This window comes from Vipera berus, assembly GCF_964194415.1.
Source record: "Vipera berus genome assembly, chromosome: 1".
NCBI lineage: Eukaryota > Metazoa > Chordata > Lepidosauria > Squamata > Viperidae > Vipera > Vipera berus.
This window is the reverse complement of record NC_138202.1, coordinates 201,552,091-201,624,179: the sequence shown is the minus strand read 5'-3', so window position 1 is coordinate 201,624,179 and position 72,089 is coordinate 201,552,091. Positions and strand designations below refer to the sequence as shown.

The window sequence follows — 72,089 nt, the reverse complement described above, 5'->3', positions numbered from 1 at the left end:
CATTACTGGAGCTGGCCCACGTTCTTTACTTTCCTCTTGGTTACGTTTTTAGGCCATAGGACTGAATCAGAGAAGTGAGAGGGTGGGAGCTTATTTCAGGAGCTGCTAGTTTGTTGCCATCTTGGCTCCTTCTTGAGCCAAGGTGCCATCTTGGCTCCTCCTGGTGGTTTATGGGTTTGATGATTAAAAAGGGTAAGATACGGAAAGAAGGGAATCATGATGGAATCTTAAAAGAGGGAGGGCAAAGGATAAATTTATTTCTCCTCTGGTGAGATCCACTTTGCTATACTTTTGGTATAATGAAGGTTATCAGGTGAAATCCACTTCATTACACTTTTTTTCTTTTTCTTTTCTACCTGTTCACCACTTTTATTTATTCTTTTTTTTTTTCTTACACTTGGATAATTTCCTTTATTATTTATTTATTTATTTATTTATTATGCAAAATTCTTCAATGAAACTTAATAAAAACAGCTTGAATTTCTCTTAAAATATTCATGAATCTCAATACGACCCTCTTCTCTGTTAAGGATCTCAATAAAGTGGGTATTAGCTTGTCCAATTTTCCTTTCTCACCATTACCTGGAAGGGAGCTCTTGGTTCAAGAGGATTCAGCAGGAACAGACTTCTTTTACAAGGCACCTCGTTAGAGTAATGTTATATCCCAGTTGCTGAGGCAAACTGTGAGCATTTGAGCATAAATTAACTGCCGTTCATGTATCTAATAGGAGCAACATGGTCAGAGAGTGGCAAAGAGAGTTATTTGTAAGGAAAAGAGCACTTCCTTACCTGAAAGGCATAGCTTGGATTAAAATGGTGCAACTGCTGTTGTGTCCAACTATATTTATTTAAAAAGGAAAAAAAAATAGAAAATAGGCAGTACGTAGGAATGCTGTTCACCCACTTTACACAAAGGAAGAAATCTGTTTTCTAAGGAAGGGCTTGCTGTATTATCTGCAAACCAGATCCAGTGAAACATCCTTTTTAAAGTTATTCTCTTGGCCTTTCAATTGTAAATCTTCTCTCAAGACCATCTCTACCTTGTCAGATAAAATTTGTTCTATCAATAACTTCTTTTGGACCTAAATGTTCTATGCATAGAAGCAGACATAGTTACGGATAATGTGGATATACTATTTTCTGATTCCATTCTTCAAAAGACTCCTTCAATATTTTCATTGTTACAATGTTTTGCAACAGATTTGTAAATCTTTCCTCTACATAAAAACGGTAGTCCACTCTAGTGTCCAGTTTTGAAATCATGAAATTGTTTTTCTGTGTTTCTCAAAACACTAAAACAAAAATTATTTCCCAAGAGAAGCTGGTTATTTTTATGATTCCAAAATCTCATTGCAAAAGTTTCAATGTTCCAATTCTATCTCGGCGCTTAGTCGGTTTATAACTTTCTAAGATCAGAATCTTATTTAGCTTTTTGCTGTTATATTTCAGTATTCTCATATTCTTATTCTTAAAATTAAAAAAAAATGTTCATCCAAGGCAGACTCGCCAAGCATTTTCAAACTTGTCATTCTGAACATCTCTAATAGCTTAGAAGTAGTTAATTAGCAATTTCTGAAAGTGAGTGGAAAGTGTAAGTTTGCAAACCTAGCATCCTTTAAAAGTCTGTGTTGCAGCTGCCAGCAAGATGATTACTCCCATTGTCTCCTGGCACTCCAATCCACGGAAAACTGCTGTCCTGTGGTCTCCTCATGAGAAACAGCCATCTGGAGCACTTGTGAGTGATCTCCTGTCTTCTCATTTCATTCCAAGGAACCAGTCTACTCACTGGTTCCTTGGGCTTTGCTGTGGTCATCAGCTCAGTTTTGCAGAGCCACCTTCAGTTCACCATACCTTCTCCAGAAGCTCACCAGTTCCTCTTAGTTTTGAGGAAGAAAAGCTCAAAATGAAATTAAGTTCTAATTTGAGTTCTTGCACTTTTAAAAGCAAAAAAAAAACAACCCCTCAATTTCTCACCCTGCCATGTTACAAAATAGAGCACTCTTCATAAACAAACAAACAAACAAACAAACGCAAGCCTGTCCTTGCCCTCACCCCCTGGCTTACAAAAAAGGTGTACTGGATACCAAAAGGTGGACTGCTCCTGGTTTAGAACAATCAGGACTGGGATTAGAGTTACAACTACAAGCACCAGAATTCTCAGCCTGCTGGACCATATGGGGTAAGAATCTGAGAGTGGTCTCAGTATGTTTGATGGGTGCCAAGATGAGGAAGTCTAGTTTAGATTTTGTGTTTTAGAAACATGAGAACCTGAATCACAACTGTAAACCACTGAAACCATCAGAACAATTTGTTCTTCCTCCACTACAAAGTGAAGTTTAACTGGGCACATTGCAGTTGAAATAATCTGGTTCTGCTCCATGTTTATAAACTGTCTTGATTTTATCTCTGAGGATGTCAGCAAATCTGGCCAACAACCATAGAAAGAATTAGCCTGTAAGCAGCAAGTTTCTTTCCAATTCTGACTGTATCTCTCCAGTGCAATTTTCACAACTCATCTCAGGAATCTCGAGAACTAGAGTATTGGTGTGAAAAAAAGCTTGTTCAGACTTCTCCATTTCTTACTTTTCCCAAGGGTTTGCATCCCACCAGAAGGAGCACTCAAGATCTTTGTGACAGATGGCTTGTAGGCAAGGATATCTTCAAGGGTAATAAAAGAAGCTCAAGAAGATGGTGGCAATAAAGCTCCATCTTTTTTCATATCTGCTATATTGACCTCTCCTCTCCCCTGCGTATGGTCCTGGCTATAAGCTAACTTTTGCTTGTGTATAGTTGGGATTCTAGGTGTAATGGTATTTGAAATAAATGGTGCCATGGACTTATTTGCCACATTAAAGTATGGCTGTATTTTGATTAGAAGTAAGTAAGTAAGTAAGTAAGTAAGTAAGTAAGTAAGTAAGTAAGTAAGTAATAAGCAAGCAAACAAGGTCACACTTTGCCTTCATTGTCTATAACTAGAATTGGACTAGCTCTTGGCTTTGCAAGAAATCATAGCAAGTGAAACATACTGTACAAAGTCAGTACTAAAATGTGCCAAAGAAGGTCTATATTAATATTTTTGGTTTTGCCTAACGCACTTCTTTGTAACGTGGGTTCTTTCTATGGCCTTTTAATATAATGCACCTCTTATGCATTTATCTATTGTTAGCAGGAAGGGAAAAGATGAAAAAAAATGCCACTTTCCTACAATTGTTTATGTGCCTCAACTCATACCAGGCAGGTGCCAGCAGTAATATTAGTTTGGCTTCTTGATTACTTTTGTTTGTGTGGTAGCTCCTCCGATGGCTGAGTTTGCCCTTGTATGAAGTCCTTTATGGGACTGTTTTTCCAAACAGATTCACCGGGCTGCAGTCCTTGTATTCTGAAGACAGGAAGGGGGCCTGGATTTCCTTTCTTTCCATGATCCACATCAGTTAGCATCCAGTCAGGAGGTCTGTTCAGGATGAAAAGATATAGGGATTGTGTAAGTTTCATTTCTTTCAAGAGAGGGAAATGTCTTTCTTTTCAAAGTACCTCTTTCATTTCCTGTGCACAGAGTGGCTTTGTCTTGAGTAGGATAATTAAGTTGTTGACCTTCCGTAGGGGTCAGATGGTGCTTCCTCTAGGAGAAAGATAAAAACTGTCAAAAATGGGCTTGGAAGAATGCCTGCCAGATAAGTGACGTTCCATAATTTCTGATAAATGTGCAATTTACAATTGTAATTGTCTGCAATCAGCTGATCCCCAAATAGTAAGGCGAGGTTTTCAAGGTTTTTAAAAAATCTACCTTTTCTGCTTTGGCTGTCTCCTCTCCCTGGAATTTGATTAGGGAGACTGCAATTGGATGCTTGAGAAGTTAGATTTTAATCTTTTGCAATTTAATTGTCTGTTCCCTGGCCACAAAGTGGTTTTCAAAAAGGTACCCAAACCCAAGGAATTCACAATGCTAAGAGTTATACTGCCTACTGAAAACTAAATTTCAACAATTTCATATCAAATCCCCTGAAAACCTGTTCAACGATTCATTCAACTTTTGACTTTTCCCCCTTTTAAATAGCAATTTTAAAATGTTATTAGATTGATATCCTGGCTTATTCTGGTTTATAGAACTCAAGGCAGTACCTAATGTTCCCTCCTCCTATTTTTCCCACAACTATCCTGTAAACGAGGTTGGACTAAGAAAATGTGACTGTTCCAAAGTGACCTAGCCACTGTAAGGGAGATCTAGAACTTATAGTGTCACTATTCGTAATCCAGCACCTTACCACTACATCAAATGGGTTCTCATGAAATGTAAATTCGTGCAGTTTAATACATATTATTTATTTCATTCAACTTATGGCCAGTGTTTCCCATTTTGTCAATTAAAATTGTTTTGGATGGGAAGATGACTAACATAATGACCAGGGAGGGGAGCAAGCAACTATTTAACACCAGTTTATTCAGAATTCAATGCAGATCAATAGTGTTCCTTGTGACCTCTTTGTTATAGGATCCCTGCTAGTTTACCAACAGAAAAGTCAAAACTGAAAAATGAAGTAATGTTCACGAAATGTACAATATTAAAACGGCACATGAATATTCAGAAGTAATAATTATCATCTTAACAGAACTGTAGGGTCACTGTGATTAGAGAGAATGTCACCAAATAACCTATTTTTATTCTGAAGTCCAGAAACTGAACATTGAGATAAGTTTCACTGCAGCTGAGTAAGTGCTGTGTCATGATCTGTCCACTAGTTCAGCATGTTTGTATGAAACATGAAATGAAGAACGTTGTTCGCATTTTTCATATGTCCCTACTTACATGGCTGCTTCTCCTTGAAATCATAGAACCATAAAATGTAAGCATTGGAAGCTATCTCGAAGATCATCTAGCCCAACCCTCTGCTCAGTGCAAGAATCCATTACTATAACTTTCCTGACAGATGGCAACCAGCTTCTGCATGAACACTTCCAGTGAAGGAAAGTCCAAGGTAGTCTGTTCCATTGCTAAGCTGCTCTGTAAGATAGTGTTTTAGCTCCCTCTAGTCTTCTGTAACCATCTCTTTCTGAAGGCAACTCACCTGTATCCTCCAGAATTTGTCTTGACAATGACATACAATCCCTTCCCTTAGAAATGTATATATGGCTAAGGAAGAGGGGGAAACAAGGCTTTTTCACCTCAAAGGCTTCTGACTGGCACATTGAGAGGAGAGTACTTTAAAAACTGACCTGAATAGCAAATCAGGCAAGGCCTAGGGCAGGGGTAGGCAACCTCGGCTCTTTTATGACTCATTTTTATTTTATTTTATTTTATTTTATTCCATTTATATCCTGCCCTTCTCCGAAGACTCAGGGCGGCTTACAAGCTTAGCAGTAGCCTTCATTCTATGTATATGCCTGCTTATTAGGACTTTCACAGACACCCCAAGCGGCATTATTACAAAGTCAGCTTATTGCCCCCAACAATCTGGGTCCTCATTTTACCTACCTCGGAAGGATGGAAGGCTGAGTCAACCTTGAGCCTGGTGGGATGCGAACCTGCACTAATTGCAGGCAGCTGGTGTTACTTAGGGAGGCATTAGCCCACTGCTCCACCAAGGCTCTTGAGTTAGCTGACTGAGGAATTCTGGGAGTTGAAGTCCATGAGTCATAAAAGAGCCGAGGTTGCCTACCTCTGGCCTAGGGGGAAAAAATTGCCATTTAGAAAAAACTTCCAAAATTATCTACCTTAATATAAACAGCTAAGTGGGGGGTGAGGAATAAAGCATTTTGGGGCATGAACTGGGCAACAGGTCAGGGTCTTTCAAACTCTTTTTCTGTGAAAACCTGGTCTTTTGTGAGAATTTCATGAGGGGACCTCAAAGGAGGGGGGGAAATCACTCGATTAAAGCAACTTTTCTAACATTACAGCTTTGCCAGTTGATCAAGGGTTCTAAGATTTTTTTTTACAGACTTCCGCTTTGCCAAGCCAGCTGGCATGGACGTCTGGAGGACGGCTCTCGTCTTCCACATCCAGTTTCATATCACTGGGGGGTCCTAAAAGGGGCAAAGAGTCGCCTTGGAGGGGCAACCAGATAGAAGGGGCTTTTGTAAAAATGCGGGGAAACCGCAACTCCCCGTTAATGCCTGCATTCCCTTCGTACCAGCGGACGAAAGACTGACCATAGAAATATGGCCAATTACTAGGCTGCAGACAGCCGAAGTCAAACTTACCATCAGGCAACATTAAAGCAGCGTGGAAGAGACGGGAGTAAGATTCCTCTCTTATACTTTAATCTTCACCTAAATAAGCTGCTAAGTATCTTTTCCCCTGTGGAGAGGGAGGGGGGAATTCAACCCTCCCTTCAAATAAGCGGCGAGCAAGCTCAGGCGTCTTTTTTAAAAAAAAGTTGAAAAAAAGAAACGGACTAAACGGACACCCAGTGGCTAAACCTGAAAATGCAATCTGACTTTCTCTTTAAAAAAAATATCAAGAAAATATTTAAGAAAAACAAGATAAGATTAACCTTGAACACCAGATGTGAAACGCCACCATGGAACAGTTTCAAAAACAAATCTATGCTATGTGGGAAATATCTTACCAAACTTATCAGTTCCTTTCTACAGCTGGCGATGAAATAAGAGCTTTTGGAAAAGAATTAGAAAGCATATTGAAGAAACAAACTCAAACTGTGACTACAACTAATATTTTATTGAGACAGAACTTAACAGAAGAAATTGAACAATCAAATACATTGGCAGAAGAATTAAATATTCAACAAATACAGACTTTTGAAGACCATAATGGGAAACAGGTGGGAAAAAATTTATTCAGTCCAGGACAATTATATCAAGAGGTGAAAATAATGAGAAGATTTGGCGCTGTTAACAGACTATTCAATCCTTCAAAAATGGAGGGCTACTTCAATATGATATAACAACACAAGAATGCTTTGATGATCCTGAGGCAATAAAGCGAAAAATGACATGGCAAAGGAAGAAAGCAAGAATAAGATTGAAGAAATATGGACATTCTTAAGAGGCCTGAAATAGATACCAAAATAGACAGGATTGTACTTGGATTATGAGAGATTGTTCTGATGAGTAGATAAAAATACTAAATAATTTTAAAAAATAAAACATAGATGTATAAATACTAACATTGAAATATTGAGCTCTTTAAATGACATGGATTAAGATGTATATATGTTAAGAATGATAGAATCTAACTAATATACTTGGATGTAGTGACATGAAAGGATGTATTAAATGTTGAAATGGAAGAAATTTTGATTAATTTTTAATATGTGGAAACTATAAATGGGACGCGGTCGCTCAGTGGGTTAGGACACTGAGCTTGTCGATCAGATGGTTGGCTGAATTCTTTGGCGGGTTGAATCCCGAGTGCTGCATAACAGAGTGAGCGCCTGTTACTCGTCCCAGCTTCTGCCAACCTAGCAGTGAGCGCCTGTTACTCGTCCCAGCTTCTGCCAACCTAGCAGTTCGAAAGCACGTAAAAATGCAAGTAGAAAAATAGGGACCACTACAATGGGAAGGTAAAAGCGTTCCGTGCGCCTTTGGCGTCTAGTCATGCCGGCCACATGACCATGGAGACGTCCTCAGACAAACGCTGGCTCTTTGGCTTTGAAACGGAGATGAGCACCGGCCCCTAGAGTTGGAAACGACTAGCACGCATGTGCAGGGGAACCTTTACCTTTTTACCTTTTTTATAAATGAGAAATAAGAATATTATAATATCTTCCTCCTCTTTCTCCTCCTTGCAGTTGCTATCCTAATGACTACCATTCTAATATTGTACTACTAACATTGATATGGAAATGAGATAAATAAGTGTATTTACATTACTAGGTATTGGAGAAAATTGTGTAAAGGGAAAGGAGGTTATTTAGCAATATGAAAATGAGAAATTTTAAACATTTAATTTTAATATCAATGTAAAATTAAAGCTGGAAAAATATATAAGGTGTTTGATATTTTAAAGATGGATGTTAAAATATAATATATACCAAAGTATTGACAAATATAAGACAACTATTAAATGACTGATGGATAGCAATGAGAAGTATGTTAATTTAGATAAGAGATAATATGTATTAAAGGAAACAAGAGAGAGGAAGTTACAACAATTTGGAGATATGTATAATATGTATTTGTCTGAAATGGAACTATTGCAACCCAGACACCACATTGCTTTTTAAAGATACTATTGTAATATTGGAAAACTAATTTAAAATAGAGTGCAAATACTGTAAAGGTTGCTGGGCTAATAATCAGTTAGGCTTTGACTAGTAACTTAATCATTTGTTTCAGTTATAAACTCTCTTGAGTCCCTTGCTGAAGGAGGCTGATTATAATTTATTGTATAATAAATAAATTCATTTTTCTTGGCAGCAATACATAAGTGGTTTGGCATTGCTTTGAGGTATTCTTCTTTTTTTAACTTTGTGGTCTCATGCACAGCCATGGTGTCCCCTAAAAGCACCCTGTCCAAATAATAATCAGGCACAGCTCTGCTTAACTTCCAAGTCCCAACAAGGCTGGTAAACTGACCCCAATTATTCCTTTAAAAATCTGGATTAAAAACAATGGAATCTCAAACTTTGTAGTGCCACCTATTCATATTGCTCTTTTGATTTCTTTTCTTTTTTTTCAATCAAGCTTGGTCAAACAGATCAAACGGTTCTGTTTCCAATAAACCGTAAAAATATTTCTGAATGATCCTTAATTTTCTTTTCTATTACATAGCATCAAACTTTAAGAATTCAGCCAACAAGTATGCCAAATAAAGACGTTTTCAACATTCCCCTTTTTTTTTCATCCTCCCACTCTGAAACCAACTCTGGAATTCAAAGAGGAATTAAAATCCCTTCATATTCTCCCAAAAGTTCTCTGCAGCCTTCTCTAATGCCCTTGCAACCCACAAGCATATTTAAACAATTCCAAGCTGGATATTTAGGTTCTTTACTGGGCATTGTTCCTTTTGTCAAATGCTGCATTAAACATGAAATATGGATGGGCTTGTATGAAGAAAATGCTAAAACAATTTGGGCATCAATTAAGAGAGCAAATAATCTTGCTGCTGTTTTTTAAAAAAAATATCCATAAATCATCAGGTCTGGGGGGTGGGATTAAGTAGCCTTTCAGGGAAGCCCACTGAATTCTCCATGGCTGTGCCCAGACTTCCTTGCGGGCACCATGCAAAGAGAGATGAAAGCCACTAGGAGAGCAGTAGACCCTTTACGCCTGGTCTTGAGACCCTTGTAAACAGAAATCCTGCTGGGTTTTTTGCTCTGTTTTTTTCCCCCTTCAGTAATTCTGGGCAGTAAGCAGATTAAGACAAGGTGAGGCTTTAGGCTTTTAAAAAAAACATCCTAAAGACTAACGCATGCATAGTGACATGAAATTCCACCAAATGGCATGCACAGCATCGGCGGCACAACATGTCTTCAGCTGTTTGTATGGGCAGGTGTGGAGAATTGGATAGAGATAGCTAAGTTACTGTTGAAAGGGGCTAGATTTGCCTCTCTAGCTCATGTAATTTTTTTTAAAAACAACTAAATGCAAAGGAGAGGCTAACCATAATAAAAAGACATCACCAGGAGGACAACTAGCAGACTGGAAGCTTACTGTTCAGGTATCACCTTCCCTTCCTCCTCAAACTGAACTACACTAAAGGTTCCCCCACACATGTGTGCTAGTCGTTTCCGACTCTAGGGGCTGGTGTTCATCTCCGTTTCAAAGCCAAAGAGCCAGCGCTTGTCCGAGGACGTCTCCATGGTCATGTGGCCGGCATGCCTAGACGCCAAAGGCGCATGGAACGCTGTTACTTTCCCACCGTAGTGGTCCCTATTATTCTACTTGCATTTTTACATGCTTTCGAACTGCTAGGTTGGCAGAAGCTGGGACGAGTAACAGGTGCTCACTCTGTTACGTGGCACTCGGGATTCGACCCGCCAAACTGCCGACCTCTTTACTCTCCTACCATCCAGTAGGAGATATAGGAGTATAGCCAGCCGTACCAACAGGCTGAAAAATAGCTTTTATCCGTGGGCTGTTAGGCTTTTAAATGGGATATAATCTATATGAACTTATGCAGAATTGACTTGGGAGGCCGGTGTGTGGTGTAGTTGGTTCACATGGTGTGGTAGAATAGAGGGTTTGTTGTCACTGTGTGTTGGGGGGAGAGAGCACGGGGGGGGGTGGCTCAGCTAATCTCAATGTACACATGTTGTACTTTGACAATAAAGGTTTATTTATTATTTATTTATTCTGATCGACAAGCTCATTGTCCTAACCCACTGAGCCACCGCGTCCCTGCAACTAGAAGGACGTAATTTGTTCAAAAGAAACAGACCTAGCTAAAGAGGAGGAGGAACTGCATTGTATGTTAAAAAAATACTACACCTGCAGAGAAATACATGTTACCAAGAATGAAAGCCTCCTTGAAAGCATTTGGGTGAATATTAAGGCGGGGATGATAATCTTATAGTTTATGTAGAGAGACCACCTAACCAAGCAGAGTTAACTGAGATGTCTAGGAAACACAACACTGTGGTAAGGGTGGACTTTAGCTACCCTGACAACAACTGGGAAACAAGCTCTGCACAAGTGGAAGATGGAACAGGTTCCCAAATGCATAGCATCCAAAAGATGGAGGCAGGAACTAGAGGGTCAGCTTTACTGAACATGATACTTATTAATAAGGATGAAGTGGTTGAGGAAATGGAAGCAGTAGGAACTTTGGGAGAGAGTGTCCATGCCATACTACTAGTCACTACAAAGCAGGCAAGGGTAACTGAACAAGATCAGACTGGTTTTCTAGATCAGAGGCCCCCAACCTTTTGAGCACCAAGGATGGGTGCTGTGGAGAAAGGTTTTTCCATGGACCAGAGGGGGCGTGGTTTCATGTGCTGCCTGCATCCCACAGATGGGGCTTTCCTTGTTTGTGCAAATCAGTTGCCGGCATGCTGCAGACCGGTGCTGGTCCGCGGACCAGGGTTTGGGGACCCCTGTTCTAGATTTTAAGACAGCTGGCTTCAACAAACTAAGAGAAAGAACATGAAGGATTCCATGGATAGAAATCCTAGAGAGAAAACAAGATCAGCATGCTTGGGAAACTGAAAAACAAGATAACAAAGACCCAAATAAAAACCATACTGCAGAAATAAAAATATGCAAAAGGAAAAAAATAGTCCAACCTATCAAAAGCAGCATTGTGGGAGACAGAGAGGAATGCAAGTCAAAATAGGTAAGGAATTGGTTAGAAAACACCTACCTGCTCTTAACAAGTTCAGGTCTCCTGGAGCTGATGGTTTACACCCCCAGGGTAATGAATTAGCTGGCAGATGTGATCTCAGAACCATTAAACGAGATGTTTGAGAGCTCCTAGAGCATGTTGAACTGTATAGCACAGTCAAACATAGGATAGGAAATGATTTATGACCTTTTATATTATGTCATAAACTGTTTAATGATAATTTTATCTCACAAAATGTTTTATAAAATATGCCAAATTTCAATTCCATGGGAGTTATGGATTTTGGACATTTACTGTTAATTGGCCCATTTGGCAGTATGTTGGTTCAAAAACTGTGACCTTGTTATGCACCATTTCACACAGTTAAATGAGAACGAGATATAAAGATATATAGATTGGACTTTCCAAAGAATGTATTTCAGACAATGGACATCAGGGTGTTTTGTTTTTTTGTGCTGGAGGTGTATATGATATGGTTATGTGATTATTTATTATCTTTTGGTGATTATTTATTATCTTTTGGAGATAGTGTACTAATGTGCATTAGTATATTTATGGGGAAAGCTTGGAATGTTAAAGATATTAATGTAATGTTGAATTACCATATTTTTCGGACCATAAGATGCACTTTTTTTCCAAAAGTGGGGGGGAAAACGAGGGTGCGTCTTATGGTCCGAAGGTGATCCGTATGGCTAGCCCCAACCTCCGCAAGTGGAAAGCAAGGGAGATTGCCAGGAGCACGAATCGGCACGTGCTGAGAAACGCCGATCTCACGCTCCTGCACTCTCCCTCGCTCGGTTTCACCTTCCCTTGCTACAAGAGAAAGCAGGCTGAAACGGAGTGAAAGAGATTGCCAGGAATGCGAATCGGCTGATCTCGCGCTGCTGCAATCTGCCTCATTTCAGCCTGCTTTCTCTTGTAGCAAGGGAAGCTGAAACCGAGCGAGGGAGTTTGCAGGAGCGTGAGATCGGCCGATTCGCATTTCTGGCAATCTCCCTCACTCCATTTCAGCTTGCTTTCTGCAAGAGAAAGCCGGGCTGCAGGGCCGCCTCCGTGGGTACTGCTCTACTGTAATGCAGAGAGGGAAGGAAGGAAGGAAGGAAGGAAGGAAGGAAGGAAGGAAGGAAGGAAGGAAGGAAGGAAGGAAGGAAGGAAGGGACAATGGGAGAGGGAGGGAGAGAGAGAGAGAAAGAAAGGGAGAGAGAGAGAAGAAAGAATTTTTTTTCTTGTTTTCCTGCTCTAAAAACTGGGTGCGTCTTATGGTCCGGTGCGTCTTATGGTCCGAAAAATACGGTATATACAAAAACTTTGGAATCTTGACTGTTTATCAGGAATTGTGGTTGTATCTAAGGAGTGTCATTTTCATTTTGTTAGACCAGTACAACTACTTAATCTTCTAATCTTTTAACAGACGGCATTCATCACTTTGTTAGACTTGAAACAAGCACAGGAAAATATTTACAAAACATCACCAGTAATATGAAAACTTTAAAATCACTTCCTTCATACACTCACAACACCCATTTCCCTCCTTTGCTTTCCCCTTGCTGCTTACACTTTCATCATCTTTGTTAGTTTTAACATAGGGAATCTTGTCATTGCAAACATCTGGTGGGCAAATTACAAAATCTCTCAGAATCTACTGTTGCAGGACAAGAGTTTAATTTCAGTTTCAAGAGCCAATGTGAAAGATACTTTAATTTTTAGCTTTTGATGGATGTGTGGACATTTCCAAATCCATAATCAAAAAGGAAGGGAATAAAGCTTGTATATGAAATTCACAGGCATAGATATGTATTTAGAAACTATTTCTTCATTTAAAAAATAGCTATAGCACTTAGACCAGACATGTCAAAGTCACGACGTCATGTGATGTCACGCAACATATTGAGACGGTTTTGCCATTGCCAGCAATGGGGTGGGCGCGGCTTACATGTGATGTGTCCAGCCCGCAGGCCAGCAGTTTGACACCCCTGACTTAGACGTATATACAAAGTGATTTATAGCATTCTCTAAGTGGTTTACAGCCTATTGCCCCAGCAATCTGAGTCCTCATTTTACCGACCTCGGAAGGATGGAAGGCTGAGTCAACCTTGAGCTGGTCAGGATCGAACTCCTGGAGTAAGCAGTGAGTTAGCCTGCAATACTGCATTCTAACCACTGTGCCACCACAGTTCAAATAATTGAAATAAAATGCAATATTTCTCCATATAGCACATGAATATGGGCCAAATATGCTGTGGGCTTAGTTTGCTGTTCAAATGCTAAATTCACTTCATATCCTGCAAGCTGATTTCCATTTTTACATCTATTTTGTTTTAAACCAGTTTGTGATGCACAAATCAGGTGTCTACAACGTTGAACCTCTTTTCTGTACCTATCCCAAGTTTAACTATAACTGCTTCAAACAGCAATTTTAAAGCAAGCTATAGATAAAAAATATATAGTGCGTTAGAATGAAATGTAGCTTAAAAAGAAAAAGAAATCCTCTCCATATCCTCTCAGCTGAGAGAGAAAAAGAGAAAATCCCAATCACACCCACATCCGTGACACCCCAAATTCAATTTGCCTAATTCATTGTAATCATTCTCAGACAGAAATTATTTAAATAGAGCCAATTCATTTTCCTTTTCTTGCAATATTTTCCTTTTCTGTTTTTCTCATTGTTTCTTTGTCATAACAATCCATACTATGGATTGAATTAATTTTTGTTGCAATTGCTTGAAAATAATTTCCTTTTCAAACAGGTCCAAACTATAACTATTTCCCCTTCCACAGTAATAGGATATTTATTCTTTGTAGCTCAGGGTTGAAATGAAGTCTTCTTGGTCCTCTCTGAGCTTTTTTTTTTCTTCCCTCTTACAGGAGATAATGTCTGAATTTAGGTGACACTATGACTAATATTAGGGACGCGGTAGCTCAGTGGGTTAGGACGCTGAGCTTGTCGATCAGAAGGTCGGCAGTTTGGTGGATCGAATCCCGAGTGCCGTGTAACAGAGGCCTGTTACTCGTCCCAGCTTCTGTCAACCTAGCAGTTCGAAAGCACGTAAAAAATGCAAGTAGAAAAATAGGGACCACTACGGTGGGAAGGTAACAGCGTTCCGTGCGCCTTTGGCGTCTAGTCATGCCGGCCACATGACCACGGAGATGTCCTCGGACAAGTGCTGGCTCTTCAGCTTTGAAACGGAGATGAGCACCGACCCCTAGAGTCGGAAACGACTAGCACACATGTGCGGGGGAACCTTTACCTTTACCTTTTTATGACTAATATTAAAAATCAATTTCATGATTTCTTAGATAGGAAAATACAGAATGAGGAAAAATGCAGGAAAAGGCCACCTATATTGAGGGGGGTCCTTGGTGCTCTCTGAGTTTGGTTGTTTTGTTGCAGAAGTTTTGTTACCCAAGCTAGGTAAGCTCATCAGAGCATTGATGTTACCTACCGGTAGAACCAAATTAAGTAACATCATTCGTGCACTGATGACGTTAACCTAGTTTGGGTAATGAAGCATCTGCAGGAAAAGAATGAAATTCAGTGAGCACCAAGGCTCCCCTCAATATAGTATCCCTTTTTCTGCATTTCTCCTCATTCTGTATTTTCCTATTTAAGAACTAGCCCATATTGAACAAAAGTAAGTTGCGCTAATATTGGTCATAGTGAAGGGAAATGGGAGGAATGGCAAACTGTTTTTTATATATAAAAAAAACACCTCATAATGAATTATTTTGTATGCTAGTCTATTGCCTTAAAAGCATTCTTAGGAAGGCAATACCTAAAATGATCCTGCATAGTTTTCTCTCTCTCTTTCTCACAAGTTCTTTTCGTTTATTTCATGCATTTTAAAACCACGTCTCCACTTAGTGATGCCTCAAGCAGTTTACTATTATATTGTAAAAGAACAAATATATTTACATAACAGAATCAAGGCATATAATAAAGAAGAATAATTTCCAAAGAAAACATTCATCACCAAAACTATAGCAGCCAAATTCCATTTTTACTAGATACCGAAAGGCTTATAATGGAATCTAACCTTCCTAGACATCACCAACAAATATCTAGTGCTGAGACAAAAACAAGCTTCTTCCCAAGCTTATTATTCTGCAAGTCAACAATTAGCAGGTATGGTCAACTTGTATGGTCAGGCACAATTGTTCGCTCTTCAAATAACGCCAAGTTACAAATGCATACTGTTATTATACGCAATACAATTACAGTCCTTTTTTTCATTACATATGTATATCCTACATGTTGCATATCTATTAATACTCTTATGAAGGGCCATTTGGAATTCAGTACAGGATGCCTAATGATGTTTAACTGAAGAGCTTAAATATAGGATGTTTAACCAACAAACAACTAAAAAATTTTGTATTTGAATTTTGTAAAATTCAAAAATACCATTCATTGCGGTTTGAGAAAGTTACCAATCAGCAATTATTATATGCATTTACATTTGCTGACTTTCTGAAGAATAGAAATAATAAAAATGGGTATCTTTAAAATGTAGAGTTGATAATCCCTTCCATGAGAGGTAATAGTAATTTAATGTAATTTAAATATCTGCTGAATTCAACTGTGGTGATAAGCCTTTGACTTACAACAATTAGCAAAGGTTCAAGAAATGATAATCTGTTGAAGTTTTTATGGATCTTTGTGATAAAACTTGTGATTGTTACACAGCCAAATAACATATAGTAAGTATGACTTTATTTTGAATGTAATAAAATCTGAACCTCTGGTTATAATTGATACTTTGAAAAATGCTTTCTATCTCTTTTTTATTTATATACTTTCTTGCTTTTCCAGTCCCCATATTTTTTCAATTGCTATAAATCTAAAACACATAATTTGTTTGCCATTAATCAACATATAATTAATTCATTCCTGGTTCAAATTAGTTTCCTTCTACGAAGTCCAGGTGAATCATTCATTCATTCATTCATTATTCATTCATTCATTCATTCACTCATTCAATTTGTATAGCTGCCCATCTCAAACCAGTGACTCCAGGGAATGAACAATATCTTACTTCAAAATGGTAGCTTCACCACATCTTCCATTTGTCCTTGATATCTCCATGCCATTTCCCACCAGGAGTATCTGCCTGAGCTATCCACCTCCCTCTTTCTAATAATGGTCAGTTTCCATGGCACCAAAAAGATACAAGTTAAGAAAACCTCTGGTTGTTAATATTGAAACCAGACAGCACAAGTACGCTTTGTTACATCCAAGATCAGGTTACTGTTCAAGTGCCTCTGTGTCTGCTTGTGATGTTTGTGTACACATGTTTGTATGTCAACAGCTATACGGCTTGAAGAGGCTTGGCGTTAATCTGTCCATTTCCTACTTGTTGGAGGGAGGAGACAGGTGATAGGAATTAAATTTCACATAAGTAAGTCAACCAAGTAGTATTTTACTGTGAAAAGTATCCAGAACTGGCCTGCTACACTATAAGAAGAGAAAGAATTCCTTGCTGTATTTCTGGGGATTATCTCTCGAAGACTAAGTTACAACACATCTGTGTTAAAATCACTCATAATGTTTTTGTCCCTTGACAGTATGAAGATTCCTTCTTGGAATTCTTGGTGTCCCATAGAGGCCACAAGTAAGCCTTTTCTGACTGGATTTGGAGTTGAATTTTACCGCTTGCTGAATGTAGGATAGATGGAGTTCTCACTCCATCTAGGTAGAGCAATAGTGAAAGCTGGACAAGCTATAATTGCTATTCTCCAACAAAGGGACGCGGTGGCTCAGTGGGTTAGGACGCTGAGCTTGTCGATCAGATGGTTGGCAGTTTGGCGGGTCGAATCCCGAGTGCCGCGTAACAGAGTGAGCACCTGTTACTCGTCCCAGAACGTTAAAAATGCAAGTAGAAAAATAGGGACCACTACGGTGGGAAGGTAACAGCATTCTGTGCACCTTTAGCGTCTTGTCATGCTGGCCACATGACCACGGAGACGTCCTCGGACAAGTGCTGGCTCTTCGGCTTTGAAACGGAGATGAGCACCGGCCCTAGAGTTGGAAACGACTAGCACGCATGTGCGGGGAAACCTTTACCTTTACTAACAAAGGGTAATGAGGGGGGAGGCAGGCATTGAAATTACACTGCTAACTGCCTACTTTCTCCAGCTTCATGTGGTCTAATCGTGGGAATATTCTGCAGAATGCTAGGCAGAGGAAGTAGCCACCAAACCTATGATTTTCTAGGCATTTCCCCCACTTCTTGCTTACCATTGAGCTAAAAGGCTTCCTAGCCACCGAGCTAATTTTAAATTATAAGCAGCAAAACATAAATTTTGTCTGGATCTTTTTCTTTCCCATTGTATTCTATTTCTCAAAGCAGCCGGAAATCTTACTATGGATAATCTGTTCCAGAATCCAAGAAGCTGAGACATAAAAATCAATGTCAGTAGCTCCACACAGTACTAAAGCTAAAGTTTCAATCCTAAAAATTGATTTGTGACAACTTTGCAGACAACTGTATATTACCAAGAGTATTAGCAAGAACATTAAGAGGGGGGAAGACAGAGTTTCTTTTGAGTTTTAAAGATAATAGACAGCAAAGATTTGATTAGTGCACACAAACAAAATAATTTTAAAATAATTTTAATATTTTTTATTATGGAATACATTTTAATGTTTTTCTAATAGACTGCTTTTTGTTTACACCGCCCAGTCACATTCATGAGATGGGTGGCTATGGAAATGTGATGAATAAAGGAATGAATGAATTGTTGGTTAACTGTTTTTAAACTACATTCTGTTCTAATTTAATTTTAGTTTTAACTATAGCAATTAGTCATAGTCAAGTTGGCTTTCAGATACTTTCTCTCTCACAAACGTGGATTATTAGGCAAATAATAGAAAGGCCACATAATACAAGAAACAGACTCTTGGCGGGATGGCAGCCATCCTGTATCTCATATACAACCAGTGGAAAGTGAGACACGCCTTTTAATCTGGAGGAAAATAAAACCTTAATTGAGAGAACGAGAAACATTGAGCTGGTCTAGGGAGAGGCAAGTCCATTTCTCATGTGTGAAAGCCCTAATAAGCAGGCATATACATAGAATTAAGGCTACTGCTAAGCTTGTAAGCCACCCTGAGTCTTCGGAGAAGGGCGGGATATAAATGGAATTAAAATAAAATAAATAAATAAATTTATATGTACAGGACTAGCTCTCTCTTTTACGCAGCCAAAAACAATAAGAGTTCCCTTGAACTACATTATCAGGGGTCTTCATACTTGGCCCTTTTATGATGTGTACTTCAACTCCCAGAATTCCTCAGCCAGCGTGCCCGGTCTACATAAATTCTGATTCACAACAGCCAATCCCTTGCTCTGTTTTATTTCACTGTGGCAGCGCCTACATCACAATGGTTCCCATGGCCATCCTTTTTCTCACAAACACAGGAAGCAACATCCTCTGGCATATATATGGGCATCCCCTTTTATCTTACAGATCTTCAACAGCCTATGGGCAGAGAAGGAGCAGGCAGGGAACCTCTCCCAGGCTCCAACTCCAGGCTTCTTTTTACATGAAACTAGACAGCCAGTGTCCCATTGGTCATCATTTCAGAGGTAAACAGAGAAACAGAATTTCAACAAGTGGCAAAGTAGTGTCTGTTGTGTAGTGGGTTCTGGAGAGCCGGAAGGACGCCGAGACGATGAGTACAACATAACAGCTCTTTATTTGGTGGAAGTGACTGTCCTGGGGAATAGGGGCTACCTGCACTCCTTATATACACAACCAACCAATTGGACTGAACCTCTGTTTCCCGCCGAAACTGTTTCCCGCCAAAACAGTTACAGTTCAAAGCCTCCTGGTGGTGACTCTTATACACAGCTTTAAGTAAAGGTAAAGGTTCCCCCGCACATGCGTGCTAGTCGTTTCCGACTCTAGGGGCCGGTGCTCATCTCTGTTTCAAAGCCGAAGAGCCAGCGCTTGTCCGAGGATGTCTCCGTGGTCATGTGGCCGGCATGACTGGACGCCAAAGGCGCACGGAACGCTGTTACCTTCCCACCGTAGTGGTCCCTATTTTTCTACTTGCATTTTTACGTGCTTTCAAACTGCTAGGTTGGCAGAAGCTGGGACGAGTAACAGGCGCTCACTCTGTTACGCGGCACTCAGGATTCGACCTGCCAAACTGCCGACCTTCTGATTGACAAGCTCAGCGTCCTAACCCACTGAGCCACGACATCCCTATACACAGCTTTAGGTGTTCCTAAAAGCCTAATACATAACAGTGTCCCTCCCCCTTCTTTCCTCCCTCCCTCTTTCCGTTCTTTCCTTCCTCTTTCCCTTCCTTCCCTCCTTTCCACTTTTCCCTCCTTCCACCTTCCCTTTCTCTCTGTCATTCTGTCTTTACCTTCTTTTCATCTCCTATCTTCCTCCCCCCCACCACCTTCTCCTTTCTAGCCTTCCCTCCTTTCTACCTCCCTTGAAATCTTGACAGCTTCCCCATCTACTTCACTTGTGGGAAGCTTGCAGGAAGAAAGTTGGGAAGTTCAAGTTGCAAATAATAAGTCCACGGCCAGTAGGCAGGTAAGTGGCAGGTAAGGGTAGTGAGGGGCTGTGTGGGAACACAGATCGAAATTGGTACATTGGTATGTGGAAGTGCACGAGAGGTGATGTGTGGGTCAGGAAAGATGTGCAGGTGTGCTTAAGAGACGGATCAGGGAGGGCACGTGGGTAGACCATGGGTCAGGACGAATGAATGGGGGCATGGGAGAGGTGCCACATAGGTCAGGAGGCAGATGAGTGGGTAGTGTAGATCCAGAGGGGAATGTGGGAGTCATCAGGGCATATGAGAGGTGCCACAGGGTTGGGTGAGGTGCATGGGCTGTGTGGTGGGAGGTGCTGTTCAGGTCAGGGATTTTACGCAGGGGCATGATGTGGATTGAGAAAGATGGGTGCGGGTGCCCATGGGACGAGGGTTGCAGAAGGCATGGGGGATAGGGGAATGTGTGTGTGGATGTGTATATGAGATGCTATGTGGGTCAGGTAAGGCACGCAGGGGGTCAGCAAGGGTTGAGGGGTGCCCACATGTCAGCGTGGGCAAGGAAGGCTATGCAGGGGTTCCTTTCTCCCACCCTCCCCTCCCCTTCCTTTCACCTGGCCTTCCCATCAGGCAGGCGAGTGGCTGCTAAGGAGTAGGGCAGGCGCAAGTGATTGCAAGTGCCTGGGAAGCAATCACAAATGGTCACAGTGAACATGACATGGCCATAGCAGCAGCCCAACTTTTCAAAATTTCATTCCTTCAGAAGTCATGGGTCCCAGATTTTGTAATTTAGCCCATTTGAGGTACCTTGGTTCAAAAACTGTTGCCCTGTGATGTACTATTTTGCCCAGGTAAAGGAACAAGAGTCTTAGCTGTGTTGTAGATACCCCAGGATAAGCTGGCCTCAAAAGAAGCAAAAAGAGCTGGGAATGGAAGGAGAAATGTGATGAGAAAGCTGTGGAAAAAAATGGCCTAGCCAGGGGTAGGCAACCTTGGCTCTTTTATGACTCGTGGACTTCAACTCCCAGAATTCCTGAGCCAGCATGACTCAGCTTGGAAACCTCTCCCTTTCCCCTCAGCGTGGCTGGCTCAGGAATTCTGGGAGTTGAAGTCCACGAGTCATAAAAGAGCCAAGGTTGCCTACCCCTAGCCTACCCTAACCCATTTCCTGAAGGGAAACGAAGGGAGGATATTGTGAATCTCCACAGAGGTGAAAGGGATCCCAAGGGGCATTTAGTCGGACCTTCTGCAGCATATAACAAAACCATTTTGAACCTTCCCTGAGAAGTGGCTGTAAAAGCCTCCTTTTTCAATCTTCCAAAGATGGAGAATCTGTAATCTTTCATCCTTGAGTGAAATTGTTCAAACTTTTCATTATTGATGGTGTGGAAGTAGCAGCAACGTGCCTCCCCCCCGCCCCCATTTAACAAATCAATGTTATGTTATGGCTCTGTCTGTCTTTGGCAACAGTAAACCTCTGTTCTCTTCCCTATCTAGCCCTTTCCCAACCTAAGTGGGAACGCTGGGCGTTGCAGCTTCAACACCTTTAAAGGGCTTATGAAAAAAAGCTGCTTAGCCTTCCCAAAACAGGCCTCGCAGACAGTTGTCCACTGAGTTGCAAAGACTTGGTCTGGTTTTTATTTATCTCTTCTTTCATGAAGAAAGAGGCAATAAATACAACCTGAGCCTAACAGGCTCCATTTCAGAATCTATTACCCAGGGATATTAATCACACGAAGAAAGATCCTCCTACAGGTATTTTCCATATGATACACAGTAAAGAATTCTGGACTGTATTACTTCAGAGTGCAGACAGAAGTGCTAAACTTTCAATGCTGCCATGTAAGAAATTCCATGTATGCAGTAAACTAGCAGGCAGAGGGGAAAGGACGCCATATAAACATACCTATTCACACATCATAAAGTAGTAGAAACTGGATGAAACAACTACACCATTTAGGACTTTCTACCACGAAAGCTCCCTTGTTCAGGGTACCTACTATGTCGCTCAGTTAAAGGCATGTTTACTTAGAAGACCAAAATCTTGGCCACTCCCTTCTGATGATGCTGCACCCACTGCAGGTCTCTGGGATTTAAAAACCTAACGGTGTGGCTGTTGGCTGGGAAAGGATCACCCAACTTCCATCACAGAGGGCCCACTGGGAACATCTGGTGAAATGAAAATTGGACTCCGAGTAAGGGAGCTTTCCATATCCCATTCCTAAACTGGATATTCGCAACGAATCTGTTTTAATCTATTCCTCCATTTTAAACTGGAGCGCAGACAGGTTGCAGCCACAAAGAATCAGCTGAATTGAAGCTGAGACTTTAACCGGTTCTCTTTGCTTGGCCTGTTTGTTTTTGCAAGAAAAAAAAAAGGGGGGGGCACAGCTCTCTGAAGCAATGCTCTCTGATCCACTGCTTTGTGTCAATGAACTCATCTTGCGTGCTGCTTTTGATTCCAAGTCAAAAGTCACCCTGTGTGGGCTGCCCCATAGACAACAGAGCAAGACTGTACAGTTTATGCCGTCTCCTATCCTTTTCCATTTCTACTCAATCATCCTTGCAGTGCCACTGGCACTGAATCTATACCAGAGAAGCTTTTTTGTAAAGCAATGTTAGCTCAGACATATTTTCCTATAATAAGAGAATCTAGCTTCTAACTGCCAATATTAGTGTTTTTTTACAGCCCTTTGCACAACATCTTGACACACAAAAATTAACAGTGTATCCGGAAATGCATGCCAAATACAAGCTTGACTCAGATGGATTAAATATGTTTTTTTTGATCCGTAGGATCTAGTGAATTTACATTACCCAGAAACCAGCTGCAGATCTTATGTGCAAGAAATTCCTTTGACCACACTGTCCCTTAATCTGGTATATATTATGATATTTCCATCGTCCTAGCAATCAATCTGTAGCCTTTAAATAGATCGTTAACATACCCAACGTTTCTCCAAAATTTCACATTCACTTCCACCCAGAGATTATAGATCAAACCTGGACGTTCCAGAGAAAGGATTCACCAAGATTTTCTTCCTGGGGATCAATCTACACATTTCCCCCCCCCCTTCCCCTCACTGGGACCTCACTTTTTTAAAGGATGTGCCACTCTTGCACATTTTTGGTCTCATCCAGGGCTTTTTTTTCTCATAGAACGCTCAGAATGGAGTTCCGGCACCTTTTTTGGATGGAACCTTGTAGGGTAGGCAAGGCGGGTTGTATGACGTGTGTGAGTTCCGGCACCTTTTTCTTTTACAAAAAAAAAAACACTGGTCTCATCCATAGACCATAGCTGAGGCCACCTAAGCATATTTCACTGACCTGATTAAAGTGGCCTTTCCCATCTTTTCCCAGTACAAATATTGCTGTAGACACAAACTGTTGTGTTTTGTTATTTATGTATTTATGTATTTATGTATTTATGTATTTATGTATTTATGTATTTATGTATTTATTTATTTATTTATTTATTTATTTATTTATTTATTTATTTATTTATTTATTTATTTGATTTGTATACCGCCCTTCTCCCTAAGGACTCAGGGCGGTTAACAGTGACATAAATAACAGAATGCACAAATACAGATATTGAAAACAAATTAAACCCTAATTTTGCCCAAATGCAGAAGATAGTTACCTTAAAACAGTAATTGTAAAAGAACCCGTCAGACCAGACCGGATTGCTCAAAGAGATATGTTTTTAGGTCGTGTCGGAAGGAGCGAAGGTCGGGAGCCATCCGGAGATGACGGATCGGGGATTGGGGTCTACCCAGCTCCTTTTAGCTTCAGAGCACACCTCTTCCTCTCCAATCCCTGGTGGTGAATTCCCTCCACGGCCATTTCATCTTAGCAACAGGAGCACCCAAAAACTGGATACAAAATGCTGGCTTCTCATTAACCTAGGCAGCTGCAACTACCTGATCAAGCCACTTGCGGAGAAGAGTAGGAGAATTTACCCAGCAGGCTCTCCCAGCATCCCTGAGAAAAAGCAAGAGAACAAAAAAGTGATGCAGTCAGCAAAAAAAAAAAAAGAAAAAGAAAAAGAAGAGATAAAAGAGCAGTGTGTGAGACAGATGAGCAGGAGAGAACAGAGGTGAGAACCGGGGAGAGATGAGGCAAGCAATAGAGTGAAAAGAGCACCTGAGTAGGTAATGGAGCCAGAGGGCTGATGGAGAAAAGGATGGTGTGAGTGAGTGTGTGTGTGTGTGTGTGTGTGTGTCCTTATGGAGAGGAAGAAAGCATATGAAATCAAGTGTCTGGATGTGCCCTCGGTATGAGCATTTCAAGGATATAAAAGATACTGTTTGATCGGTACTAGTGGGAAATGATGAGGGACATCTAGAGCTACAGCTTTGACTGGGTAATCAAGCAAAATTCCAAGAGGGCAATGGAAAATTTTCCATGCTATCTTCAGTTTGTTGTGATAGACGTACTGTATATCCCAACATTCCCACATTCCACTATTTTCAGCAACCGTGTAAGGTATGTTGGGCTAAGAGAGGGAGTGACTGGTCCACAGTCATCCTGGGAACTCTGAGGGTAAGGCGGGTCTCGACCCTCTGTCTTCCTAGGGCAGGTCCAAACCCTTGGCCAAGAAAACGTCACCACCAGGAGATCAGCTGAATTCAAAGGAGGTTGCAAAGTTATTGGGCTCCTTTGCAAAACTGGTTGGTGCTTTATGTCAAGGATTATCACAGCTCAACCTATTACATAATCGTTCTTATCTGTAAGGCACACGGAGCAGCCAGTACTTTACATATGGTTTGGATTACAACTCCCATGAGCCTCAGCCAGAATCGCCAACAGATTTTCTTTAAGGAATTGTGCATTACTGAAATTCTTGTCCGTCATTTCTGGAATGAGCAGATTGCCTCTCCGTAAGACTTATATCCAATAGGGATCTTTCTACTAGCAGAAGAAACATTGCTGACAAATTGGGAATCCTCTGGAGTGTATGTGGACTATGAGCACTTGCATATATTGGACTTCACCTCTTAAGTCTGGGTCATTGCTCCCTTAATGGGAAATGACTTTTAATTGCAATGCTATTTTTTTCCAGTTCTCCCTGACATTTTAACCTATTGCTTGCCGCCCTTAAAAGTGGCTTTTCCAGAAACAAAAGCAGCAGGAATATCTTGTAACATTCCTGGGAGAATGGAAAGATTTCATCTGATTCAGTTATAAAAAGTACCCAGTTCTGCTTGACTGTAGTTCACTGTCCACAATGTTCACTATTGCTAGTTCACAAATATACATCTGTGGTGTTGCATTAGATATTAGCCATGAAATAGATTTTTTTTAAAAATCACCCATATCAAAGCTGTCAAAAGCATTCATATATGCTGTAATCAGCACGGTTTATAGATTTTAAGTAGCATGGCACATTATGTTTTACTGCTGGGCTAGGAATCTTGTTCATATTTGCTCAGAATTAAAATCTGCTGATTTAAATGGTATTTGTTTTCAGATAGGTGGGCTGCCCCCATTTCTCAGCTGTACAGCAGGGAAAAATGTATGGGATGCTCTGCAGGAAGATTAAACCAGGCAATATTGTAAACATTATTGGACTCAATTCTTCCTTTTTACATAAATGAAAGCAACAGGCAATCAGCACAATTCATCTCTGCCTATTGCACCTAGGATTGCTGTTTGGAAACATGCATATTAGGAGGGCTCAGTACTCAGCATGCATACTTCAGGCCCCATAAATGTTGTTCAGCAACTATGGCCCTTTTACAATCTGTGGATTTCAAGGCCCAGAATTCTTGAGCCGGCATGGCGGGCTAGAGATTTCTGGGAGTTGCAGTCCACAGGTCATAAAGGGAGCCATAGTTGCCCACCCCTGACTGAGGGTCTTCAGTTAAAAGTCTGGGAGAAGCTCTAGAAAATCAATCCAAGTACTAATTTTACTTGGTAAAGATAACTTGTAACCTGCCCATTCCCCAAAATCTTGTACTGTGGAATGAACAGAAAACATAAAAGAGCTAGACAGATGAAAAGCCTACCTAGTTCATCCTTGTTTTCACCGCAGCCATTCATGTGGTAATCAGAAATCTACAGACAGATTACGGACCTCTGATTCTTTCACGGAACCTACATACATGGTGTGTCTCTGATTTGTATTTGAAACAAATCTGTAATGGACTTTCTGCTCATCCATATACTGGATGGAAACAATATGGGATTTATTTAGAAAATAAGAGTCTGCCTTCAACAGTGCTGAGCAAAAATGGATGGAAAACTCAACTAAAGAATTAACCTGCGGAAGGAAATGTCTTTTCCTTTGGAGGGGGGAAGAATTTCCTTCCCTTAAGGAGGAAAAAAAAATCTGTTGAGTGTCTAATGGCAAGGGTTGGCTCCATTCAGGAAGGCCTACCCTGGGGCCACAAGGAGCCTTGGTGGAGCAGTGGGCTAAAGCCTCCTTAAGTAACACCAGCTGCCTGCAATTAGTGCAGGTTCGAGTCCCACCAGGCTCAAGGTTGACTCAGCCTTCCATCCTTCCGAGGTAGGTAAAACGAGGACCCAGATTGTTGGGGGCAATTAAGCTGACTTTGTAATAATGCCGCTTGGGGTGTGTGTGAAAGCCCTAATAAGCAGGCATATACATAGAATGAAGGCTACTGCTAAGCTTGTAAGCCGCCCTGAGTCAAGGGCGGGATATAAATGGAATTAAGAAAATAAAATAAATAAATATTAAAAGAATTCAAGGGAACTCGGAGGAGCACAGCTCCCGCCGATGATGTCCTCCCTTGTAACTCTCCAGATTGGCAGTGAGGGGCAAATAAGAAGTTAGCCACATGGAATAAAACGCGGAAGGGAGGGGAGAAAAGAGCTGCTGTGATGAGATCAGAAGAAAGAAAAGTTTAAAAGGGAGGGGAGGGAGAGTGTGTGTGTGGGGGGGGGAACAACAGCTCAGCAGAGAAGGGAAAGAGCCTCATATAAAAGCATGAGACACACGCAACGAGAAAGCCAGGCTGGACGGAGAAGGGTAAAGGGGAGCCCGCCTTTCGGTGCGGCCACCAGCGCTGCTCCCTCAGTTCGCCATCCCAGCACCAGCCGGTCAGGGAACGGGCTGGGGTTCGAGTTTCTCCCAGGCTCCCACCCGAAGATTTCGCGATCTTCCCTTCAGGACTGGATTTCCGTCTCGGCGGCGGATCATCCGCGGGGACTAAGAGGCTGAGAGGAGACGCGGCAGCTCCCTGGGGAAATAGCCTCGGGCCGGCCGCGGCCTTAGGAGCAGCAGGGAAGGGAAGACCGGGAGACCCGAGGGGGTGAAAGTAGGTCCGGGAGCATTAAAAGGAGGCTCGGGACTCGCCCTCGAGCGGAGCGGAGACAAGGCGGGAAAAAACTTTGCGCGGGGCTCCTAACTTGACACGAGCCCAGCCTGCTCTGACAGCCAGCCGCTCTCAGGGCTAACGGGCTGAGGAGAAAAGCGGCTGAGGAGAAAAGCGGCCCGCCACTGAAAGCGCAACCTGGGAAAGGGCGAGCAAGAGCAGAGCAGCGCAGCGGCTTCCGAAGGCTGCTGGGGGCGGGCGGGCAGGCGGACAGGGGTGGGGGGGGCTCTCTGAAGGACCCCGGTGGCGGGTCTGGCTCTCCTGAGAGACAGTGGGGCGAATTCATCCCGGAGGCGAGGCGGGGAAGAGCAGAAATAAGCCTTTCTGGCGCGGACTTGGCGGAAGGGGAACCGACTCCTCCAAGCGAGGCTCTCCCGCTCGCCGCCAGCAGGGGCGGACGCCGCCTGCCCCTTTCACCGTGCCTCTGCAGACAGGCCGGGCATCTACAACTCCCAGCGCCCCGATTTGTCCCTAAGTGTCGGCCCAGCGGGCCTCTGCTGCTCCCCCCCCCTCATACACACACACACACACACACACGCACAAACACACACAAAACCCGAGGGCTGCCCGGCCACGTCTCTTGGCTCGCGGGGCGCGCTCGGAGGCGGGGGAGAAAGAGAGAGAGAGAGAAGTCCGCAGCAGCCGCCCCCCTCCCCGCTTCCCCGGCGTGCGGCCGCTTTTGCAGGCGGGCAAGACCCCATGCGAGCGGCGGGCTGCAAGCGCAGCAGCAGCGACCCCTGCAGCCCGACCCGCCGCCGCCGCCGTCGGACGAGCGTCCTCAGTCCTCTTTCTCCGCCGGCTCGGAGACCTCCTCTCATCCCGAAGTGGCTCCGCCGTGGTGGCGGCGGTGGCGCGGCGGCGGCGGCGCTGCCTGCGACAACGCTTCCTTTCCTGCTGGCCCAGTCGATCCCGAGAGCGGCTCTCCTGGCGCGGGAACTCCTGCTCTCGACTCCTTAGCGGCCGGGCCGGCGGCGGCAGCAGCGGCGGCGGGGGTCGCTGCTCTTGCTGTTCTTCCTCCTCCTCTTCCTCCTGCTGCTCAATTGCCGCCGGCGCCGCCGCGGAGCCCTAAAGCCGTCCTCTGCAGGAGGATGGTGCGTCTAGCGGCCGAGCTGCTGCTGCTGCTGGGGCTCCTCCTGCTTACCTTGCACATCACGGTGCTGCGAAGCAGCGATCCCGAAGCGCCGCCGGGCAACCGCAGCCAGCGTCAGCAGGTGAGAGCGCGGAGCGAGGCTGTGCTGGGAAAGCCAAGGGGCTCTTCAGCTCTTTCCCCCCCCCCCACACCAACCCAGCTCCTCCCGGTCCTTCATTTCCCTTGGAGCCATCCCGCCACCGGCAAAAAACAACAAACCAAAATCACCTCAGGGCGTCCAGCTGGCGAAAGCGTTGGTAAAGCGCGCCTTGGAGGGAAGCCGCCTTTGACCCACTTCGTACAATTCCTCCAGCCGGGCTCGCCTGGAGCGGCAGGCTTCACTTGAGGATACTTCTCAGCTTGAGCCCCCAGAAATTCCCCAACCGTGGAGGGCTGTGTTTGGGAAATCTGGAAGCTAGACACCAAAGCCGGCCTGGCCTGATGGGGGATGTGCTGGGGTTTTTATTGGGGATTTTTTAATTACTCTACTGTTTTTTAGCTCGGGCTCTTATTTAATTCTTTTTTCATTTTTGTATTCTGTATTTTTTTATGTGCCCTGTTCACCGCCCTGAGTCCTTCGGGGAGAAGGGCGGTATACAAATATAATAAATGAAATGAAATGAAATGAAATGAAATGAAACTCACTCTGGAGTTTTCCCCCATTAAGGGCTCTGTTGAATTGGAATTTGCCAAGAATTGAAGGCAAGGTTTCCTCTTCCCGCCCCCCCCGCCCCCCCCCCCCCCAATGTTTGTGCAGGTTGGAAAGAATTGAGGTTGAAGTCCTCTAGAATCTTGCCCGTCTTCTTTTTGTGCCATTAAACTGCGATTCTTGAGGATTGTACCTTACACCCAGCGCTGTGTACGGAAACCTTACCAATTTTCTGTCCTGTATATTTCTCTTTTCTTACATTAGTTTGCCAGGTATGTTTCAGTTTGTTCACCCTTGCCCTGAATGCTCAAAGAGCTTTTGTTTCTTGGCCCTGTATCTGACCTCCACATGCTTATTTCGAAGTCTGGATGTGGACCTTTCTTGGGGTGGAGAATTGGCACTTCTCACATGCTGTTGGCCCATATAGAGTCACCTTCAGGTTTCCCTGATTTTAAAACCTATTTGCCTGAGATTTCTTTCACTCGCTGAAGGCTGTATTCACAACTTTCCTAGTCTTCTTTGAAGTAAATTCTTTCCCTGCCCTGCTGCCCCATAACCCGTCAATGGATGAATGAAAAGGACCCAGTATATTTTTTAAAGCACTTTTTGATTAATGCTTTTTACTCATTGCAATGTAAACAGATTACGTACTTTATGAGTAAATGGCATTAGTAATCCAGCATAGACCAAATAACCTAATGAAATAATGGCCACATTTAACAATAAGCCAAAAAGAGTATTTATATTAGGACACGAATGAGCATGGTGATTATTTCCACCATTCTTTGTACCATCAGAATGAGGAAACCAGGCAGGCGTAACTTTGCGTGATGCACAAATGTGAGGTCATGATTTATTATGGTTAGCTGTGCTACTATTTATGGATCAAGAATATACCCTGGTTTGAAGTTGTGATTGGGGGTTGTTTGGACAAATAAGAGATTATAAATTTAGATGTCCTATCATGCCATATTATACTTGTCTGTTTACTTGCTTCCTTGTTTACATTAGTGTTCTCAAAGCTTCTAAGTTGTTGGGGTTAAAGGTCACAGAATTCCAAGGAGACCTGTTTTGACCCCTTCTGTTTGGAATTCTGGGAATTGTGGTTCCAGTCAATCATTTGTTTTTTTATGATTGTAAACCACCCAGAGTTATCCTGAGGTAAGATAGGTGGCCAATACATTTTATACATAATATATATTTATTCTGTGCCTACACTCCCCACCCCAAATATCCTCTGGTCTCTTCTACACATAGAAACATTTGGAGAAATATTAAGTAACATTACATTTTTGCTGCAAAAGTATTTATTCTGAAAGGAATTAACTTCAGATTAAGAATCTGAAGGAAATTAACTTCAGATAATGTGCTTGGTTAGGAATAGCTTCCTCTCAAAGATACAATCCCTAGACAAAATGACTTTCTATTTTCTTTCATAGACATTTACCCTTGTTATCTCTGCTAAGCACATAGCAGATGGATAGTTGATATCAGTCTTTGTTCTAGTTATAACACATTCAAAAATCACACATTTAATCTGGTGACATTATAGATATATTTGAGAAGAGAAAAGGAGCTTTTCCAGAGTTCAGATTGCAGTAGTTCTATGTTTTTGACTTATGGCCAAGAAATGAACCCAGAAGACAGTGTCCGAGTTCAGCTACTGTATAATATAAAATTAAGAAAAGCAAAAGTGGTAGAAAATATCCATTATGCAGTGAACATGAGTTCCTTCTTAGTTGTTCAGTATCTCTTGAGCTGTTCAGCAGTTTGGATTTAAAGTCCAATAGCTACTTCAGAGCATGCAGGAGTTCAGAGGGCAGCTACACAATCAAGGGAAAAGACATAACTCTTGAAAGAGTTGCAAATAATGTCAGAATGTCAGGCACTCTGGAACATCTTTGTGCCTCTGACTGCAAAGTGCAGCATTGCAGGAACATCCATGGATGATAGATGGGCAACAAGCAGTGGCATCTGTGGGTGGGACAGGGTCGAGGGTGTCAAAAAGTCTACAGTTGTGACTGTTAACTGCTCTAGAGCCCTGTATGTGTGTGTGTGATGATGCATGTACAAAATGGATGAGGCTTTGGTCATATAGGTGGGATCACTAAATTGACTTTTTAAAACCTATTCCCCCATGGATGCATAGAGCACTGAACACTTATGGATATGACAGGTGTCTCCCCAACCTTCCCACATTCATTAGGACAGGTCCCCAACCCCCGGGCTGTGGACCAGTACCAGGCCACGGCATGCCAGCAACTGGTCCACACAAACAAGCAAAGCCCCATCCATGGAATGCAGGCAGCACACAAAACCACGCACCTGCGGAAAAACCTCTCTCCATGGAACCTGTTCCTGGTGCCCAAAAGTTTGGGGACCTCTGTATTAAAGGACATTCATTAAATGCCCTTATGCATACAGCTATATGTCTGCAAACCACTTCCTCCCTTGACATGCATTGTTTTCTCATGACGTACTGAACAATTCAACAATTGATAGAATTGATTATTTGTATATGCAAAGAAATACCAATCCAACTTAAGTTGTGTTCTGCATCAAGTTCTCTAGATAATTGGTATTATTGGTGGATAAAATGTGTAAGAGGCCCGTGATAGTGACTGAAATATTGGGGAGCTGAGCTTAAGGAGCCCAACACTTAGCAAATTTCTAAGCTACTGTTGCCCACCATAATCCAAGCTACAAAAGCAAGCTTGCTGGCCTTCATGGAGGTTTTAATTTTTATGATGTAAAAGGAATGTATGGGTGCCTTTACTGTGCATCAGTACAACAGAACATCTCTCCTCCTGAGTAAACTGTGTAGCCAGAAAATGTTATCTGCACATTTACGACAGATCTTAGACAAATTTAAGGCTGCAAATTAATATGAATGAAAATAAGTTACTTTTTTCCTAGCTTGTTCCAGATAATCTTACAGTGTATTTCCATAACAGAAACAAGGTACAAGGAGTGTGAACTGGGGGTGGGGGGTGGGGGGAGGCGGAGTTCGTAGGCACAAGATCTTTTATTGCCAGGGTTTTTCAAGCTGTGACTTTCCAGGTGTCTTGGTTGAAAGCTTCCATAATTTCAAACCACTGACCATGATGGGTGAATGTGTGAAACTAGTAAACCCAAAATTCTAAAGGAAACAAGATTGGAGAACACATTTTCAAAACTCTTTGTTGTATATAGAAGATGATGAACAGAGGAAAGGGAATCTACCAATCAGGTGCACCCATAAGAAACAAAGAAATCTGTAAAAATCCACTCCCAACAAATTGTTTAAGCAGATTGAAGAAAGTAGCTGGAAAGTTTTTAATTATTAAATATATTTGTATCCACCTAAAACATATTTCAGTGACTCATGTGGAGAAATACAATATAAAACAAACCCCATACAAAATTAAAAGTAAATCTTATTTTTGATTGATTTAAGAGAAATTCTTAATACACACATATACAGTATAATTACTGCAAATTTTTTTATGGAGACTAGGCTATGGAATAAAGTTTGTCATATTTTTAACAGACCAGACATTTGTTTCATATATTATATAAAGAAAGGGCATTTATGGAGAAAATCTGAGAAACACCTGCTGTATTTGGAGTGACTTTATCAGATTTACTTCTTGCAAAATCTGGACCCGCTCCATTATGTATGATCTTCTGATTCAGAAATAGAATTTTCTGTCCTCTTAGTGGCCTAGAATATTTCCTTTACCCCGTGATTGATTTTTAAGGTGTGTTTACTTCAGGGATAGGAATATTGAGCAACAACCATTTGAAGGACCTCTTGCCATTGTGTAGCATCGAATATTCCTGATTTAAGAATTTTCTTCCTATAATGTATAGCATTTATTTATTTGTTATATTTATGAATGTTTATAAAAGAGTGAGCTAAAGATGATTGTGCATTGTTTTAATGAGGTATTTGGGTTATTTCTGAATTTACCTTTCTTAGTAGAGGGAAGCAGCTGAGCTAATGAAAAGTCCAAATAAAGTAACTTCCTGAAGGAATTATAAGTATCAACAAGGGAAGCTTAGGAAAACTGACTATCTACTGTAGTTCTAAAGGCAGGCTCTGTTTAACACAAGGATGCATACACAGATTTCTGACTTCATGAAATCTCTCCACTTTCTCATAACAGTTTCTATTAAATTGACTTCCTGCCCTTAAACAGCTTTGAACATCTGATCCAGTGTATGTATTTCATATATTCTGCCCATGTGTAGCAATTCAGAGTTACAGGCTTCCTAACCCAATTTTTATTTTATTTTAATTCCATTTATATCCCGCCCTTCTCCGAAGACTCAGGGCGGCTTACAAGCTTAGCAGTAGCCTTCATTCTATGTATATGCCTGCTTATTAGGGCTTTCACACACACACACCAAGCGGCATTATTACAAAGTCAGCTTATTGCTCCCAACAATCTGGGTCCTCATTTTACCTACCTCGGAAGGATGGAAGGCTGAGTCAACCTTGAGCCTGGTGGGATGCGAACCTGCACTAATTACAGGCAGCTGGTGTTACTTAAGGAGGCATTAGCCCACTGCTCCACCAATTGATTTTACAGCTCTGAATTTTGGAAAAGCTGAAACCTGAAAACATTAAGGGCAAAAAATATACTGGATGTCACAATAAGCAGTTAAACAGATGGAAGTGTAAGGGTAAAGTTGTTTAGCCAAAAAAAGTAACCTATATTAAATCTATATTTTGCAACGCAAAATGAATTAATATTTTTTGGGGGAAAATGTTAATTTAGTTGTTTAGATATCGCCCTAATGAATTTTACTCTTTCTTAATTTTTTTCCTTTTACCTTCTTGTTCCATGCCATAACAGTGTGCTCATCTGGAATGTTTCTTTAAAAATGTCTGTAGAAAGAAACATTTTTGATCTTGCAGACAGTAAGTCAAATGAGTAATGGTTTTAGCTGGCTGGCAAATGTTCCACCTGAGATGGTATTCAATTTGATTTACAAAGTATTGGGAAATGAATGTATCTTGCAGTCCTTTTGAAGGGATTACTCAACCTGGAGTAGCAAGTGTTTGGAAAAACAGCAGACCTTGCTCTCCCTTCCTTTTTTGAGTTGATGCATCTGAATGAAGCAGTTTGGGCTTTAATAAACTTTAAAATAAAATTAAAAGGTTGTCTAATTCTTAGTATGTCTAATTAAAGGAGAAGCTCCAGTGATAGCTTCATAATTCTAATATATATCTTCCTGTAGGAACGAGCAACCTTCAAAGGTTATACAGTTATGTCTGATGGTACAATTAGTAATTAGTCAATTAAAGTGGAGACTGTAAATTTCAACTATATGCTCCCCATTCTTTGTGATTATTTTATTCAAATAATAATAGGTTTTAAATTCGGAGTTCTAAAATGGCTAAAGGCTCAAAAACCATCACTCATTTATTTAATTCAGGAGACACTAATTATGTTACTATCTATTATTTTCCTCAGACCTTCCAAAATGGATATCATAGTTTATGTTGCTATCTGTCTAATAAAATATGAATACAGAATTCTGTGGGCAGGCTTAGAGTACTGACCTAGCTCTTTTTGCATAGCATGAGTGCATGGTAAATAACTACATTTTATACACACACACACACACACACACACACAGAGAGAGAGAGAGAGAGAGAGAGAGAGAGAGTTCCTGTATTTTAACTTTATTAGAAGTAAGATGGAAAGGAGAGCCATTTTGATGTAGTGGTTAAGGCACTAGTCTACAAACGCAATAGGCTACGAGTTCTAGTCCAGTCTGAATCACAAAGCGCGCTGTCTGACCTTGGACCAGTCACTCTCCCTCAGCCTTCAGAGGGAGCCACTTCTGAAAAAGCTTGCCAAGAAAAATGCAGTGACTTATCTAGGCAGTTGCCAGGAGTCAAAACTGATTGAAAGGTACAGGGGAAAAAATCAGAAACCCAAAATTAGCATTCTTTAAGTATTCAAGATATTGTGAAGTTTCTTCCTCTAAGATACTTCATGGTTTATTATAGAAGAGGAATTCATTCACTAAATTGTCGTCACTTTTTATCACCCTGGTTATCTGAGAATACCTATGCCTGTGGTGGCGAACCTATGGCACACGTGCCAGAGGCAGCACTCAGAGCCCTCGCTGTGGGCACATGCGCCATTGCCCCAGCCTCGCCTCTCCCTGTGGCCCCCTCCTCACCAGCAGCACCCCGGAGGAGAGTCGCCCCCAAGCGTGGCCCACGTAGAGCAGCACAGCCAAGGACACAGCAGATGGGCAGCACGGACAAGACTCCACCTTCACACCCTGTCATGCGCAGATGATGCTGTGGGGCGTGGGCTGAGGGCCTGACCGCTATGGTGCTGCTGGGCTGCCTGGGCAATCTGCTGCTGCAGCAGGACATTGAGGCGGTGGGTGGTCCTGCAGGCGAGCGGGGGCAGAGCGGGCGGGGCAGAGCGGGGGCGGTTTTTGGGTACTTGATCTCTAAAAGGTTTGGCATCACTGACCTATGCCAACATTCCTATTATTAACCATCTTGGCTAAACACTTGGGAGTTTTAATCTGGAAAACCACAAGTTCCTGCAAGTGCTGTATATCTCTTCTAATTTTTTCACAATCACTTCAACTGCTTTTATTAACAGATTCACAGTTGTCTTGAGATTTCTGCTATCCTAAGTCAGTATCTTTTCTTCAGGCAGTACCATTTAAGTGTTGAATTTCTCCAATTCCTATGCATTATGATGAACTTAGTGCTAGAATTACTCAGCTGAAATATACTGTAGTTAAAGGGTATTTCTGAACAAGTTGCATATCTTGGTTCTGAAACTAGATTCTGGCCCTTAGTAATAAACTAGGGTAGTAAATATCAATTTTGACCTAGTTCAGGTGCCATCTGAAATTCTCACAGTTGCACCAATAGCCAACAATCTTGAGTGTCTCATCCTATTAACATTAAGGGAAAGGGAAAAAACAGACCGACCTATCAAAAATAGTGCCATAAAAAACAGAATAAAAACACAAGTTAAGATAGGCAAGAAAATGGTAAGTGAGCACCTGTCCGGCCTAGACGAGTTCAAATCACCAGGCCCAGATGGATTACACCCCAAGGTTCTCAAGGAACTGGCAGACGTGATCTCAGAACCACTGAACTATATTTTTCAAAGATCCTGGAGCACTGGGGAACTACCAGAGGACTGGAAGAGAGCTGATGTAGTTCCCATCTTCAAAAAAGGGGAAAAAATAGATCCAGGAAACTACAGACCTATCAGCCTGACCTCATTACCTGGGAAGATTCTGGAAAAGATAATCAAACAACAAATCAGCGAACACCTTGATGCGAACAAAGTCATCACTAAAAGTCAACATGGGTTTGTCAAAAACAGATCATGCCAGACAAATCTTATTACATTCTTTGACCAAGTGACAAAATTAGTGGACCAGAGGAATGCTGTAGATATAATTTACTTGGACTTCAGTAAGGCATTTGATAAAGTAGATCACAACCTACTACTTGATAAGATAGAAAAATGTGGGTTAGATAGCATCACCATCAGATGGATTCGTAGGTGGCTGACAGGCCGTACTCAGCGTGTGGTCCTCAATGGAACTGCATCTACATGGAAGGAAGTGTGTAGTGGGGTGCCCCAGGGCTCTGTTCCAGGCCCAGTGCTCTTCAATATCTTCATTAACGACTTGGATGAGGGGATAGATGGGGAACTCATCAAATTTGCAGACGACACCAAGCTGGCAGGAATAGCCAATACTCCAGAAGATAGGCTTAAAATACAGGAGGATCTGGACAGACTCGAACACTGGGCGCTCTCTAACAAAATGAAATTCAATGGTGAAAAAAGTAAGGTTCTACATTTAGGCAGGAAAAATCAAATGCACAGGTATAGTATAGGTGGTACCTTGCTCAATAGTAGTAACTGTGAGAGGGACCTCGGAGTCCTAGTAGACAATCACTTCAATATGAGCCAGCAGTGTGCTGCAGCTGCCAAAAAAGCCAACACAGTGCTAGGCTGCATTAACAGAGGGATAGAATCAAGATCAAGTGAAGTACTAATACCACTTTACAATGCTTTGCTAAGGCCACACCTGGAATACTGCATCCAGTTTTGGTCACCACGATGTAAAAAAGATGTCGAGACTCTAGAACGGGTACAGAGAAGAGCAACAAAGATGATTGGGGGACTGGAGGCTAAAACATATAGGGAACGGTTGCTGGAATTGGGTATGTGTAGTTTAATGAAGAGAAGGGTGAGGGGTGACATGATAGCAGTGTTCCAGTATCTCAGGGGTTGCCACAAAGAAGAGGGAGTCAAGCTATTCTCCAAAGCACCTGAAAGCAGGACAAGAAGCAACGGATGGAAACTAGTCAAGGAGAGAAGCAACCTAGAACTAAGGAGAAACTTCCTGACAGTTAGAACAATTAACCAATGGAACAACCTGCCTCCAGAGGTGGTGAATGCTCCAACACTGGAGGTTTTTAAGAAGAGACTGGACAGCCATTTGCCTGAAATGGTATAGGGTTTCCTGCCTGAGCAGGGGGTTGGACTAGATGACCTCCAAGGTCCCTTCCAACTTTATATTATTATTATTATTATTATTATTATTATTATTATTATTATTATTATTATTATTATTATTATTATTATGGAAGAGTCACTGAGAGTGGCCATTCAATTTAAATAAATAAATAAATAATAAAAAACTTTTTTTAAAAAAAGGAATACCTGGCCATTCAATTTAAATAAATAAATAAATAAAATAACTTTTTTTTTTTAAAAAAAAGGAATACCTGGCAGACTTAATTTGCACTGGCATAAATTTTAGTGAACATAATGTAGGCATGCATACACATACACGCTTATTTTGGAATTCTGAAAAAAAATGCATTCTGCTATAAGTGGCAGATAAATATTCTCTTTGGAAGTTCTTAAAACAAAACCCTAAAGCCTATATTTTAACCATAGAGGAACTAGGTAGTATGGACCTTTCTATATTTTTTCTTTCTTTTTTAAAACAAATTTTTTCTAAAAAAAAATAATCTCACAGAGATACAGTAGGAAAGTTCCAAGTCCAGAATAAATTTTGATAACATCAATATTTATTTAGATATCTAACCACTTTAGCTTTCCTGACAGTAAATATATTATACAAAGGGGTCCTTGGTGCTCTCTGAGCTTGGTTGTTTTTTGTTTGTTTGTTTGTTTTTGGGGTTGTTTTGCAGACATTTCATTACCCAAACTAAATAACCAATAACATGTTGCCATTTGTGTTACCCCAAACCACCTGCTTGATATATTTACCTTATTCTACTCACACTAACAAAGGAAATAATGATAACAATTATATTTGTTTATACAGAATTGACTAGGTTAACAAGTAATAAATGTAAACAAAACCATGGCAAGGTGGTGTGGTTCTTGGTTTGGTTTTTCTTGCAAATGTTTCATTACCAAACTAGGCAACACCAGGCCTCATGCACATAAGCTGAAGCATTCAGTATCATTGGTGCATGTATGTACCTGAATTTTTTTCTTTCCACTTGTTCTTCAGAAAAACAGTGAAATATATATATATATACATGCATTTTACACACACACACACACACATACATACATACATACATACATACATACATACATACATACATACATACATACATATATATATATATATATATATATATATATATATATATATATATATATAAAGGTAAAGGTTCCCCCGCACATGCGTGCTAGTCGTTTCCAACTCTAGGGGCCGGTGCTCATCTCCATTTCAAAGCCGAAGAGCCAGCGCTTGTCTGAGGACGTCTCCGTGGTCATGTGGCCGGCATGACTAGACGCCAAAGGCGCACAGAACACTGTTACCTTCCCACCGGAGTGGTCCCTATTTTTCTACTTGCATTTTTTACGTGCTTTCGAACTGCTAGGTTGGCAGAAGCTGGGACGAGTAACAGGCGCTCACTCTGCTACGCGGCACTCGGGATTCGACCCGCCAAACCCACTGAGCCACGGCGTGTATATATATATATATATATATATATATATATATATATATATATATATATATATATATATATATATATATATATATATATATGGATCTTTGGTTATTCGGGTTTTTCCCCGCGTAGAACTAAAGGTGTAGGGGCGACGTTTCGACGGAATCCCATCCGTCATCATCCGTCATCATCAGGCCGTCATCATCAACCAAAGATCCACATACGAACACCCGCGAAAACCTCAGAAAACAAATATATAGGAATATATAGGAAAACAAATATATATAGGAAAACAAATATATATATATTTGTGTGTGTGTGTGTGTCTGTGTAGCATTTATGTATGTACTGTGCTAATATATCACTGAAACAAGGTGATTCCCAGCAGTTTACAATGTGATACAAATAGTTTAGCAATAGTGGCGAATATCTGTAGCTTGGGTATAGAATGAGGGTGAAGGTTTGTTCTCCCGAGCTTGTGGGTTGGTTTCTGAATGTTTCGTTACTAGCCTGACATCTTCATCTTCAGGTAACATGCAGGTAATTCTTGGCTTGCAAACACAATTGGGACCAGAACATCCACTGTGAAATGATGCAATTGTTCAATTAGTCACCCCTGATTTTATGCCCTAGTCGTTAAGCAAATAGTGTAATCATTAAGCGAATCCAGCTTCCCCCATTGACTTAGCTTGTGTGAAGACCCCCCGGGAAGGTCACAAATCATGACCATAGGAACCCAAAACCCTGCAAGCATTATATGTGTGCACTGGTTGCAAAGCGCCCAGATTTTGATCATGCAACCATGAGGATGTTGTGATGGTTGTACATACCAGGGCCAGTCACAAGTTACTTTTTTTCAGTACCATTGTAACCTTGAATAGTGACTAAATGGATTGTATATTGAGGATTACCTGTAGTCTTAAAACAATCACAATTATAAAACCAAAACCAAACTCACAACAGAAACATTAAACCAGAAAATACATAAAAATAAAGCAAGCTTTAACACCTACCCATCTAAACAAGGTAAACAAAGCTTGATCCCCCTTACAGAATAATATCAGGGTGGGCATGAGCTGGATCTTTGAAGCGATGCAGGAGCAAATAAGTAATTAATTAATTTGGGTTCTGCACAATTTGAGAGAAGAAATGTCATGGCACTCACAGCCATTATGTCCCAATCAATATGATAATGGTTTAAAAACTATAATGGCCAACGTATATAACTTTAAACTCAGATGAAACAAATCACATTATAAAATATTGGCTTACCAATCCAATGAGATGTTTTTTCTTCTGGCAGCAACTTCCAAAGTTCATAGAATCAAAACATTATAAGGGGCTGTTGAGGCCCCCTAACCCTTTTCTCAGGGTAGGAATCCAAATTAAAGCCCCCCCCCCAAAGAATAGAATAATGTTACAGAAATTTATATACAAAGATGCTAGAAATGAAGCAGATATATAAACCAGTCTTCTGTCTGATGGTTGGGAATCCTTGAAATTGTAATCCCAACGCACCTGAAGGATACCAGACCTGAGAAGGTTTTTACAAACAAGTAACTTTTCGTTCACTATTTTTTAAAAAAATTATAAAACCCAGATCCAAGTGAGTGAAAATTCCCAATTATGTTGTTGGTCTCTGTCATTAGTTTGGAATTCTGCTTTTGGATTATAAATGGAACGGGAGTATATCTAATTCCCTTCCCTTACTTGGTTTGCCGCTCTTGCGTTGAAAAAAATAAGCATATTTATGTATGTATTGTATAAATTATAAATGCGACTCATAGCTTGTTACTTGTTCATATTATCATGGCTCATGGCTCGTGATATGTTCATATTGTTGCAGAATTCATATCACAGTACCAGACCTAATTTGTGGACTTAATTGCTTCTTCTTCCAAAGCTTCTATTTGTATCACCTAACGTAAGAAAGAGCATTGGAAAGCATGCACACTTTTTGGTATCATGTTTGTTGGCTCAAGGGACGCAGTGGCTCAGTGGGTTAGGACGCTGAGCTTGTCGATCAGAAGATCGGCAGTTTGGCGGGTCGAATCCCGAGTGCCGCGTAGCAGAGTGAGCGCCTGTTACTCGTCCCAGCTTCTGCCAACCTAGCAGTTCGAAAGCACGTAAAAAAAATGCAAGTAGAAAAATAGGGACCACTACGGTGGGAAGGTAACAGCATTCTGTGCGCCTTTGGCGTCTAGTCATGCCGGCCACATGACCACGGAGACGTCCTCGGACAAGCGCTGGCTCTTCGGCTTTGAAACGGAGATGAGCACCGGCCCCTAGAGTCGGAAACGACTAGCACGCATGTGCGGGGGAACCTTTACCTTTTACCTTGTTGTCTCAAGTGAAGATAATTCCCAACAATGAATTTGTTTTCAGACCAGCACTGCTACCTTTGTGTGTGTTTGGGGAAGGAAAGGGTTACAAGATTTCCCTGCCTCTGCAAATAACATCATTTATCTTATTTGGTAATATGTATACAAAATGGGTTATTTTAATGCCATAACGTAAGGCTTAAGTCTTATTAAAGTCTTATTTAAAGTATGTTGTTATAATATAGAATAAATATAAATAGTTATAATGCGACATGAGTGGTACTGAAAAGTCCATAATGTGGGAAGGTTGAAAGAGAGAGAAAATGGTATCCAGCAACAAGAAGACAAGAGGCTTCAGTGCTTGACACTACAGACATCTGAGGGCCTGAGCAATCTGGGCCAGGGGTCCCCAACCCCAGGGCCATGAAGCAGTACCAAGCTGCGGCATGACAGCAACCGGTCTGCACAAACAAGGAAAGCCCCATCTGCGGGATGCAAGCAACACACAAAACCACGCACCCTCTGGTCTGTGGAAAAACCTCTCTCCACGGAACCGGTCCCTGGTACCCAAAAGGTTGGGGACCTCTGATCTAGGCAATGTTCTCTTACTTCTCTACCCTCTTGCCTTTTCTTGCTCTATCAATGATGTATTGGACCAAAATTATTGGTTCATTTTTTAAAACAGAACGCAGCTCTTTTCTGATCCAAGCCAGTGAGTTGTACTTTACCAAAAGGTACTGACCTCTAATTAAAGCTGAAACATTGAAATCATGCCAGTTTTCATGACAGCGTTTGAACTTCCTTAAAGCAATCTACTGCATGCATTTAAAGAGGGTACGTTGATATGTGCTCTGGACTACTTTCTTTCAGGTATTTAGAGCAGGGTCTAAATATTAAGTATTTATGAGATATTACCTAGGTATTAGGCAACAATTGAAAAAGAAAAGTCATGGCCAGAGATATATTATCTGATTCCATTTTACAGCTATCATAGAATAGATGGATAATTTCAGAAATGGGTGCTTCTGAAGTCTGGCACAATAACCACTGGTGCAATATGGCACCCTTTTGAATTTTTACGAAGTCTCTCATAGTATTCATCATGCTTATGAAACTGCTACAGGCTCTGCTGGGTTCAATGGCACCAATATTTTGAGATGAAAGCTCTTCTTTTTATCTCACTCCCATGGGAGCTAATCAAGCTGTAAACATAGTCTAGTAAGGGACTGGAGGAAGGCACGGAAAGCTGGATTTATGTAAGAGAAACAACAGAAAACTGAATTCATGTTATTGAAACCACAGATCAGATTATAGGAGCGCTACCTGTGTTGAAATGAGCTTATGCTTCCTTCGGAATAGGCAGGTTTGCAGCGTGGGCATCAGCCAATTGAGAATATTTGCACAGAGAAGTCTAATGGCCAAATCCACATATTCCTAGGAATGCATGATAATGCTGTAGCAACCTTTGCCTTAGCTGTATCCCATTTTAGCTGTTATAACGTTCTGTATGCAGGTCTGTTTTTCAAAACTGTTTGGAATCTTCAATTAGTTCAAAATGATATGGCCAGATTATTCACCAGGGCAGGTAATTATAAACTATGTGATTCACTTGCATAACAGTTGTGCTGCTCCCAATGTTTTTGTGTCCAATGCAAATCGTTCATTATAAAATCCAGCATCCTGTGGGATTGTGTGTGTGTGTGTGTGTGTGTGTGTGTGTGAGTGAGTGAGTGTGTATGTTTCCGTGCGCCTGTGCACGTGAAGTTTCCCATCTTGTGCCTTGGTAAGGGGCCCAATGGCATATAAAGCAGCTGAAATCCTCTGCCTTTGAACTGTCTTACTATATTTTATTATAACATTGTACTGGAAAAATATAAATAGAATATGCCCATCAGGTTGGGAAAAAAACAAAGGATAGTGAAACTGTGTGCAATATAAAACATTATGGGATAAATGCTTTCAGATCAGAAGTGTATTGATCAGGAAATGTTTGAAGCCGAGTATTTGGGACAGTAGAGTTAAATCACCTGGAAGTTCACTTAAAGAATCCTGGTATAGGGAGTAAAAAGGTTTCTTGTATCTCTTCAAGAATTAGGCCATCAATGTCAGAAAATTTAAGTAACATGCTACAATTTGTTCCTATCAGGACTTCTTAAGATTGCAACAACTGATTTTTTAAAAAATAATTTCTTGTTTGTTGCTGTGATATTATCTCTATTCAGCATGTTTCTAGTAATACTAATTATTTTGGAACAGCTGTCCCAAAAATCTTCTCTTGTGTTGCAGTAGCAGCTCTCATGAAAGCTGGCACATTTGAAGGACGTTTAGTTGGGGAGGCTTGTTCCAAGGATATACCCAAACAGCTGCTGAAACTCTCTGCATCATTTTGCATCATATGTACATCTCCTCCTTGCTGTATTCATTCTCCAACAGAACTAACCAGCGTTCTCCTGGGGCAATGGGAGGGCACCAAAAAAATGCCAACTCTCCCATTTTTCCTTTACCACATTTGTTCTGTCCTTCAAATTAAGGGGAATAACAGGGAGAAATAACGTATCATTCCCCATTTTGTGATGGGAGAAGCAAAGCTGTCTTCTGAGAAATAATGATTGTAACAACTTTTGGGTTACATGAGAAAAGAAGAAATTGCAGGGCATTGTGGGAATTCCTGCCAATGGGAAGCCTACTTATAACTCCAGAGGAAATGTTGCAAAAAAAATCGTGCTTTTTGTCTAGGGAGCAGAAACTTGACTCAGGTGTTCTGGCTGAAGTACCAGGCAAGAGTCAGTATTAGTGGGGACATAGGGACACGTGTGGAAAAGATTCCAAATGTTTGCCAGCTCTTTGCAAAGTTGTTTCAAGTCCAGCCATACTATTCATGGAAGGTTTAGTTCAGGTTCCTCTAAGAGATATTTGGAAATCATTTAGTTTTTCTTCCTTTTTTCCTATTACTGCAGCACTTACATACTCAAAATACCAATGCTATGTGAGACAACTTTCTCTCTGCAGAAAGTTGCTAACTTGAGACCAGCATATTTCAAAGTACATTTATAAGCTTCTAAATATTTCATGGTGGGTATGTAGTGAAGTTATTACATATGATAGAAGAAATGTCACCATCATTTATTTGATTTAAAGTTGTTGTTTTTTCCAAAGCAAGCACTCTACATCCAAACTATTTCTGATGTATTTTATATTCATATTTTAACTCTTAGAATATTACACTTGTCTTCCTACTTGCATCATATCCATCCAGCGTTCCCCATGTTTTGCTTGACATCCTGAATAAATACTTTCTGGAAAACATGAAGATGTCTTCACTATTGATTGATATTTTAGTTGATCTTGGACTTAATTATTTGGTTTATTGTGATTAAAAAAACCATCAAGACTGCTATGCCTTTTCTGACTCTGGGGATGTGGTTTTCATCCATCTAGTATTGTACTTCCTATACGGTGCTACAGTCCCATTTTTAACATACCTGTAGCATCTGCAAACATTAAAATAGCTCAATAGTAAGGATGGATTAAATTTCTTGTAGTGAATTAAAAAGTAGACTCTGGAGGCTTTATGTGTAACCGATCTTAAGCTTTATTTGGACCAAGTATTTTTCAAAACATTAACAGTTTAATAGGGGGTACGTTTTTTTGCTTTCTACTTTATCGGTCAGAGATATATCATGATTAAAATTATTTAAAGATAAAAATAGTGACATCGGGGAATGATCTTTTTAATATAATTTGATGTTTTCAGTGAGTAAATTTTTGGAAATGCCTAAGTAAATGATTCTAAGATTTAAATATACCAAGGCTGCCTGGTATTAAAAAACAGTTCAAAATATCAAACATGGAAATGCACACCCAGCTAAATTATAATTCAGATTTTTAAAAAAAAGATAAAACGGTTAAATAATATCATTGATAAGCTTTGAACCATGGGTGGAATACGCCAAAGATTTAACAAACGTAGCCACAGTGATTTTTTTTTAAAAAAAATTGAATGTTCACCTCATGGGGAGTCTTTAAAGGTGCTCCACATTATTTGTTGTTGGGTTGGGTTGTTTGGGTTTTGTTTTTTGTTTTTTTTTTGCATTTTGTAACATTATAGCTTTGTTTTATTGTACATGATGTCCTATAAAGATGATCTATGTCTGGGATACCTCCTTTGAAAGAGGACCGTGGTGCCATCCATTTAAAGAGAATGCAGTCAAGCAGTAAATTTAAGGGGCCTTCTTCTCTTTTCATATTGACTGTATCTGAGCCAGCAGTTGGTCTTTGATGTTGTAACAATAGAGTATCGGCAGAGAGGAGGGTTAGGGCTTGAACAATGTTGAAACGAGGCTGCATTCATTAATTTTCAAGCCAGAGACTCCTAATGTGTAGCAGAGCTTTATTCCTCTTTGCTTTGTTGCTTACAGGAAGGAACTGTGTACTGTGGGTATTACAGTTCTTACAGACTTTCATCTGAAGCCTCTGTGTTAAATATTTTTAATTATAAACCAGGTGTTCTGGAAACCTGGACTATCACTTAGTCCATTATTAGCTTCAAAAAAAGGCCAAGTCTACTGTTTCTCCTCTCAATGGTCCAATAGTCTGCTATACATGGTATAAGAGTAATCCAGGTGCACTTGTAACAAAATTTCAAAGCTAGACATATTTGTTTCACTAGCCGGCTTCTTTGGGAGTTTAAATTAATTGATATGTTATTAAAGATAATACAGGCTTACCCTCAGAAATTACGCTAAGGGGTCATAGGGCATTCTTGATGGTTCTTATATATTTTATATATTCCAGAAAGCAGGATCGTTATCATTCTTACAAACTTTATTGAATATAGAGAATTACTACCTTAATGTATTTTGAATTTGTAGCATGAACTGTAGCATTTAGTTTGATGCAAAGGCTAAAAAGATTTTTAAAAAAGAGTTAAAAAGAGTTAAGAGTTAAAAAGAGTTGAAAAGCTCTGAACAGCAAGAGGAGAGACCACTTTATGAAAATCCTGCAACCATATGAAATAGTGGTAAATTTTTTCTTGTTTCTTTCATTAGATTTATATCCAACTTTTGCACTAAACGTGACAGTCAATGCAACCAGCTGAAAAAAATTAATAAATAAAATACAAAGAAAATTAAAACCAGAATGACATTGTACAACAACAAGCATAAAATCTAACCAGCAGAAGGGCTACTAATTCTGTCTCTGTAATTGCCTTCTAATGTCATCTGGAGTTTTGCAACCCAACTGTGTTATGCTTATGCAAATCAACAAAATGAATTGTCCTCAAAGCCTTTTTTTATAAAGGCTTTGGAAGGGAGGGGAATGTATTTCCATGTTGTATATAATCATGATTATCACTATTACTTGTATGTACAATGAGAGCTTATGCACCGGAGACACATTCTTTGTGGGTCCAAACACATTTGGCCAATAAAAGAATTCTATTCTATTCTATTCTATTCTATTCTATTCTATTCTATTCTATTCTATTCTATTCTATTCTATTCTATTCTATTCTATTCTATTCTATTCTATTCTATTCTATTCTATTCTATTCATTTATTCTATATGCCTGCCTGCCTGCCTGCCTGCCTGCCTGCCTGCCTGCCTGCCTGCCTATTCTGTCTGTCTGTCTATCTATCTGCCTTTACCTCTACCTAGCTAAACAACCATTTCACTCCAACACCATAATGGGTTGTTGTTTTCTCTTAATGTGACATTTGGGAATTAAACATGAAAAGTGGAACGTTTTCTCTGGCTTAGATCTTAATTAGAGTTCTTGGAAACAAACTTTTATTTTATTTCAGTTCCAGGCTTAACTATGTCAAACTTTAAATGAAGAATACCACCAATGAGACTTCCTTGTCAGGCAAAGTATCTTTTGCTTAAATAGGTTGCTTGTCCCAGGATCTTCTGGTTTTCTTTTCTTTCTTTGTTATTTTGTAAATGTAGCTTTTTTCCTATTGCATACTTACATTGTTTACATTGTTTTTAACTTCTAAATGAATAGTGAATTCTTGTTTTTCGTGACCCATATAAACAAATTTTTTTTTACAAAATATTATTTGGCAGATGATAATTCCAGAAATAAATCTGGAACAAGATGTTGAAAATTTTAAGCGATAGGCAGGAAAAGTGAAAATGATTACAGAAGATTTGTCTGCTGGAAACCTGAAACAGCTGTGTGAAATCTTTCAAATAGGCCACATGGATTTAAAGCAAATTGTTAACTTTCATGCCCATCATTAAAAGCCCAGCTGAAATCAACATGGGGAAGGACCTTCTAGAATAGATCTTAAAAAAAAAACCTGCCTTCCTCATTAATTAAATTATAACTTTCATCCTCCATAATCAGAGTAGCCAACGTGGATTGTAGTGCTACATATCTGGAGAGCACCGGATTGGAAAAGACTGTTCTAGACAGTGACGGTATACTTGAGCAGGACAGCAAAACTCATAGAGAACAAAGTGCCACATTGCAACATGACCGATAACTGCAGGACACAAAGGAATAGCTGGCCTGCCAATCAACTGTTGGGTGGCTAGCAATGTTGGCAGCAATAAAGCTGGCAATGTCAATAAGGCCTGGAGACGTGACAAACATTCACCAGCATGTCTTCAGGGAGGAGGTGGCTGTGAAAAATGATCTAGCAGCAGATCCATCCTTGGAGCAGCAACATTTAGTCCCGAGTTTTCAAAAAACATCCGTAGGCTGCATAAGGATGCTTGATGGGTCACAAAGCAAGGACAGGAAACTTTGTGACCTATATTTTATATAGCCAATGGCCAGGAGTTGTAGTCCAAAATCTATAAGAAATTTAGAGATACTGTACGGTTGAGATTAAATTGTACTAGTACATGTGAGATCCAAGTTCAGCCTTATTCAGTCAAAAAGACCTTTGCAGATCTTGAGCCAGCCATCTTTTTATTAAGACCACCCACTTTATCGTGTCTGTCTATGGCTATCTGGGGGAAAGAACCTTGCCATTCTGAGACCTCTAGAAGTAAGCTAAGATGTAAACATATGAATGCACACTTTTCTTTTATTTGATAGTGAGCCAAAATTTATCACTATGACCATGTCTACCACACAACAGATATGTATGGATTTTTGTTCGTTCCTGTTCACATGCTGCTTTTTAGTGTAATTAGAAATATCTTTTAAAACATAACACAAACCTGTTATCTATAACTTTTGCCCTTCTAGATTTAGGCCCATCTCTGTAATTCTACTGGTCTCCTGAGATTTCTGAGTATGTTTAAAGTCACAGCTTTTACCCAAACACAGAATTTAGAAGAGGGCAATTGTCCCCAAAACCATGCTACTCCTTGGAGGCACTTTCTGGAGCATGGAGAGTCTTTTCTTGCCTGCTTTTCAGCTCCAAATTGTGGAGAAGGGGAACAATGCAACATGTTTGTTAGAAATGATGGGACATTGCCTATTGTGATTGTTATGTTTGTGCCCATAAAACATAACTATTTTTTTTAAAAAAAGAAATATTGACAGAGTTTGAAGCTTCGGATTTTCTTGTTTCCTTTTCTGCACCCCCCATTATAGTTGTGTTCATCTCCAATGAGCAACCCGAAGTTTCTTATGCAAGCACTAAGGCTTTCAATGCTTCTTAATAACGCCTGGCATATGTTCCCCTTTCTGCATCAGTCTCAATTTAACCTTCATAATTTCAAGAATGTAGCTCTCACATTAGATGGCAACTGAAAACATCTGGGTCCAGCTGTTAAAAACTCCAACTTTTACACCAGCAAACTAGCAAGGGTCAAAATGGCCTGGCAGAATATCCGTGACCCATTTTCTATTTATTTCCTTGCCCTGCGAATGCAAAAGTCATATAGATGTATTGCCAGTTTCTTTCTTGTATTGCTAGACATCAAGTGAGGAGACAGGATTGTGATATACTGAGGAGCAGCACAGACTATGTAGTGTGGTGTAAGAGATATCTGCAGAGGATTTCATCGAAATCATATGTGTGTTGTGATGCCTCAGCAAGACTGCAAGTTTGGCACCTTACAGATTTGTAAGCAACATAATAAATCAATTATAATAGGAAGGTTATTCCATCAACATCACAATGCAGATTTTACTTCTCCTCTCTTGCCTCCTCCAGACCATGTACTGTATGTGATAGGGAAGCTTGTTGTACTGTTTGACGTGTGGTTTGTAGTTTTATTTTTCCATCACTGCAAAAGTTTTAATGACCTTTATGCTGTAGAGCAGGGGTGTCAAACTGCCGGCCCATGGGCCGGAGGCATCATGGTGAAACCGCGCCCACCCCATTGCCAGCAATGGCAAAAAAAAGTCACAATACGTTGCGACACGTCACGTGACGTTGCGAGTTTGACACCCCTGCTGTAGAGGATAGAGGACTGAAGCATATAGAACTGAAACATGTAGTACCCTTGAATAGATACTGTAAACGTTATGGACTTGTTTTCTTGATTGTAGGCATGCCATTGCAAGGGCCATGAGCTTGGTTCTTTTCTACATGTGCCTTTTCGTTTCACCAGCGCAAAAGTTTTGATAGCTTTAATATAAGATGGATCCACTGGAGCCCTTCTTCTTTGAACGAAGGATTCTTTCGTGTTCAGAAAGATCTTTTCCAACTTAACACCAAAATGTTGTATCCTAAAAGAGCTGAAATCCATATGAAGTGTCTTATTCAAGGTCACAAAGCATTCCATAAGGCATGAGATCTTTCATTGTACCACATCTCACGGGGTTGTTGTTTTTTTTGCAGAAATTTTTTTTATTTATTTTTTTATTTTAATTCCATTTATATCCCGCCCTTCTCCGAAGACTCAGGGCGGCTTACAAGCTTAGCAGCAGCCTTCATTCTATGTATATGCCTGCTTATTAGGGCTTTCACACACACCCCAAGCGGCATTATTACAAAGTCAGCTTAACTGCCCCCAACAATCTGGGTCCTCATTTTACCTACCTCGGAAGGACGGAAGACTGAGTCAACCTTGAGCCTGGATGCGAACCTGCACTAATTGCAGGCAGCTGGTGTTACTTAAGGAGGCATTAGCCCACTGCTCCACCAAGGCTCTTGGTGTACATAAAGCACCACTGCCAGAATCAGTAAGGTGTGTAGCAAGCCACAGTGAGTTCCAGATAATGACTTAGATATCATGATGTCATACAAATGGTGCAATGATCTTTCGTATTGTGTCATTTGTGTTATAAACTATCACACAGAAGTTGTCATTTCCCCTTTTGCCTTCCTCTACCCACAGATGTCCACAACAGAGTTACTTCTGCAAAACCTCACTGTATCCAGCCTAATATCATTTCTCGGATCTACAAAAATTAAATTTCTTTCCTTTTTTCCTTCTAGGAAATCCTTCACACAGAGAGCCTCTTATCTCTTGAAAGCAGCTTCACATTAGACCCAGAAGATCGACAGAATTATCCTGGTCACCAGGCAGCACATCGGTCATTGGCCAAGCAGCGATTCAGGCAGCAGAACGGACATACATCCTTGCAAAAAGATGGACCCAGATCTTTCCTTTTCGATCTTCCAAATTTTCCTGACTTCTCAAAAGCAGATATCAATGGGCAAAACCCTAACATCCAGGTAAAGGTCTTCTGTTTTATTCTTTAAATTTTATTTTAAAGTGATCGTGGACTTAACATGTACCTTTTTTGAAAAGCACTTCCAAATACAGGAACAAAGGGGGAAAAGCAAGATACTAATTGGGCATTTGATATTACAAAGGAAATAAATAATATTGCATGAATCCTATTAAATATTTGGGGTCTATATGAAAAAATATGACAATAGCAGGTGCAAGGAAAGGATGCTTTGTTAAATTCCTGTATTTCTGCTCTAGGGTTAAATTTTTGTGGTGTAGTTGAAATCATTATTGAATTAAATAATGCATCTTATTGATTAATTGACTTGAAATGTCATTATTAGCTGTGGTGTAATGTCAGATGTTTCACAGACTTCGCTTGTAATGTGAACACAGAAAAGGAAAGTGGAAATTAATGTTGGAATGGTTAATTTTGCCTTGGATGATTTTTTTTAACACTAAAGGAATCTTACCACAGCATCTATATGGTAAAATGTATGCAGTTAAAGGCATAGTTTTAATTTTAATTTAAATAGGTTAATTTACCCTGAGGAGTTTTGGACCACAACTAAATCAGAACAAATCTTAAATCTTTTAGACCAACATTACTTTGGAAACCAACTTTGTATCTTTAGACAGGCTTATAGTAGCCCACACAGGTTTGTTAAAAACAGATCATGCCAAACCAATCTTAATTTATTCTTTGATAAAGTAACTAAACTAGTAGACCAACGAAATGCTGTGGAAGTAGTATACTTAGGTTTTAGTAAGGCATTTGATAAAATAGACCACAGCCTACTCTTTGGTAAGCTAGAAAAAGGTGGAATAGACAACATCACCACCAGATGGATCTGTAGCTGCCTGGCAAACCGTACTCAACGAGTAGTCCTCAATGGCACTATATCCACATGGAGAGAAGTAAGCAGTGGGGTACCACAAGGTTCTTTCTTAGGCCCAGTACTCTTCAACGTCTTCATCAATGACTTAGATGAGGGAATTGAAGGGGAACTCATCAAATTTGCAGATGACACCAAACTGGCAGGAGTAGCCAACACCCTAGAAGACAAACTCAGGATCCAAAAAGATCTTGACAAACTTGAACAATGGGTCCTATCCAACAAAATGACTTCCAGTGTGGAGAAAAGCAAAGTTTTACATTTAGGCAGGAAAAATCAAAGGTACAAGTACAGACTGGGCGAGACCTGGCTTAAAAACAGTAACTGTGAAAGGGACCTTGGAGTCCTAGTGGATGATCACTTGACTATGAGCCAGCAGTGTGCAGCAGCAGCCAAAAAAGCTAATACAATCTTGGGTTGTATAAACAGAGGCATAGAATCAAGATCACACGAAGTATTAATACCGCTTTATAAAACCCTAGTAAGAAAACACCTGGAATACTGTAACCAATTTTGGTCACCATATCGCAAAAAAGATGTTGAGAGCTTGGAAAAAATTCAGAGAAGAACAACTAAGATGATTAAAGGCCTGGAGACTAAATCATACGAAGAACAGCTGCAGGTCTTAGGTTTGGCTAGTCTAAAGAAAAAGAAATAGGGGAGACATGATAGCAGTATTCCAGTATTTGAGGGGCTGCCACCAAGAAGAAGGGGTCAGATTATTCTCCAAAGGACCAGAGGGCAGGACAAGAAACAATGGTTGGAAACTGATCAAAGAGAGAAGCAACCTGGAATTAAGGAGAAACTTCCTGACAGTGAGGACAATTAACCAGTGGAACAGCTTGCCTCCAGAAATCGTGGGCGCTCCATCACTGGAGATTTATAAGAGGCTAGACAGTCACCTGTCTGAGATGGTATAAGTCCTCCTGCTTGAGCAGGGGGCTGGACTAGAAGACCTCCAAGGTCCCTTCCTGCTCTATTCTATTCTAAATCATAACTGGATTGAAAAAAATGGGATAACCATTAATTGGCAGCAAACAGAGATTTTTGTATCCTTTGCTGCTGTCTCATGGTCATCTGAATTTTTGTAGGCCAGGTTAGGGACCTTAAATTTAGAGTCAACATTAGATCTCAAGCAACTTCTTCTGGGAGTATTTAGAATATTTCCAATATTCTAAAATAGAATGTTTGCCTGTGAATAGAACTGAATACTGTATATCTACTGTATGTAATGTTGTATATGACAGTCCAGCACATTTTTTCAAGTGGATACATGTAAAAGTAGTCAATTTCTTCCTATTTCGTCTTCTCTTTACCTATTTCAGGCTTAATATAAATATTTATTTAAACCTGCCTTGCCCATTGGCCATTCCAGCTGGGAATTCGGGAAGCTGTCACTCTAAACACATCTGGAGATTGAGGAAGGGCAGCTTCAACATTTATACTTTAAAATAGCAACCATCCACTGCTGAGAAAGACTTTCTAGGATTGCATTAACCTACTGCCAGTGGAAACGAGCACAGTGCTTATCTGTTGGCTGATTGTTTGCCTGCATCTGTTTCAGTAACAAAATATTGTATTCAGCTCCTCGGAATCATTTGAAAGAGTAACCCAAGCAGCTGTTACTTTTGTGCCACAGCTGCTTTTTTTAATCTGATTGCCAAATCAGCAGCCAAATGCACGGCTGCGCGCCAGTAAAGGGACTCCCAGGAAGTTCTTGAAAATGAGGTACTTTTAAAGATATTTCCTTGAGGAGCATTGATTTTTTTTTGCTCCCCCTCTGAGCTCTTTTGTTAATGGGCATTGATTTGACACATGCCAACTCATGCAGTCAGGCTGGCATAGCAGGGCTAGTCACCGGGCAACAGTTTCACTTTTTCCTCCTTCGAAAGAAAGTGAAGTCATGTGTAAGCAAAAGGACTTGGCTGCCAAGTTATTTTATGTGCAATGTATGTTTTTGCTTTTCAAGCCTATTTAAATTGCGAGTGAGTACTAGAAGGTCCTGAAATTAGGTTCGACATTTCATTTCTTGACTTGAATGTTCGTTCCCTTTCTTCCAGTTTTTCAGTAACCATTCCCCATGCTTTCATAGAGGGAACCCTAATAACCATTTGCCATAAAACCAAATATGCCCTGGTACACCTCGACGGCCAACCAAATCACAGTATGAGGTAGGATTTCATGAATCAAAGTCCCCTTCTTTCAATTATGCTTGAGGTGTTCCCTCTTTAGGCAGAGATACAGCTCACTGTACGCTATAATTTCTCCCATCAAATGTCTGTGCATGTTTAAATATACTGTAAATTTCTGTATTCCATGTGAAAACGTGCACAGGCGTGCACAGTAGTGCACTGAAATACAGCTGAACTGAAAAAATGTATGGGGTCTTGGAAATTAGGAAGGTACTGTTAATACAAACAATGGTACATCAGTGTATTTTGAGGAATTTTTCCCAGTCTGGTGCCTTCTGGATTGGTGGGTCTGCGGTTCCCAAATTTTGAACAGACTGGGGAAGAGTCACTTCTAGTATTGATAAGGTTGGAGTAAATGGATCAGTGGTTTGATTGTACCGATAAAATTCTATGGATGATATAAGGAGATTTATTTGTTTGTTTGTTTGTTTATTAAACTTGTGTGCTGTCCATCTTGCCAAAGGCAACTCCAAGTAACATGCAGACATTCAATTAGAATTCACTATAAAACATTAAAACAATAAATAAGGGTCATAAGTTTAAAATTCAGTTAAAATAGAACTCACGAATGATGGCAACTATACATGTCTAAATGAGATCTACATCTCAAGCTGGAGAGAGGTTCCCTGAAGATGGACTCCAGTGGACTTCTAATGAAGATGGCCAACTAAATGACCATGCCCAGGAAAAGATCCCTGAAGGGCATTTCTTGGCTGTCACTTTTTCAACCAACAGAAGGAACTGGCATTCTTTTAGTTTACATAACTCTTCTGGGTTAGGGAGAGTTCCAGAATCATCCCACAAGATCCTCCACACAGCAACCGTTTGCATGTAGCTTCAGGGGCCATGCGTTGAAGCACCTTGTGTACCAACAGCTGGGGGGCCAGGGCTGCAATCAGTTTGTTGTTGAAGAAGCAGCTTTTTTGGAATTTATTTTTTCTAATGGACAGTGAGTTTTTTTTTAATCCCATTTATATCCCACCCTTCTCCGAAGACTCAGGGCGGCTTACAATCTAAAGCACAATGTGCTTAGCAATAGCAATAGTTGTGCCTTTCATTTCTTAAAATCATTTTTAAGGACTGTTAATCTTTATTAAAGTAATAAAATAGCCATAGCCTATTTTTCCTTTTTGAAGATCTGTGCCATTTTGGGGATTTCTTCATTGCTAAGCCACAAAGAAGAAGGCTGCTAAGGCAAGCTAAAATAAAGAAGTATGGAGTAACTTTTTAAAAAAATGATGGAGAAATACCGGTATAAGGGTAGAAAGTTGTGGTTCTAAGTTTATTATTTTTAGTTATTTGTAGCTTGGTCTAACCATTTGTTGTGGTTAGTTAAAACTTTTTTAAGATTTTAATGATTCCTGATTGGCTAGCAATTCTTCAGTGACTTACAAAAAAGCTATTCTTTGACTAAAGAGGGAGATAAGAAGATGTTAAAAAAATACTCAAACTACTTAAGAGATGCAAATACATGTAGAAAGTTACAAAACCACTGAGACAATGTCACAAGTAGCTGACAATGTAGAGTAGAAGTCCCCAACCTATGGGCCGCAGCCCACTACCGGATAGTGGCCTCTTGGCCACTGGGCCACATGAGTGGCTGAACAATGCATGTGCACATGTGCACACGCTCACCCCCCTGCCCTTGCACCGCCACTAGCCGAGGCGTGAGCCGTGAGCCTCTCGCTGGCACTAGCCAAACTGCAAGCCAGTGTTAGCTAAGCCATGAGCCTCTTGCTGGCGCTAGCTGCGCCGCAAGTTGCGAGCCTCTTGCCGGTGCTTGCCGAACCACGAGCTGCGAGCCTCTCACCGGCATTAGCTCATCCACAAGCCACAAGCCATGAGCTGAGCTGTGAGCTCTGAGCTGGTGTTAGGCGAGCCGTGCACCAGCACTAGGTGAACTGTGCGCCATGCGCCAAACTAGGCAAACCACAAGTCACGTGCCGGCACTAGCAGCCCCATTTGTGGAGCATGCATGCTCACGGCCCCGTTCACGTGCAAGCAGCCCCGTTTGCGTGTGTGCGCATGCATGCATAAAGGTGTCTGTCCCTCCCTTTCCCTCCAGGCCACCAACCCAGAAAGGTTGGCGAGCCCTGATGTAGAGGAGTCAATTGCAGTTTTGGAATATAAACCTGACACCAATCCTTATTGTGACGGTTTAAATATAAATCTCCCAACATGATTGAAAAAAGAGTTCCAAGAAAATCTGCAACTTTCAAATAGACTTTTTTCTTCATGGACACTAACAAGGTTGAGAAATCCATGAAAAAAAGAGAAGTTGGTAACTACATGATAAACATTCCAGAGAAGAAAAAGATTTTGTTTCATGAAGATAAACTAAAAGGAGGACTTAAACATAATGAGTCAATTGGCATTAGGGTGGATTTTTATCGGTCTGATATTTGTAATTGAAAAAAAGTTTTAATGTGAAGTGGGTCTGAAAATGCATTTTTTTTCCTTCTTAAAAGCTTGTAAAATATTACTGAAAATGTATCTGAAAGTATCTATGTAAAGAGAAAGTTAAAGAAAAAGGTATATTAGCTTAAGTTTAAGAGTTTTAAAAATGATGTATAGAAGAAAAAAAATCATTTTATGAGGATAACTTGGAGGGAATGATTTAAATTTAATGAGTTAATTGAGGTGAGTTGGAACTTTATTAGTCTAACTGAAAGTAAACTTTAAGGTACGTATGTTAAGAGGAAGTTTAAAAAATGTATTAGAACTTTTTAATTTTAGAAATGTTTTTAAAGAAAAGTTTAGTGATTTAAAATAGATGGGGAAAATATTTTTTCCCTTTAAGTTTAAACAATCTGAAAGAATACAGTGAATTTTGTTAGTATAAGTGGTGATAGTTTATAAACATTATTAAATGCAAATAGAAATATATATTTCCACAGCAAGGAAGAAAAAGCAGGAATAGTTAAACTGATTGCTTTATTCAAAGAGGAGAATATATTTAATTATATTTTTTATTTGGAAGTCATTTCTGGATTTTCTGCTTGTGATGAAAAATAATGAAACGTTGACTTTGGTTTTGCCAATTAGATAGATTTGTTGTTATCAGAATGGCTAGTTATATACCACAGGTCTGCAACCCGCGGCTCCGGAGCCACATGCGGCTCTTTCAGCCGTCTCCTGTGGCTCCCAGTCCTCTGCCATGTGCAGTCCAAAAAAAAAGTGGGACTAAAAAAGTTCAACCAATCAATTCAAATATGCAGGGTAGGTGCATATCTCGCCTTGGCTCCACTCTTCAGTCAAACCCTGTTCTGCGCATGCGCGCATGTACGCACATGTGCAGATATTTTTTGCGGCTCCCAGTTTTTCCTTTTGTGAGGGAACCGGTTCCGAGTGGCTCTTTCACTGTTTCAGGTTGCTGACCCCTGTTATATACTAACGTGTACAAGCAAAAAGCTGAGGCTGTAATGTTACCTTCTACTGTGCTAAAAAGAGTTGGAAGTCAACACTTTCCCCCCCCCCCCTCGTACCTCATATTTTCTTTCCCCCTCTTTTTTTTCCTTTCCCTGATTTCCTATTTGTATTTTCCTTTATATTTTATACTTGGATAAAACAATATAAGTTGGAATAAGATGGACTCCAATGCTAGTCCAAAACCTCAGGTCCTGTTGATCTACCCAGTTTGGAGCCTAAAACAAAACTCATCAGGATGGAGAGGGTAGGAGCAAACTGAGCACAGGGAGGATGTGTGTTGTCCTCTACTCCAGGGGTCCCCAACCCCCGGTCCGTAGACCGGCATTGGGCCATGGCATGCCAGAAATCCCATCCATGGGATGCAGGCAGTACATGAAACCACACTACCTCCAGTCCGCAGAAAAACCTTTCTTCATGGAACCGGTCCCTGGTGCCCCAAAGGTTGGGGACCTCTGCTTTACCCCATTACCAACCTCCAAAGATCCACATCCCCATTGGGGCCCCAGGCTAGTTGGCACTGTCATGTCTTCAAGGCCTATCATCTTGGGAGGGCATGATGCTCCAGAGGGCAGGAGCTATAGCAGAAAAGGCTCTTCTTCTGGACATGACCAGAGCTTTGGCAGGACCATGAAGCAAAGCCTCCGGGATATCCCCCAGTTCCTTCTGTAACTCATTCGGGTTTATCAGTCACTGTGGACAGACTGCTCAAATGGGTATGGCCTCCCTATAGTGGTGGAGGCATAAGACAATCTCAGGGATACCATGGCATGATCTGACCATGACCGGGGGTGAAATTATCAATAGATCCCCCTACCAAATCACACTGCCGTTGCTCTAACAAGATCATATCTGGTCTGTGTCCCAAATTGGAGCCAAGGTGAGAGGTCTACGGCCTCCATGGTGGCCACGAACTCTTGGGTCACTTTTGAAGCCAAACCCAAGGATGCCAGGTTGAAGTCTCCCAGAACCATAAGTTTGGGAAACTCCACTGCCAGCCCTGAGATGGTCTCCAGCAGATCAGGCAAAGAGGTTGCCACACACAGGGAGGCGGATACAGTAGAAACAATCCCAACTGATCCCATAAGCCCAGCTTCAGAAATAAATGTCTCACTAGCAGAAACCTGGAAATCAAGGCCTCTAAAGGCCAAGACAGATTTTCGGATGACCACGGCCACCCCACCTTCTCTGCCCTGGGCTCTCAGCTGGTATAAAAACCTAACCAAGCTGGCACGTGTCTGAGAGGGACCCTCCCCCCTTCCAGAGTCTGCCAGGTCTCAGTCATGCATGCCAGGTTGGCTCGCTCCTCATCAATAAGCTCTTGGATAAGTGCGGCCTTATTATAGACTGACCTGGCATTTACTGGCAGCAGCCAATCTTCCAGGACTCCAAGGATGTGCTATCTAAGGACTGGGAGTTTGCTTAGGTTGACAGAACATGCCACCAATGCTACACATCAGAGGTGTCTTCCCCTGTTAACAGCCTGCCCTCTGCCTCCCATAACGCCCCAGGACCTATCAACAATGTCATCACTGAGGCTGAAATCACACTCGGAATGTTTTAGGGAGCTAATATAATACAAGATACTTTGTCAAGTATTCCAAGGCAGCAGTTTAATTCATAATAATGTGTGTAAATATACAATACTAAATAGTCCATTGATAAATAATACTGGGACCTTACAGCAGAAATTTTAAAAAAAGTAAGCTAAATAATTGTAAAAACAATATATCTTATTCAGAGCTACCTTGTGGTCCAATAAAACCTCAATTTTAATAAGTTTATAAACTACTGGCCTATGGAAAAAGAACATTAATCATGTATGTATTTCCTATTTTCTTTGACTTTCCATTGGATCCAGTCTTCATTTGTTCATCTCTCCTTTTGGCTGCCTCGTGCATGTCCTTGTTCTGTGCCTTCCTCTCCCTAATCTGTTCACTCTGCCATGCTTCCACTTTGTAAAATGTGTGAATCTCTGAATACACCTACCTTTATTACAGAGGTTCCCAACCGGGGGTGCGAGATGATATTCCAGGTGGTGCGAAAAATTGGCTTTTCAAAATTATAGCGTATATGCATAATTCGTTGCTGTTATTTCAAACTTTTGTAAGGAGTGCGAGAATGTATCAGAAGCATTCTAGGGGTGCGGGGTATGGAAAAAGTTGGGAATCGCTGCTTTATGGTTTTAAGAAAGCTAAATTAACTGACAAATTGCAAAGGGGTATTGGTGGAAAATATAAAACTGTTCCTTGTTATGCAATCACAGAAATAATTATTAATTTGTTCCAGGCCATAGGATCCGTAACTGTTGTGATTCAGGGTCAGCCTGTGGGTTCGGCAGTTGGGTCGGACGACTCAGAGGAGGAGGGGGGTGTTGAAGAGCTTGCTGAGGGGGTTGGAGAGCTTGATGATGAGAGCCCTCAGCCAGGCCCCTCCCACCTGGTCACGACGGAGACCCAGCTGTGTGAGCCTGACAGCGTGGATGAAGATGACCCACAGCTGGCCCTGTTCAAGGACGCCCGACGCAGGAGGCAGTCAATCAGGAGTAAACAAAGGAAGGCAATGGGGCACCTCGGAAGGAGGCAGAGAGAAGCCACGCCCTGAACTGTATAAAAGGGGAATGCGTGGGAGGGCTGGTTTGCTGAAGGCAACCGCTTGATTAGTTCCTGTTTCATAGCTCCTGTTTCATGGTTGGTGTCTTGTTTTGCTCTGTTTTATGTTAATAAATTTGGCAGGCTTAATTCCAGCCTCTTGCCGTTTGTAAAGGGGTTGTCCCTGCCTTTTCTGCAGGGCCGGTAGCAGGCTGGTACAGAACAGTAACCTTTTTTTATCCAATGTATTCTTTACTAGATTGTGGCTGTTTTTTAGGCTTTGTAAGATTTATTAGTATATTAAGAGTTTTTCTGATCTGAAGAAAGATAGCCTTTGAGGCCTGAATGCCATTTCTTCTTGAATTCCCCAGGTGACTATTGAAGTTGTTGATGGAACAGAGTCTGAATCGGAGAAAGGTCTTCAAAGAGAAAGCAGCAAAACCAGTTGGCCTGTCCCATCACCAAATTGGAGAAACTGGTGGCAAAGATCCGCCCCTTCCATCACTCGCATGAGTAGTGGAGACCAGGATTACAAATACGATAGCACGACTGAAGACAGCAACTTCCTAAATCCCTTGAGTGACGGCTGGGATAGGCATCCATCAAGTCATCGGATGTTTGAATCAAAGGAGCAGCCAGAATATGGTGAGTGAAGAAAAGCCTCACTGGCAAATAAATGTGTGTACAAAACAGGTGTCCATAACAAGGGTAGAATGTTTGTGCACTCTGATCGTGAACCGAAGGGGAAGGAACAATCAGGCAGAAATCAGACTCAACAGAAAGGCAAATAGACGGGGTGATTCTAGTCACTAACGTCAAGGCTCCCGTACTAACAATGAACTCGTTTAGAAGTAGTGGAACTTTACAGAGTCAAAATGGTACCACCTAGGCAGAAGAAGGATATGTTAAGCAGGGTTGCTGGAATTTCTCCAGAAAGAGAAAGACGGGACCATGCTCAAAAACAAAACAAAACAAATTAAACTAAATTAAATTAGTGCAGGTTCGCGTCCCACCAGGCTCAAGGTTGACTCAGCCTTCCATCCTTCCGAGGTAGGTAAAATGAGGACCCAGATTGTTGGGGGCAATTAAGCTGACTTTGTAATAATGCCGCTTGGGGTGTGTGTGTGAAAGCCCTAATAAGCAGGCATATAAATAGAATGAAGGCTATTGCTAAGCTTGTAAGCCGCCCTGAGTCTTTGGAGAAGGGCGGGATATAAATGGAATTAAAATTAAATAAATAAATAAATAAATAAATAAATAAACTCACGGATTATTAGAAAGGGTTGAAAAACAATACAAAGTGGGTAGAAAGGGGCATGGCTGACTAGAATACATTTAGTAGAAATCTGCGTTGCAACGTTTTGCTGCAGGGCTGACTACAACATACATAAGCCTCCAGCCAGTATGCGGAGGGCAGCACAGATTGTGTCTACTTTCAACAGCTTTCAGGCTTTCGTGGTAGTGGTGTTTTCTGTTTTCTTAATTTTTTAGTCTCTTCCCTTTCAGATTACATAGAGGGAGAAGGAGACTGGAGTCTGTGGTCAGTTTGTAGTACAACTTGTGGAAGTGGCAATCAGAAACGCACCAGGACCTGTGGATATGCTTGCACAGCCACTGAATCGAGGACATGTGATCGACCAAACTGCCCAGGTAGGAAATAGAAAACATAATTGCTCCTAGCCATGAGCCATGTACATGGACACCTCTGTGTGTGTGTGTGTGTGTGTGTGTGTAGATATGGACCAAATCATTTATAATACAAGCAGGAGCTGGTCAGGTATCTGGAATTATTACCTTGCTTGCATCTTTGTAAATCGCAGAATGGCATAAATTGTTTCCCTGCCTAACAAAAGGCTCCGCAATCACGCTTTTTATTTAAGTATATTCTGTTTTTCAGTATGATCTACAGACAGTTGGTAGGGAGAAAGTGCATTTCTTGCAAAAGGCACTAGATGGAGTGGTACTGGGATTAAGAATCTCATGCCTCTTCTAATTGTTCCTCCTCTTCCCCCCCCCCCATTATTGAGCTTTTATTAATAGCAAGCCAATATGAAATCTTGAAGGTTGTGTGGTTAAATCAGATTTCAGAGCACTATGAAAAGTTATACTCTGCAGTGTTTTCAAGGAAGAGTGGCTGAGATCACGATAGCACATGCCTCCTTTGTACTGTCTTAGGCTCCTAAAACTGAAATAAGCATTCTGATAACCATTGATGAGTTCAGCCACTGGATTGCCGCTTTTCTAATGCTTTCCCCTCAAGCCTCTATCATACAGCTTGAAATGCAATCAGAGAACCTCCTCTGCGACTCAGACTGTAACACTTGCTGTACTGAACAATAGCTTCCCAGAGAGTAGCCCACATCTAACAGTAGTCATCTTTCAGCAGTTCACAAAGGAGAATGCTGCTTACTTATTAGGAGCAGGATGGGTCAACTTTTGAACGTAGGGTGGGGATTCCAGCTGTGGTAGGTTTGCGGACTTGCTTCTCTATCCACCAAGGGAGCAGGACTTCCCCCACTCCATACTTACCTGCAAACCAAACACAAGTTTTCAGATGGCCCCTTTAAGCACCATTCAAAATTTTGAAATGTCCAAGGTCAGGAGTGGGGAACCTTGGCTCTTTTATGACTTGTGGACTTCATGGCTGGCTCAGGAATTCTGGGAGTGTTTTTTTTTAATGCCATTTATATCCTGCCCTTCTCCGAAGACTCAGGGCAGCTTACAATTTAAAGCACAAATCAATGTGCTTAGCAATAGCCTTCATTCTATGTACAGTATATGCCTGCTTATTAGGGCTTTCGCCTCCCCCCCCCAAGCGGCATTATTACAAAGTCAGCTTATTGCCTCCAACAATCTGGGTCCTCATTTTACCTACCTCGGAAGGATGGAAGGCTGAGTCAACCTTGAGCCTGGTGGGATGCGAACCTGCACTAATTGCAGGCAGCTGGTGTTACTTAAGGAGGCATTAACCCACTGCTCCACCAAGGAGTTGAAGTCCACAAGTCATAAAAGAGCCAAGGTTCCCCACCCCTGTCCTAGGCAAACATAGTTGTGCCTATTTTATGATTTAATGCAAGCAGTAGAGTCGAACAGTGAATTCTCCTCTCTTGTTGGGCAGAAAGTACGATATTCACACATTTCTGTATATATATATATATAAAGCAGCTTGCCGAAATTATTTATAATTTGGCTGTCCTAAAACGCTTCAAATAATAGGCTTGTATGAGCCAGACCCAGGAAGGAAAATGAGAACGATACATTGAAATTATAAGAAATCATTTTTCCATTTCTTCAAATTTCTCAATGCAGTGTGAAGAGTCTAAGCTGCAAAATATTGAGTAGGGACAGGATTTGACTACCTTAAAAGTTACATACTTCTTGGGAGTACTGGGACTTTAAATCCTGTTTCTTGGGGAATGGATCTGAGTGAACTTAATCTGAAAATGCAAGACACTGAAATCTGTACTTGTAATTTGTAGCCAGATTACTTTCTGATGTAGGCACACATTGTTAGTATACTGGACTATCTGCAAAGGTGATGGACCCATTGCATTTTCTGAGGCACGTGGAAAACTACCCAGCTATCTTGTGGGCAGTTCTGCCATGCATCTTGCTTACTTTGGAAATTAAAAGGAGCAAAGGCATTGCCATTGGAGACCGTAGCCTCCCTTCATGAATCCTGAGGGTTTTTAGTGAGAAGATACCTAGAGCAATGGTGGAAGAAAACAAAGGGTGAATGTAACCAAACAAGGTGGCATTCCCATGTCTGAAGAGAATATCATGGGTATAAGAATTCCGAAGTGTGCACATTTCTTCATTGTTACTGCCTTTGCAGATTTATACCTGCTGCACCTTTGTGCAAGATTATATTCCTTCCTGGAGAAGGACAAGTGTGCAGATATTCCTGCAGGCCCACGTGACACATTAACAAAGTTCTTTGCAAATAAAATCATTCTCATTTACTTAGAGATGGCTACAATATCACACTGGTAAGGGATAGCGAAGTAAACGACAAGTGATTTTTGAGCTTTGAAAGCAAAGATACGGATGTGTAACCTGCTACATGTAAGCTAGATTCATGTTCCACCTGGCTTATTAATGCAGCTAGGTGGGGCACATGATTAGATTTGAGAGGTGGTTAAAACCTTTTTGGAGAAGGGGGATGCCATCTATCTTTCAGGAGGCAGTGGAAAACCTCCTTCTGAAGGGACCATCTCTCTCAATCCAGACACCCTGTTGTTGTTAGTTGCGAAATCATGTCTGACCCATCGCGACCCCATGGACAATATTCCTCCAGGCCTTCCTGTCCTCTACCATCTTCTGGAGTCCATTTAAGCTCACGCCTACTGCTTCAGTGACTCCATCCAGCCACCTCATTCTCTGTCATCCCCTTCTTCTCTTGCCCTCAACCTTTCCCAGCATTAGGCTCTTCTCCAGTGAGTCCTTCTTTCTCATTAGGTGGCCAAAGTATTTGAGTTTTAGCTTCAGGATCTGGCCTTCTAAAGAACAGTCAGGGTTGATCTCCTCTAGGACTGACCGGTTTGATCGCCTTGCAGTCCAAGGGACTCGCAGGAGTCTTCTCCAGCACCACAGTTCAAAGGCCTCAATTCTTTGGCGCTCAGCCTTTCTTATGGTCCAGCCTTCACAGCCATACAATGCAACTGGGAAGACCATAGCCTTGACTATATGCACTTTTGTTGGCAGGGTGATGTCTCTGCTTTTTAGTGTGCTGTCTAGATTTGCCATGACTTTCCTCCCCAGGAGCAAGTGTCTTTTAATTTCATCTGCGGTGATCTTGGAGCCCAGGAAAACAAAATCTGTCACTACCTCCATTTCTTCCCCATCTATTTGCCAGGAATTGAGAGGGTCAGACACCCTAGCCTAGGCAATTATTAGCCAATCTCCAACTTTCCCTTTTAAGAAAAAATTTGGAGAAGACATTGGGGCTTTAGGTACAGAGGATCCCAGATCTCTTCTAGCCAGGTTCCAGACCTGAATATGGAAGATGACAGTACTGATTTCCCTCCTACATGATCTTTGTCAGGGCCATTACTACCTAGTTTACGGCCTTCCATTGCTTGAGTACTTACAAAACTTCTTTCCCAGCAATCTCTCTCTCTCTCTCTCTCTCTCTCTCTCTCTCTCTCTCTCTCTCTCTCTCTCTCTCTCTCTCTCTCTCTCTCTCTGTGTGTGTGTGTGTGTGTGTGTGTGTGTGTAGGAAGTATGTATAGATGATTCTCACCCTGCATGAGGAGGGAAGATGCTGGCATGCTTCCTCAGAAGCTGCCCACGTACTCTGGAACTCCTTATTTCTTCTGAATCTCCTGGCCTTCAGGGTGAATGTTAAGCCCTGCTTTTCTGGGTGCCAATTGTGTGAGCATTGCCTTGAGGCTATGCTTATGACTTATGACCACAATTAAGCCCAAAATTTCTGCTCCTAAGTAAAGACAGTTGTTAAATGAATTTTGCCTCATTTTACGGCCTTTCTTGCCATAGTTGTTAAGTGACTCACTGCAGTGAAGTTACTATCACGGTTGTTAAGTGAATCTGGCTTTCCCATTGACTTTGCCTGTCAGAAAGTCACAGAAAGTGATCACATGATTCTGGGACACTGCAACTGACACAAATATGAACAAGTTGCCAAGCATTCAAACTCTGATCATGTGATCATGGGGATGTTGCAATGGTCATAAATGCGAAAAACGATCCTAACTCACTCTTTCCCGTGTCATTATAACGTCAAACGGTTACTAAACGAATGGTTATAAGTCAAGGACTACCTGTAGTTCACTAGTGAGGTGTTTTTTTTCCAAACTATCACGGCATTCGCTATATTTTAATATTTTGGATTGACTGTAAATTACCCAGGGTTCAAGGAAGTAGGTAGCATATATATTGTGTATAAATAAGTACACGATGACAAAAAACTTGTAAAGCAGGAAGGCGACTCCTTCCTTTTAATTTTTCTGGCTGGACCAGCCAAACATAAGTTCCCCCTTTCCTAGCTGAGGAACAGTCTTCCCTTAGGAGGGGAAGTAGCCCATTGCTTACGTAGACTGAGACCTAACACAGACCTCTCTGATTCCCATCACGAGGGAAGAGTTGAGACACGGCAGGAGAAAGAGTCCCACTGCTGTGTCTTCCTTAGCATTGCCACAAAGCAGGCCGGAGCCCCACGTGGGGTTTGCCTCGCTTCCTTGGATCCCTGAACAAGGAGAAGATGAAGGGGACGTGGGCTGCTGCTCTGGTTGCTGACAAGTTGAAGAAGGGCAACAAAAAGGGGAGATAAAATTGCTCCCTTCCTGATACGCTCTTGGCTTCCTTCCATGCTCTCTCTGCTATGTTTATTTATTTAATATGCTGCCCCTCTCACTATCCACTCTGGGTGGCTTACCATGTGATAAAAACAGAAATATAAAAACATTTTTTTTAAAAAAAATGTTTAATAGGAATTAAACCTCCTCTAGGCTTAAACCCTATATGACTAGGACTGTTGTTGCTGCGAAGACTGGCGGCGAGGGTAATCTAGATCCTCCACGCGTGTGGATCCCGAGGTGGCCTCCTCCACCGCCATCTCTATTTGTACGTCCTCGGGAGCAGGCTCCTCATACAACAGTGGCTTCTTGAAAGCTGAAGATGAATAGCCCTAATATTTTCCCTGCCAAACATCTCAGTCACATTGTTTTAATAAGCCGTAACATCAAGAGCACATCCTGTTTTTAAATAATGATCTGCTAATAATGTAGTTGGAATGCACGGCCTTCATCTGCTAGCGCTTCAAGCATGCAATAATGAAAAGCTTTACTGCTTTACTACTTTGTAGTTTTTGCCTTCATCCGAACTGTTGTAACCTTCAGTGGTGCCTGAAAATAACGGACTTCAAAATACCAAAAAGAAAAGTGTTTCAAAACCCTGAACTCATTTCAAGACAGTTCTGAATATCAAGAGTACACAAACACTGAGCTTATAACTGATTTATTGTGCTCTGGCAAACAATCATTGTTCATGAGTTTATTACACACGTCTAATTTTTTTTAACGTGCTGGCTTTCTCTTGACTTTGTTTTACCCTTCCCAGGGGCTGTCAATGATGTTAAATAAATAAATTTTGGAAAATAAATGCATGTGGTGCATTTGCTCTTGCTCTCCAAGTAGAGTGGGACTATTGAAACAACTTGTGTTTTCCTTCTTTCAAATCATGTGTATAGGACTCGAGGATACATTCAGAACAGCTGCCACAGAAGTCAGCTTGCTTGCAGGAAGTGAAGAATTCAATGCCACAAAGCTCTTTGAAGTTGGTAAGTAGATAATAGCAAAAAGGATGGAGTCCCCCCCCTTTAAACTTATCCTAGATGACAGAGGTAGGCCCAAGTTCACTCCCTCAGGAATCTATTGACAGTCATAATCTACACCACCGCATAGTGGCTGAGGGGGACAGTTGTGTTTGAAAGCATCTGGGGAGTGCTACATTTAAGACAGCTACCTCAGACTGTATGTTGTATATGCCAACAAGAGGTGGCTCTATATACAAAGAGTCCCTAGTACAAAGTGCACTCTGAAATCTCTCCCTGCCAACATTTTCTGGGTTTTGAATGGAACCTCCATCAACCTTTTCCAGGAGACCCGTGATTTCCAGTGCGAAATTTCTAACAAAAGTGACTATTTCCAGCTGTATCATGGACATTCCAAGTTAAATAACAACATCAAGACAAAAGGCAGGAACTGAATAGTACAGCTGAATATAGTAAGTCTTCCTGAACAATAAATAGCTTTATAAGATCTATCCACAGTGGTTAGGACATCATTAAGTCAAAGGATTGCTTAGGAATGCAAATGAAAGCCAAGGATTTCCTTGAAACTTGCAAAATATTTGAACTTTAGAGACGTATTCACCACCTCATCACTCATGACCATTCCACTAATGGCACATCCTGACTTGGCCAGATTTCTTGCTATCTTACCAAATATTATAAGAGGAATGCAAGCCATTTCTGACTTCAGTTATAAGAAGCTATTTTAATAACATCAGTTAAAAGAGAATAATAATACTATTAGTGGTATTATTATAATAATGATAGATCTTAATGCAGCTACTTTTTTAAAAAAGGAGTGTATTATAGACAAAGACAAATTCAACTTTTACTTTGCACATTAATAAGAAAGCACGCCAAACTTTATGTGCTGGTGTCTCTGCATTACAGTATTCCTGCTTCAATTCCAGAACAGCTCAGGAATGGTTTTTGTTTTTTTAAAAAATAACAACTTATCTTCTAGTGATTACTACAGCAACAACAAAAACTTGAGAATATATGCATTCAAGGAGAAAGGATAGCAAACATGCACATTGTCACTGACATTGATTCTAAGAAATTTGCTTTGAGGCTCAGAAATGTGTCCTTTGAAAATAATATTGAAAGCATCTGGATTTATATATTAGTTTATTAGATTAGTTTAAAATATTTTAAATAACCTTTTGGGGCCAAGTCCTTACAAAGTGTATAATCAATCAATCAATCAATTGATCGATCAATTAATAGAATTATTTCTGCAACAAAGAATACTTTTATAAAATAATTTAATTCAGCTTATGACTTTTTAAAAACACTGACACAGTTAAAGATCAATCAATTAATAAAAAAAACCAGCCATGACTCTTGGCTAAAAGCATTGCTTTATGCTGATTTAAAGCCTGTACTAAAGGAATAAACATACAGCCCTTGCGAAGAAATTGAGCAAAATATTACTTTACTAAAAAGTGAAGCAACTATTTGTTAAAATGTGACAATTGTACTCATAGTAAAAACCTGCCTTTTGACACTTGAAAGATAACAGTATAACAAAGAAGGAAAACCTGTGGTCTTCCAGATATTGTCACATAACCTTAGCATCTCCAGTCACATCCATTGGGGAGGGTGCTGGGAGTTGTAGTTTAGCAACATCTAGAGGGCCACCGATTCCAAACCAATCAGTAAATCATACCACTTATGATTTTAATAGAGTTTGATTCCCCCCCTTGTGCCCTCTTTTTTCTTCTTCAGATACGGATAGCTGTGAAAGGTGGATGAGTTGCAAAAGTGAATTCTTAAAGAAGTACATGCACAAAGTAGTCAACGATCTTCCCGCTTGTCCTTGCACCTACCCAACCGAAGTAGCTTATAGCACGGCAGAGATCTACGATCGTTTGAAACGAAAGAACTTCCGCTGGAAAGATGCAAGTGGGCCAAAAGAAAAACTGGAGATCTATAAGCCTAGCGCCCGCTACTGCATCCGGTCCATGCTGTCCTTGCAAAGCACCACCTTGGCAGCACAGCACTGCTGCTATGACGACAGCATGCAGCTGATTACCCGAGGGAAAGGGGCTGGCACCCCCAACTTGATCAGCATCGAGTTCTCTGCAGAACTTCATTACAAAGTGGATGTTTTGCCCTGGATCATTTGCAAAGGGGACTGGAGTAGGTACAATGAAGCCCGGCCACCTAACAATGGTCAGAAATGTACAGAAAATCCTTTGGAGGAGGACTATTACAAACAATTTCAGGAAGCAAGAGAGTACTGAAAACGGGTGTGGGAGGAGCTTTGAAAACTCCCAAAATAAAAGATGGGTGGTGGCGAACAGGACACTGCAGTGAACGAACCTTTGAAAATGGGATTCACTTTCCCGACACTCACTGTACATAGTTGTACAAAATATACATTTTTTTCTAAAGTATTTTATTTATGTTTGCATATAGATATGGCATAGAGTCCCCCTCACCTTTGTGCACAGACACGAAAGTGTCTCATCAGACCTTTATACTGTGATACACATTCTGCTTCCATTAAGATGAGCTTACGCTCGTGTACTCCCATAGAGACTATATTACCTGTAGTTATAGGCGAGTATCGTTGGATTTCACGTGAAAATTGCTTCTCGAGGCTAAAGCCATTCAGGAAACATTTGCTACCGTATCAGAAAGATCTACATATACTGAAATTGTAGGTACCTCTTAATATTGAAATGTGGTCTAGGAGTGCCTTTCGAGGGTAACGTTTTGGCTCACTAAGAAAATAGTGACCAGATCCATTGCAGATGTGATGCAAGTTGATGCAAGTTAACTTCAGATTAAAGTGTGCTTGAGATTAGCAGGACCACGTCTGAAAGGAATAGCTGCTATTATTGCTGCAGGTATTATTAATTTTTATTGTTCCATCTATTGGAAGCACCGGAAGGAAGACTTGTTTATAAAGCTGTGTAATTTTTCTAGCGCTTGTAAAGAGGCAGGATGAGGACAGAAAGCATTGTGGATCCTTTGCGTTCTCAGCCCCTACTAGCCTGCTGCTGCACATGAGCCTTTTCCTGTGTGGTTTTCTGATATCTGAAACAGCAGAGAGGTTGGTGGTGTGATGGAAATGAGGATCCAGTGTCACACTACCCACTCTAACATGACAATTCTGTCTCTGAACCTGGAGCTAAAGAAAAAACAAACAAATCCTCCCCACTCTAGTATGAATGGTTGTAGTTTTTTTTGTTTTTTTCCCCATTAATAAACCCCTACACAGTATACCTCTGACACAAGGGTCCCTTATTTTGCAAAAAGCTTAAGTGTGCCTTCCAGATAGGATTGCTAAGGGAGTAGCAGAAATAAAACCTGAGTGCATAAATTATTTAATACAAATGTGTTCCTTAAATTCTCTCTTTATAGATGGGTAAAGGTAAAGGTTCCCCCACACATGCGTGCTAGTCGTTTCCGACTCTAGGGGCCGGTGCTCATCTCCGTTTCAAAGCCGAAGAGCCAGCGCTTGTCCGAGGACGTCTCCGTGGTCATGTGGCCGGCATGACTAGATGCCAAAGGCGCACGGAACGCTGTTACCTTCCCACCGTAGTGGTCCCTATTCTTCTACTTGCATTTTTACGCGCTTTCGAACTGCTAGGTTGGCAGAAGCTGGGACGAGTAACAGGCGCTCACTCTGCTACGCGGCACTCGGGATTTGACCCGCCAAACTGCCGACCTTTAGAGATAAGATATGGATAAATAAACACAACACACACAAAAGCTAATACAATCCTGGGTTGTATAGAGAGAGGCATAGAATCAAGATCACGCAAAGTATCAGTACCGCTTTATAAAACGCTAGTGAGACCACACCTGGAATACTGCAACCAATTTTGGTCACCAAACTACAAAAAAGATGAGACCTTGGAAAAAGTTCAGAGAAGAGCAACTAAGATGATCAAAGGCCTGGAGACTAAAACATACAAAGAAAGGCTGCAGAACTTGGGTTTGGATAGTCTAAAGAAAAGAAGAAATAGGGCAGACATGATAGCAGTATTCCAATATTTGAGGGGCTGCCACAAAGAAGAAGGGGTCAACTTATTTTCCAAAGCATCTGAGGGCAGGACAAGAGACAATGGATGGAAACTATTCAAGAAGAGAAGCAACCTGGAATTAAGGAGAAACTTCCTAGTAGTGAGGACAATTAACCAGTGGAACAGTTTGCCTTCAGAAATTGTGGGTGCGCCGTCACTGGAGGTTTTTAAGAGGAGACTGGACAGTCACTTGTCTGAGATGGTATAGATTCTCCTGCTTGAGCAGGGGGCTGGAGGAGAAGACCTCCAAGGTCCCTTCCAGCTCTATTTTATTCTAGAAATCTATTCAGACATATTTAAGGGAAGAAGAAAAGGACAGAAGGCATGGACAATTATTTGAGAAGCAGGTAGATGCATTCATGAGCAAAGATTCTGAGGAAGCCCCAGAGCGTGGAACAAAATTGTGGTTCACATCCAAAGGATCTTGAATAGCAATACACAACAAATCTGACTAGCCAATTGGGAAAAGATTGAATGTGTTTCGGCCTCCAAAAGTGTGTCTGCATATTTGATTAAAAGATGATTCGTCTTTTTGTAGCTGATAGGGCTTATTTCCTCTTTCTTAACTGCTCATAAATAAGCAGTTTCTGTGTTCATCCTCTAGTTTGAGGTCTGTGTACATGATACTCATCCTCACCATTAAAGGTGCTTTAAATTCCTCTTTGCTAGCAGTGCAGGGATATTTTCTCTATGCCACTGCTATGCAATCCAGCAAAGTTGAGTTCAGTAGATTCAAATGTACCACTGGCAGTGGAATTTAAATTGCATTCTGATGCATTCATACACATACAGAAAAATAAGGCCCATTCCACTGCAGAACCTGCCATATACATACTGCTTGGGGTTTAGAGAGATCTATTGCAGGGAACAATTTA

General features: G+C 41.1%; 1 protein-coding gene across 1 annotated transcript; it reads left to right on the top strand.

Annotated features, from left to right (window-relative positions):
- Window positions 1-28,114: 28,114 nt before the first annotated feature.
- ISM1 (isthmin 1) lies at window positions 28,115-69,525 on the top strand. Its single transcript, XM_081313044.1, has 6 exons — window positions 28,115-28,296; window positions 50,526-50,765; window positions 60,240-60,513; window positions 61,375-61,518; window positions 67,076-67,165; window positions 68,906-69,525. The coding sequence occupies exons 1-6, from the start codon at window positions 28,174-28,176 to the stop codon at window positions 69,421-69,423; spliced, it is 1,389 nt and encodes a 462-aa protein (XP_081169170.1). The 5' UTR covers window positions 28,115-28,173; the 3' UTR covers window positions 69,424-69,525.
- Window positions 69,526-72,089: the final 2,564 nt, after the last annotated feature.

Excerpts from the sequence above, each read along its gene's own strand:
- ISM1 (XM_081313044.1), top strand. The coding sequence starts at position 28,174 with ATGGTGCGTCTAGCGGCCGAGCTGCTGCTGCTGCTGGGGCTCCTCCTG. Across the intron at positions 60,514-61,374 it reads AAAGGAGCAGCCAGAATATG|ATTACATAGAGGGAGAAGGA; the intron begins GTGAGTGAAGAA and ends CTTCCCTTTCAG. Across the intron at positions 67,166-68,905 it reads CACAAAGCTCTTTGAAGTTG|ATACGGATAGCTGTGAAAGG; the intron begins GTAAGTAGATAA and ends TTTCTTCTTCAG.